This window comes from Lissotriton helveticus, chromosome 1_2, assembly GCF_964261635.1.
Source record: "Lissotriton helveticus chromosome 1_2, aLisHel1.1, whole genome shotgun sequence".
Lineage (NCBI taxonomy): Eukaryota > Metazoa > Chordata > Amphibia > Caudata > Salamandridae > Lissotriton > Lissotriton helveticus.
In genome coordinates, this window is record NC_136058.1 from 408488270 (window position 1) to 408560358 (window position 72089).

General features: G+C 46.7%; 1 protein-coding gene across 1 annotated transcript; it reads left to right on the forward strand.

The window, feature by feature from the left end:
- Positions 1–4124: 4124 nt before the first annotated feature.
- On the forward strand, positions 4125–46591 carry LOC144807980 (uncharacterized). The gene is made up of 2 exons (XM_078673561.1): positions 4125–4166; positions 43654–46591. The coding sequence occupies exon 2, from the start codon at positions 44370–44372 to the stop codon at positions 45366–45368; it is 999 nt and encodes a 332-aa protein (XP_078529687.1). The 5' UTR covers positions 4125–4166; positions 43654–44369; the 3' UTR covers positions 45369–46591.
- Positions 46592–72089: the final 25498 nt, after the last annotated feature.

Here is a 72089-nt window from a genome sequence, read left to right on the forward strand (position 1 = left end):
CTCTCACCCACATAGCCCGATCGCATGACCTCAACACCATCTCATATGCCAACAACACCCAGCTGTTCCTCTCCCTCACCAAGGGCCCCACCACTGCCAAAACCAACCTCCACGAAGGAATGAAGGCCGCCACCGAATGAATGAAGAACAGCCGCCTGAAACTGAACTCGGACAAGACGGCTGCACCCTGTCCGCCTGGGAAAACGCCTGATGGCCGGCCACACTGGGAGCTTCATCAACTCCCACTGACCACGCGAGCAATCTGGGGTCCATCCTGGACTCATCGCTGTCAATGACCCAGCAAGTCAACGCCGTAACCTCCTCCTGCTTCAACACCCTCTGCATGCTCCGCAAGATCTACAGATGGATCCCCACCGGAACCAGAAGGACAGTCACCCAGGCCCTCGTCACCAGCAGGCAGGACTACGTCAACGCCCTCTACGCAGGAACCTCAGCCAAACTCCAGAAACAACTACAATGCATACAGATTGCCTCTGCACGCCTCAGCCTCGACATCCCCCGCCACAGCCATATCACATCCCACCTGAGAGACCTGTACTGGCTCCCCGTCAACAAGAGGATCACCTTCAAGCTCCTCACCCTCGCATACAAGGCACTCCACAACACCGGACCAGCGTACCTATACAGACGACTCAGCTTCTACACCCCGAACCGCCAGCTGTACTCCGCAGACCTTGCCCTCGCCCTCACCACCATCCCTGTGTGGGTGAAATACCCCCTCCGTCCTCAGACCCCATCCACTGAGAGACCCCTGTGTGGGTTAAATACCCCCTCCATCCTCAGACCCCATCCACTGAGTGAGGGACCCCTGTGTGGGTGAAATACCACCTCCAACCTCAGACCCCATCCACTGAGTGAGAGACCCCTGTGTGGGTGATATACCCCCTCCACCCTCAGACCCCATCCACTGAGTCAGAGACCCCTGTGTGAGTGAAACACCCCTTCCATCCTCAGACCCCCTCCTCTGAGTGAGAGACCCCTGTGTGGGTGAAATTCCCCCTCCATCAGACCCCATCCACTGAGTGAGAGACCCATGTGTGGGTCACACCTGATGGAACTGTTTCATTACTTTATTGTGACTACAACCTGCTTCTTTCTTTGTTTTATGAGTGAGCCACTGAAGGGGGAGGTGAACAAGAAAGCATCAGAGAAATGCAAACCCTGATGTGGTGCAAAGCAACGGGAGAGTGTTGATTGTCGGAGGTAGTCATTGCGGCGAGGACCGGCCCGTACAATTGCTGCTCCTCGAGAGGTATCAGTTTTCTTCAAAGTGTACTTTACATTTTATTAATAGCGCTAGCGCGATGCCAGTACTGCCGTTCCTAATACTTTCAGTGCCAGTTTGTGACCTGAGTTGTTTGTACTAAATAGTAAATGGTTGTGATGCTTATTCATAGCAAAACCCTCTTCTATGCAGTCCCGGCTATGTTTTTGCTTATTGGAGTGGCATCGTTCAATAAGAATGGAAAATATCTTCAATTTGTAGAGTTCCTTAAAAAGTTAAAATATCTTTAATTGCAAATTGTCCTTGATTTATGTGTGGTACGACGTTCCCGTTGGGCGCTCTCTTTCATCATGTAACTAGCGTGTGTGTCAGAGCTTTTTTCTTTTTACAAGACATGCGAATACATTGTAGGTGTCTTATTCCATTGTTGTAAAGACAGAGGCCTCATTTGTCACAATTATCTAAGCTATTCAGCTTAGTTGCGCCAATGTAGCTTTGTTTTTAGACTGAATTAATCTATTTAGTAAACGGGTTCTCTTGGTTTCTTCTAGCAAACTTAATTCAGCACAGCTCACGTGCTCAGTATGTATGTTGTAGCTCTCCTTGACAGCAACTTCTGAAAACAAATGTGTGCAGGGCCCTTCTGTTCATCTGGGCAGTGTGCGGGCTCTGCATTCACATCATAATGTTATGCAATTATTTCATAACCTGTTGCAGAGGCCTGCTTGGGAATTGTTTAGCAGTGATACGAGTGTATTTAATACCGAACCCTCTTGTTTTGCACATACTCCGGTTCTTAGCTACATGACTGCGTTTTTGTCTAAACTATTGCATTTTATTTTCCGTGGGCTGTTTCTTTAGTACATTGTGGCATCTTGAGGTCACCTAAAAGCGATCATGGGAGTTCTGTACTTCGATTTCATGTTACACCTGACCTAGTTCTGTCCTCCGTACTGGATTGTGCACGTGCCTTGCTCTCCCCATGCGGCCTAAGCAGAATAATGCTTGTAAGACCTGAGCTCTTCTGTTTTTATAAATGACAAAACAAAAACCTTTTTTGAAAAGCAGAATGAAGACGGGAAAGGGAGAAATGGTCCCTTAAAAAACATGCTTGGACGAGTTACAGTTCACATTTAATGGTTCTAAAAAGGATTTCTTCATTACCATGACTGATCATCTGTGTACAATTTATATCCCATGAAGTTTTAAAACACATGCCTTTTGCTAGCAGGCCCCCTTCAAGTAACATTCATCTTAGAAAGGGGCAGTAGGTTAGTAAGTTTGCAATCCAGGGGCTATGCAGAAGCTTCAACGTCTTTCCAAAGCTTGTTACTGTTTTAAAGGGTGTCATTTCTGATATTTAGCTTTTTCCATGGATTTACGTGTTTGGTTTTATTTCAGGGGGAAAATGTCTCTGTGTCTGAGAGCTGCAGTCATGCTGCTGTCTCTGGTTAGTGCCCTTCTTTCCATGGTTCTTTGCTGCAGTTTTAAGACCTTGTTGGAGTTTCTTGTTTCTCAAATGGGTGTAATTTCTGATATTTATCTGATTCCCTAATCTTCATTACTTGATTTTGCCCGCCGCGAGACAGTGTCACTCATAGTCATTGGAATGTCACTCATACTTTCACTGAATTATGAAAATGTCACACATAGCAATCTGAAACCTTGGCAGCTATGGTTTGAGGATTCATGGCCCTGTAAAATATAAAGAATCACCCCCAGGAACAGGAACATTAGAAACGCTGCTCAGCCTCATTGCAGCAGCTGTGTCTACATTGCACACATTGAATGAAATACAAGTCCTCATTTCAATTCACTCCTGAATATCATGTCTGTTCCTTTGCAGAAGTTTAAAAATGAACACATTGCTGGTATTTCACTGGTGGAGGGGGCAGAGCTGTCATGAGGGGCTGAATCTGAGGCTCCTCAAGAGCACACCATGCAACGGTGAGGCCTGTCCTTGGACTGTGAGAACACCCACGTCTGTGTCTTTGTAGGCGCCAATACTTGTTTCCCATAACACCCATGTCTGGGTCTTTGCAGGCGCCAATGCTTGTTTCCCATAACACCCACGTGTGGGTCTTTGCCGACGCCAATGCTTGTTTTCCATAACACCCACGTCTGGGTCTTTGCAGGAGCCAATGCTTGTTTCCCATAACACCCACGTCTGTGTCTTTGCAGGCGCCAATGCTTGTTTCCCATAACACCCATGCCTGGGTCTTTGCATGCGCCAATGTTTGTTACCCATAACACCCATGTCTGTGTCTTTACAGGAGCCAATGCTTGTTTCCCATAACACCCATGTCTGTGTGTTTACAGGCGCCAATGTTTGTTTCCCATAACACCCATGTCTGGGTCTTTGCATGCGCCAATGCTTGTTTCCCATAACACCCACGTGTGGGTCTTTTCAGGCGCCAATGCTTGTTTCCCATAACACCCATGTCTGTGTCATTACAGGAGCCAATGCTTGTTTCCCATAACACCCACGTCTGTGTCTTTGCAGGCGCCAATGCTTGTTTCCTATAACACCCATGTCTGGGTCTTTGCAGGCGCCAATGCTTGTTTCCCATAACCCCCACATGTGGGTCTTTTCAGGCGCCAATGCTTGTTTCCCATAACACCCATGTCTGGGTCTTTGCAGGCGCCAATGCTTGTGTCCCATAATACCCATGTCTGTGTCTTTACTGGCGCCAATGCTTGTTTCCCTGCTGGACCTGGAGGCGGCGGTTCCGCCATCGGCCACCAGAGGGCCCTGCTTGCCTGCTGATGAATCCACTGAGCTGCACATTGGATGAAAGGGAGAAGGGTTTCCTCTTTCGGTTCAGCAGCGGCAGAGACAGCACCAGCAGCGGGGGTGACATCACTTCCTGTCTCTCCTTGTGTGTGCAGCCTGGAGCAGAGGAGGAAGGAGCCCTGTCCGGTGAGCAGTTACCTTCATCTACAGACCCCCTAAGACCCCAGATCTGCCCCTGCCCCCCTCAGACCCCAGATCTGCCCCTGCCCCCCTCATACCCCAGATCTGCTCCCCTCAGACCCCAGATCTGCCCCCCCATCAGACCCCAGATCTGCCCCCCTCAGATCCCAGATCTGCCCCTGCCCCCCTCAGACCACAGATCTGCCCCCTTAGACCCCAGATCTGCCCCCTCATACCACAGATCTGCTCCCCTCAGACCCCAGATCTGTCCCCCATCAGACCCCAGATCTGCCCCTTCAGACCCCAGATCTGCCCCCTCAGACCCCAGATCTGCCCCCCTCAGACCCCAGATCCGCCCCCCTCAGACCCCATATCTGCCCCCTCAGACCCCAGATCTGCCCCCTCAGACCCCAGATCTGCCCCTGCCCCCCTCAGACCCCAGATCTGCCCCCTCAGATCCCAGATCTGCACCTGCCCCCCTCAGACCCCAGATCTGCCCCCCTCAGGCCCCAGATCTGCCCCCTCAAACCCCAGATCTGCCCCCTCAGACCCCAGATCTGCCCCCCTCAGACCCCAGATCTGCCCCCCCAGACCCCAGATCTGCCCCCCTCAGATCCCAGATCTGCCCCTGCCCCCTCAGACCCCAGATCTGCCCCCCTCAGACCCCAGATCTGCCCCCCCTCAGACCCCAGATCTGCCCCCTCAGACCCAGATCTGCCCCCCTCAGACCCTTGATCTGCCCCCCCATCAGCACTCCAGGAGGAGTTGTGAGTCAAGAGACCGTGAAAATCATTCACTTTGCTGTCCTTTACCCAACTATCCAGGGCTCTGCAAAAGAAAGTGACATACTCTACCCAGGTACTATTTTCTATCTTCTTGCACTTCCTGAACTTCTGCCTATAGAGTTCAGGGGTCAAACCATACCTAGTCATGAATGCCTCTTTCATGTGGCTATAGGAGTTATTGACTTCAGAAGGCAAGTCCAACAGTGTGTCGCGCCCCTCACTAAGGAACATTCCCCACAACCCCGCTCCCCAATCTCTCTCAGGGACCCGGTGGGAAGACATGGCTACCTCATAGGCTCTGAACCACTGTCCAATATCATCATTCTTAAAAAACTCCTTGACCACATCTTTGGGGATGTACACTTTACCTTCCACAGGCACTGACGGCGTTCTACAGTCAGTCAAGCACACACAACAATTGTAAGGGTATAAGTGATCAAGGTAAGGCGTTCAAGGATAAGGTCACACACGATGTTCTTTCTGTCTTAGTTTTTAATTGTTATATGATTGGTCCTCCTGTCCAGGAGACACCAACGAGAAAGAAAACCAGCCGACACGTGTTTCGTCAGTAAGGGCGTTAACCCAATGACTCTACAGGGCTGTTGGGGTGTGAAATGTCGTTGTATCGGGGGACCGGTGATACTTCCAACCCGGTCCTGGTCGGGTTAAACGAATGGTAGCGTGTCCGCACCAAAAGGCATGAAGGGTACGAGGCTCGTATTAATCACAAAGGCGGGTAATGCCTTCTGTTCTGATCACGAGCGGCGGTGTGCCGAGTAGTGAAGAAGAAGGGTATTGCCGGATACAGGTGTTTCCTGTATCCGGCAATACCCTTCTTCTCGTTGGTGTCTCCTGGACAGGAGGACCAATCATATACCAATTAAAAACTAAGACAGAAAGAACATCGTGTGTGACCTTATCCTTGAACGCCTTACCTTGATCACTTATACCCTTACAATTGTTGTGTGCGCTTGACTGGCTGTTGTACTTTACATAAGGGTTAGTTCCTACACCCTTTGGTTTCAGAGCTTTTAGGGTTTTCTCTGTACAAGCAGCACCAACCACAACTACCTTTTGTGTGACTACTCAACCACTACATGTTGTGCGCCACTCTATTCTGAACACGAATAACCCCTCGCTGAACTATTAGCTGACGGCGTTCTGCCACCAGAGGGAGTAATCTCTAGGCTCCTGGCTTTCAGATCCAACTCCCTCAAAACTTTGTCATGATTCAACTGTAATCTCTTTTCCTCTAGTGCCATCTTCTAGCTTTCTAGTTCAACTTCCAGAGCCATTTTCTTGCTTCCTAGCTCCAGTTGCCCATTCAATTTGAGCTTGGCCATCTCCATTTCATGCATCCTGCTTTCTTTTCTTTCTGCCAACTCTTCTGGGGACAGACCTCGGGCAGAAACACTTCTACCCTCTGAGGAGAGCGCATCCCTCTTCTCAGGACCCAGTGTCCCCCCAGGCTGCTGCTCTGCATCCTCATAATCCACTAAATCACCAAGGGCATCCCTTGCTGCCATCCAGGCCCTGAGCGCATTGTGGTAATGCTCCTTCTTGGGAACTCCGGTCAGAGGAATTTTAAACATTTTGCAGAAGCTTTTGAGCTGCTTGTTGGTGTAACTTTCTAGTTTCTCTTTCTCCCAATCACAATCAACAGATGCAATGTAGGCGATCTCCTCTAGGATTTAAAAAAAAATGGAGATCTCTGGCTAAAACAAGTATCAGAAGTACGTGGTTGCGTTATGGTCTGCACTCACTAAGTAGTGTTCACCAATCAATGTACATGAGTCACAAATGCAAAATCGAAATCCCTTCCGCTGACCACCAATGTTAGAATTGGGGTTCTCTAGTTGGCACAGATAGGTACTTGTGACAAATAGGGACCCTCTCCTCTAGTCAGGATAAGGTGATTATACTCCTAAAATAACCCCTGCTCACCCCCTTGGTAGCTTGGCATGAGCAGCAAGGCTTTATCTCAGAGGCGTTCTAAGTTAAGCATTTGTGACCAGATATAGCAACCCAGTGACAACACTACAAATGGACACCACACAAGGTTTTATATAAAAAATAAGGATATTTTATATAGAGTTACCACAAGACCAATAAACGACAAAAAGAATCCACAGTACTATTAGATTTCAAGAGTTCTTGTAAAAAGGCTTAAATCAAGGTTCTGTGCGAGTCGGTAGCCTGATCCGGCTACAGCGTTGTTGAAAATAACAGATCTAGCGGACCGCGTCGGTACGGGCCCACTCAAATGTCGACAGACTCAGTCACAGTACCTTTTACTTGGGGTGGTCGGCACGGATGTGCAAGCCAGTTCCGGTGATCGTCACGGTGCAGAAAGGAAGCGTTGCAGGACGCGTTGTCCCTCGATGCGGTGCAGGCAGCGGCCCGTTGACCGAGTCAGTGGATCCGAAGCTTGAGTTGCAGGGCGAGACGGTGCTTCGGTGCGGTGCTTGCAGCTTGCGGTGCGACGAACGAGCCGGAATTCGGGGGCTGGCATTGATCAGTCCAGACAGTGGTGCGAGTCGGGCGGTGCGTCGTGAAGCGTGCGAGGTGGGCCCAACTTCGGTGCGGTCACAGGACTCAAAGTCAGCAGCAGTGACCGCGTCGGTCAGACCAGTTCGTTTTGGTGTAGCGAGGAATTGCATGTCGCGGTGCAGGCTACGGCTCGGTGACGGCGTCAGGACGGAGTCAGTGAGCGCAAAGCTTGCGTTGTTCGAGGCGGATGTTGCTTGATGTGGTGCCTACAGGACACCGGCCTGGTCGTGAGAGTCGGTCACAGCTCCCTGCCTCTGTATCCACTTGTTTCCAGCAGCAATTCACAAAGGCTGGTGAAGTCCACTGGTCCTGAAACTTCGGTCAGGGGGTAATTTCTCTTCATAACCCTTGGAGATCTTTGCACAAGTTGAAAGAAAAGTGCACAACGTTCTTTCTCCTCCCTTTGGCAGTCAGGCAACCACTGCAGGCCAATCCTCCAAGCAGCACTTCAGCTTGGGAATAGTCTCTCCTCAGTTTCTTCAGGTTCCTTCACCTCCGCAGAGGTTTCGTCTTGTAAATCCAGTAGTGATCTAATCTCATGGGATCAGGGTCCCAATATTCATACCCCAAAATCCTTTGTTCTCTGAGGGGAGAGGGGCCTGTGCCCAGTTCAAGCCAGTTCTGAAGCACTCTGTTTACCAGACCTCTCCTTTCCTTTCACAGCGCAGTGAAGGCACATCAGATGCCCCACAGGAGGTGTAGCCAGCATTGTGGAAGGCAAGTACAGTCCTGGAGCACTTTGTTAACAGTCTTCCTTCTCTTCTTTCGGTGTGCAGGGCAGAGACATCAGACGCACCACGGGGGTGGAGCCGGCATTGTAGAGGGAAGGCCCAGCCCTATTTAGGTCCCAGGTGCAACTTCTCCCTCCGATCTAGATGCAGATCTCCCTATTCACCACCGGGCTGCCCCAGCCTGTCTCTTGAAATCCCCCAGCCCTGTCGCTCACAGAAACCAGACGAAGAAATATACAACCTCCCAGAGGCGGGTGCAAATGGTTAGGCGAGCACATACCTATTTTCGAAAAGTGGTATTGCAAACACAGAATATTAAAATAAACTTCACTAAAAGATGTATTTTATTATTCTGAGTTCAGGCATACTAAACGCGAATTTCTACCATGTTCCTTGAGTCTGCTAGTATTATAAACATGTTTTAATCCAGCAGCCCAATCTGGTCTATGGAGAACAGGCAGTGTTGCAATAGTAAAAAATGAAAAATGGATGTAATTCACTAATAGGACATGCCACACATATCAGGGCTTGTCCTACCTTATACTTACAATGCACCCTGCTCTTGGGCCTACCATAGGGGCGACTAATATGAAGACAAGGGAAGCTTTAGGGACTGCCAAGTGGGTGCACTTGCCCAGTCAACATGACAGTACCAGACTGCACGCAGGCTCTGCAATGGCAGACCTTAGACACATTTTACAAGGCTGCTTCTGTGGGTGGCACAACCAGTACTGCAAGCCCACTAGCGGCATTTGGATTTACACGCCTTGGACACACTCAGTGCACTGTACTAGGGTCTGACAACTAAAACAAATATCCAATAATGGAACCACTAATCAATATATCAATTTATAGTAGGGAGCACTCGCACTGTGGCACTGGACAGCAGTGGCACAATGCCCAAAGCATCTAACACCAGTAAAAACACCTGAGGCAAAAGCAAAAAATGGCTGGGAGACCCACGCCAATGGTGCCAGGTCTAACAGACACTATGGTGGGATTGTATGTTACAGCTGTGGACAGCCTTTTTTCGAGCACCACTGCCCACACTTTATGCTAATTGTGGGCACAAAGGCTTGGCCTCTCACTGTCTGAGCAGGACGGGCACGACCCTTGGAAAGACCATACCAGTTTCCTCCAGGAGGTCAGGTTGAAATTCAGTTATTTCAAGTTCCTACACTGGACGCCGGAGTGCATCTATAAAGCACATACGGCAGACGACTCCAAGTGCTCGAGGTGCTGACGGTGTGGCGCACTCGCCTGTGACATTTTGCCTTTCCTGCGGACTGTACAGTACTTTGTGCTTCTGGGGCTCCGTTTGGGATATCCTGATGACCAATCTAGAGCTGGCACCGCAATTGATGGCCCATCTGCCCCTGCTTCACAAAATGTCAATATTCCAGGATTTAACACACCATGGTAAGAGTTATCTGGCTAAGACCTTCGTAGTGGGAGTTGTCTTTTTGGGGGCGACCATGGGGCCTGGCACCCTGCCTTTTCTCTCCTGTTTTCATGTCTCTTCCCCTTGTGTTCCCACTCGTCCTCCTTCCCTGATCATCTGCGTGATCTTCTGGGCCACATCACCTCTATCTGAAGGGGTTGTTTTATTTATTGTTTTTCCTGTTATCAATGTCTTCTCACAAGTTCTAGTTTACACAGTATCTTGGACTCTGCTGAATCGATAAACTTTCATCCCTGTAATATGCTCATTGTATATGAAAACTCAATAGAGAATTAAGGTTTTTAAAAAAGGCACAGGGAGTGGAGTCACTTAACATTTGACTTTGACAATTCCAAGGGAAGAGAATTTACAGAATTTATAGTCATGATCAGCACACATGTAAAGTGATAAGATTGACAACCAAGTCTCTCTAAAATAGACATTCAATGTAACATTCTACTGAACTGTGTGCAGTACTCATGGTGAAATATGAGAAAAGTTTTGCACCAAAATGTGGGACAGAGGCTCTGCTCTGTGCCGAATAGTCATGTGTGAAGTTCTAGTTAATCCCCATAGTTTGGAAGAATGGGCCAGGTTTGTGTGAGACCTCAGCACGACCTCCAAATGTGTTAGTGTCACTCGTGATGAGTGACGCTTGAAGGCTCTGATATATGCACGTCCAAATTAATGTTGCTGTCGAGGCACTCAAGGTTGCTTGCATGACAATGTTACAAAGAGTTGACGCACTCACTAATCAGCGGTGTATTGATGACAAGCGTACTATGATATAGGGGCCTATGTGAAGGAGTAGAATATTTTAGAGTAGTGAAATGCCCCTGCCCTGTTCTTCAGGCCAGTAACACCCAATAATTTTTAGGATACAATGTACATTTCTGGTTCACACTTGGTTTCCCTATCTTAGGAATTAATGTTTCAAAGATATATTGCTTAATTTGTTGTCAGTGAATCTTTGTTGAGAGAGGGAGGTGGTTACTGTAGACAAAAAAACAAAGCTTGGAAGAGGCCGGTATCTTAATATTTTAGGAGACAGTTGTACTCTTAAACCAGAAACTCAAAACCTAATTAGAACCTACAATTCAGTCTTGTTTGAGAATATAAAACCGAATTAAATATAAGGAATAAGCCACAGACATAGGAATATTAGAAATAAGCTGTTCCTTCAATTGTCGCTTTGACACATGACCTATGCCTCATTGTCACTGATCTGGTGTTTAAAACTCCATGGTATTTACCTCTGTTTACTTTGCTATCTAGTATGTTGGGGATTTGAAAAACTGCAAATAAATTATTTAAGAAAATAAATAAGCTGCCCAGTTTAATTGGAAAACTGACTGATATTCTGATATATTCTTTGAAATACAGATATATTCGTTGAAATACAGACTGCCAATTCCAGTTGTTACCTTTCTGTAAATACTCTTAAGTCCTTTACGTCAGTGTTTCGAAGATGCTCATCTGAAGTGAAGCTATAAATACTTTTTTTACAGCAACCAAGTGTGAGGCCCTGTACTAGAACTGTCTGACCCTTAAAAACATTCACGTCTGTGACATCTGAAATCCCAGGTCTTTACAGGCACCAGTGCTTGTTTTTGTGAGCCTGGAGGCGGTGGTTCCGTCAGCGGCCACCAGAGGGCGCTCGTCGCCGGCTGATGAAACCCACTGAGCTGCACATTATATGAAAGGGAGAAGGGTTTCCTCTTCCGGGTCAGCGGCAGCAGAGACAGCACCAGCAGCAGTGGTGACGTCACTTCCGGCCTCACCTGGTGTGTTCAGCCTGCAGCAGATAAGGAAGGAGCCCTGTCTGGTGGGCAGTTACCTTCATCTACAGACCCTCACAGACCCCAGATCTGCACCCCAGGAGGAGGAGAGAGCCTGGACAGGTTTCTGCTCAGGTAGGAGAGCTGCTAACTCACAATTTATTCATCCAGGGATCTTCCTTCTGCTGAGCCTGAGTGGGGAGCAGAGGAGGTGAGGCCGGTCCAGGGGTGCAGAGGAAGAGAGGCCTGTCCAACCAATGTTGGAAAACGAGGCAGTATCTGTGAGGCCTGCACAAATAACATGACACATTTGTCCTTCACTGGGAACCAAACACCCTAGAGCAGCGCCTGACTCTCAGAGGGTAGCGTTGCAGAGCAGTCTGGGGCTTACTCAAGGGAGGTGGTGTGGGCTAGTAATCTTATCCAACACTGCATTGAACCAACCCACTCTATGGGCGCAATCCTGGACCTTGTTATTTTTAAAGCAGGCATACTGTCTACCACTACCCCAATTCATGTAGATTGGTCTGACCACCACCTCATCCCATTCTCTCTCCAACTTTCACACTCTATAACTCTTGGCCAACCCAAGAAGGCCATCTCCTGGTTCCGTGATGCCAAAAATATTGATGTCGGTCCCCTCTGTGAATCAGCTTTGCTTTCACTCCCAAAGCTAGACCCGAACATAGCTGTTGACGATCTCACGCTCCACTCAAAAGCAAAAGGATCAGGCCCACTCCCTCAGCACCTTGGTTCAACAAATCCCTTTATGAGGAAAGGAAGCAGCTAAGATTCCTGGAGAAGCATTGGAGGCAAGTGCCCTCCACAGACAATTTAGCCATGCTTCGCACAGCAAGATCAAAGTACCACAAGCATATCTTCCTTGAGAAAGCGGCGCACTTCAAAACCCTCCTTGACTCCGCCAAAAATAGACCCAAAAAACTATTCGATCTCATCAAGATTCCGAGCTGCTCTCCCACATCCTCCGACGTGGAGGATTCTACTAAGAGAGCAGCGGATTTCGCTACTTTCTTCGATGAAAAAGTGAAATCACTTGTGGATCAGGTCGCTCATCCTACACCTCCAGAGGAGCGCAAATCCTTAGCCATTTGGCAGAACTTTGACCTCATATCTGAAGATGCCCTTCTCAAGTGCATACGCGAAACAAAGCCCTCCAACCATTCTCTTGACCCTATCCCCAATGCCTTTGCCGTTGACTTCTATACCCATTCCCTTTCCTATTGGACCACTCTGATCAACCTCTCCCTCTGGCAAGGCTCCCTTCCTGTCGCCTTCAAAACTGGGCAGGTCACCCCTCTGCTTAAAAAGCCCACTGCTGATGCGAAGGACCTCAACAACTTCCGCCCCATCACTAACCTTCCCTTTCTTGCGAAGATCACAGAAAGATGTGTAGCAAAACAACTCTCTCGTCATATCAAGGACAATAATCTTCTTGACAATTGTCAGTCCGGCTTCATCCAAAACTGCAGCACTGAAACAGCCCTCCTGCAAGTGTTGATGATGCGCTGAGGATACTCGACTCAGGGGGGTCCTGTCTGCTAATTCTCTTTGACCTTTCTGCAGCCTTTGACACTGTCAATCACAACACCCTCCTCAATATCCTTCAACAGAGAATGGGCATCGAGGGCACTGTGCTTAAATGGTTTGCTTCCTTCCTCTCTGACAGATCTCAAATGATCAAAATAGCGAATAGTCTCTCTTCTCCTGTGGCGGTGGGTCAAGGTGTTCCCCAAGGCTCTATACTTGCACCCACATTGTTCAATCTCTACTTAGAACCACTGGGAAACCTCCTAAGAAAATCCGGGATTCACTATCATCTCTATGCAGACGACACTCAACTCTACCTCAAGGTTGCCTCCACTCATGATCTCTCCATCCTAAGCTCCACTCTCGACTCCATCCAAAACTGGATGTCAACTCATCAATTGATTCTGAATCCCTCCAAAACTGAATTCCTCCTCTTCTCCTCCTCACTCTCTCCTCATCCCTTGGTGTCATTCTCGACAAAAAACTCATTCTAACTCCCCACATCAATTCTACTGCAAAATCTGCGCGTTACCAACTGCGCCTTCTTTGGGGAATACGACGCTTCTTCCCGGAGCAGGACCTTATAACCCTGGTGCAATCACTGGTCCTCTCCAGACTAGACTACTGCAATTCTCTTCTTACTGGCCTCTCCAAATCTCACCTGTCCCCACTTAAGTCTGTTTTCCATTCAGCAGCTCGTTTCATTTATGGGGCCAAAAGAAGCGATCACATCACACAGATGTTATCTACACTCCGCTGGCTTCCCTTTGAGGCTAGAGGTATCTACAAGACCGCTTGTATCACCCACAAAGCCTTGCACTCCTCCTCTCCTCGCTACCTGGCGAATAAACTGAAACTCTCTGGAGGCTCTAGACCTTCACGCAATGCGGAAAATCTACTGCTTGAACCTCCCACTTTCAAGAAGGAGAGAACAATGGCCCAATCCTTTTCAGGCAACGCAGTGAGAATCTGGAACTCTTTGCCGCCTCAGCTCCGGACCACCGCCTCCTCCCAGGCCTTCAAAAGGGACCTCAAAGTTCTCCTCCTCCAGAGACACCTCCAAAAGTAATTCACGCCCTCATGTTATTTGGAGGAAGACTTCCCACTACTGAAAATTTCTACCTCACATGACCATGGAAGTGCCTTCCCAGTGTATTCTTGTGGTTGGTGTGTCTGGCTGTTTGTCGTGTTCTCCATGTACTTGTGTTTGGTGCCCTTTTGTAACATGCACACACCACTTTGCCCTGGTAACACACGGTTTGCTACCTCTCACATGTTCTACCTTTGTTACCTGCACAAGTGCCACCTTTGCCTACGTAACGCTTTTTGTGCATGAGTGTCTAGCACCTTTTGCAGTATTATACCTCAAATGATACTTTGTTTTCTCTTGTAACCGCACACTTGTCACTTTTTCCTCCTGTGCACTTTTTACTACCTCATGTATTTTTGGTTGCTCACAATTTTTACTACCTCATGTATTTTGTTTGCTCACAATTGTCACTATTACCTTATGTAACGTAACGTTTGCTTTTGTAATCTGTTAATGTGTAATGTTTCTCATTATGTTTCATTTCTGTTCCTATTGTGAAGCGCTCTGACGCCTTCGGGTAAAGTCCGCGCTATATAAAAATGCATAAATAAATAAATAAATGTCCAGGGGAGCAGAGGGGGTGAGGCCTGTCCAGGGGCAGAGGATAAGAGGCCTGTCCAGGGGTGCAGAGGAGGAGAGGCCTGTCCAGGGGCAGAGGAGGTGAGGCCTGTCCAGGGGTGCAGAGGAGGAGAGGCCTGTCCAGGGGTGCAGAGGAGGAGAGGCCTGTCCAGAGGTGCAGAGGAGGAGAGGCCTGTCCAGGGGTGCAGAGTAAGAGTGGCCTGTCCAGGGGTGCAGAGGAGGTGAGGCCTGTCCAGGGGTGTAGAGGAGGAGAGGCATGTCCAGGGGCAGAGGAGGAGAGGCATGTCCAGGGGTGCAGATGAAGAGTGGCCTGTCCAGAGGTGCAGAGGAGGTGAGGTCTGTCCAGAGGTGCAGAGGAGGAGAGGCCTCTCCAGGGGTGCAGAGGACGTGAGGCTTGTCCAGAGGTGCAGAGGAGGAGAGGCCTGTCCAGAGGTGCAGAGGAGGTGAGGCCATTCCAGAGGTGCAGAGGAGGAGAGGCCTGTCCAGAGGTGCAGAGGAGGTGAGGCCTGTCCAGAGGTGCAGAGGAGGAGAGGTGTGTCCAGGGGTGCAGAGGAGGTGAGGCCTGTCCAGAGGTGCAGAGGATTAGAGGCCTGTCCAGGGGTGCAGAGGAGGTGAGGCTTGTCCAGGGGTGCAGAGGAGGTGAGGCCTGTCCAGAGGTGCAGAGGAGGAGAGGCCTGTCCAGGGGTGCAGAGGAGGTGAGGCTTTTCCAGGGGTGTAGAGGAGGTGAGGCCTGTCCTGAGGGGTGCAGAGGAGGAGAGGCCTGTCCCTGGGTGCAGAGGAGGTGAGGCCAGTCCAGGGTTGCAGAGGAGGTGAGGCCTGTCCAGGGGGAGCAGAGGAGGCGAGGCCTGTCCAGGGTGCAGAGGAGGTGAAGCATGTCATGTCTCCGTGGGGTTAGGAGCAGCTGAGGCCTGTCCAGTGGTGCAGGAGGTGAGGCCTGTCCAGGGGTGCAGAGGAGGTGAGGCCTGTCCCTGGGTGCAGAGGAGGTGAGTCCTGTACCAGGGTGCAGAGGAGGTGAGGCCTGTCCTTGGGGGTGCAGGGGAGATGCCTGTCCAGGGGGAGCAGAGGAGGCGAGGCCTGTCTGGGGTGCAGAGGAGGTGAGGCCTGTCCAGGGGTGTAGAAGAGGTGATGCCTCCCCAGGGGGAGGAGAGGAGGTGAGGCCTGTCCATGTGTGCAGAGGTGATGAGGCCTGCGAAGCGGGTGCAGAAGAGTTGAGGCCTGTTCCGTGGAGGTGCAGAGGAGGTGTGGACTGTCCAGGGGTGCAGAGGAGGCGATGCCTGTCCTGAGGGGTGCAGAGGAGATGCCTGTCCAGGGGGAGCAGAAGAGGTGATGCCTGTCCAGGGGTGCAGAGAAGGTGAGGCCTGTCCCGGGGTGTGCAGAGCATGTGAGGCCTGTCCAGGGGTGCAGAGGAGGTGAGGCCTGTCCAGGGGTGCAGAGGATGTGAGGCCTGTCCAGGGGTGCAGAGGAGGCGAGGTCTGTCCAGGGGTGCAGAGGAGGCGAGGCCTGTCCAGGGGGGCAGAGGAGGTGAGGCTTTTCCAGGGGAGCAGAGGAGGTGAGGCTTGTCCAGGGGAGCAGAGGAGGTGAGGCCTGTCCAGGGGTGCAGAGGAGGCGGGCCTGTCCGGGGGTGCAGAGTAGGTGAGGCCTGTCCAGGGGTGCAGAGGAGGTGAGGCCTTCCAGGGGGGTACAGAGGAGGTGAGGCATGTCCAAATGGTGCAAAGGAGGTGAGGCATGTCCTTTTCAGGGGCAGTTGCAAATAAGGTGACCCTTGTCAAGAGGTGCAGAGGAGGTGATGCCTCCCCAGGGGGAGGAGAGGAGGTGAGGCCTGTCCATGGGTGCAAAGGTGATGAGGTCTGCGAAGCTGGTGCTGAAGAGTTGAGGCCTGTTCCGTGGGGGTGCAGGGGAGGAGAAGCCTGTCCAGGGGTGCAGAGGAGGAGAGGCCTGTCCAGAGGTGCAGAGTAGGAGAGGCCTGTCCAGGGGTGCAGGGGAGGTGAAGCCTGTCCAGGGGTGCAGAGGAGGTGAGGCCTGTCCTGAGGGGTGCAGGGGAGATGCCTGTCCAGGGGGAGCAGAGGAGGTGAGGCCTGTCCGGGGTGCAGAGGAGGTGAAGCATTTCCTGTCCATGGGGTTAAGTTCAGGTGAGGCCTGTCCAGGAGTGCAGAGGAGGTGAGGCCCGTCCAGGGGTGCAGAGGAGGAGAGGCCTGTCCAGGGGTGCAGAGGGGAAGAGGTCTGTCCAGGGGTGCAGGGGAGGTGAAGCCTGTCCAGGGGTGCAGAGGAGGTGAGGCCTGTCCTGAGGGGTGCAGGGGAGATGCCTGTCCAGGGTGCACAGGAGGTGAAGCATGTCCTGATCATGGAGTTAAGCGCAGAGGAGGCCTGTCCAGGGGTGCAGAGGAGGTGGTACCTGTTCCTGGCTGGGGGTACAGAGGAGGCGAGGCCTGTCCGGGGTGCAGAGGAGGTGAAGCATGTCCTGTCCAGGGGGTTAAGTGCAGGTGAGGCCTGTCCAGGGGTGCAGAGGAGGTGGTACCTGATCCTGGCTGGGGGTGCAGAGGAGGTGAGGCGTATCCGGGAGGGGTGCAGAGTGGTTGAGGCCTGTCCAGGAGGATGCAGAGGATGCAGAGGAGTGGAGGCGTGTCGTCTGCTGGGATGAAACCTGCCCTGTAGGGGTAGGTGGTGAGGCCTGTCCTGTTCTCTTGGTATGAAGAGTGTGGACCGCCTCAGCCGCTGCTCTCACCGCCCAAAGATGCTCCTTTCCAGACATATCATTTTATTTTAAAAGCTCATAATCCAAGTTTTTGAAAAGTATCTGGAGTTACCACAGAGCCTCAGATGGCTCCTGACAAAAGCACACATCTCCTCCAAGCATGGAGTTTATTTTTTAAACCACTGTCTTTAGTAAAGTAATCAAGACTACAACCCCCAGAATGCACTTTTGTATTACATGAAATTACAGGCATGAATATTCGGGGGATCACTCTACGGAAATATTTGGTTCCTCCCGGGGCATCGTGACAGAGACGAGTAGAACAGTTCATGTGGAAGGACGTTCATTCTCAGCCTCTCTCTGCAGATTGTGAGTCCAGTGAGATCTGTGATAATATGAATCTCTCTCAAGGAGATTTTACACAGTTGTATCTGTTTCAGGGAGAAATACAATGAAAAACAGGGGGTGCAAGTCCAGCGCACCAGTCTCTGGTGTCCTTGGATCTCTGAACTGACCCTTCCCTGGTCCTGCAAGAGAGGACAAACCAGGTGTTTAGTCTGGCCTCTCTAAGGCAGCGAGAGCTGGCTCAGTATCCTGGTCCACCAAGTCCCGTCTCCCATCCTGGTCCTCACAAGGCCCCGGCTCACGTCAGGGTTCCAACAGTATCACTCTACATAAATATTTGGTACCTCCCGGGGCATCGTGGCAGAGAAGAGTAGAACAGTTAATGTGCAAGGACATTCATTCTCAGCCTCTTTCTGCAGATTGTAAGTCCAGTGAGATCTGTGATATTATGAATCTCTCTCAAGGAGATTTCACACAGTTTTATCTGTTTCATTGAGAAATACAATGAAAAACAGGGGGTGCAAGTCCAGCGCCGCAGTCTCTGGTGTCCTTGGATCTCTGGACTGGCCCTTGCCTGGTCCTGCAAGAGAGGACGAACCAGGTGTTTAGTCTGGCCTCTCTAAGGGAAGGAGAGCAGGCTCAGCATCCTTGTCCGCACCATACTCTGTCTCATGTCCTGATCCAGCAGGTCCCGTCTCCCATCGTGGTCCTCACAAGGCCCCGGCTCACGTCCTGGTCCTCAAAAAGCCCTGGCTCATGTCCTGGTCCTCACAAGTCCCCAGCTCACGTCCTGGTCCACACAAGGCCACGGCTCACCCTAGCTCACGTCCTGGTCCACACAAGGCCACGGCTCACCCTAGCTCACGTCCTGGTCCTCACAAGGCCCTGGCTCATGTCCTGGTCCTCACAATGCCCCAGCTCACATCCTGGTCCTCACAAGGCCCCAGCTCACGTCCTGGTCCTCACATGGCCCCAGCTCACGTCCTGATCCTCACAAGGCCCCAGCTCATGTCCTGGTCCTCACAAGGCCCCAGCTCATGTCCTGGTCCTCACAAGGCCCCAGCTCACGTCCTGGTCCTCACAAGGCCCAGCTCATGTCCTGGTCCTCACAAGGCCCCAGCTCACATCCTGGTCCTCACAAGGCCCCAGCTCACGTCCTGGTCCTCACATGGCCCCAGCTCACGTCCTGATCCTCACAAGGCCCCAGCTCATGTCCTGGTCCTCACAAGGCCCCAGCTCATGTCCTGGTCCTCACAAGGCCCCAGCTCACGTCCTGGTCCTCACATGGCCCCAGTTCACGTCCTGATCCTCACAAGGCCCCAGCTCATAGCCTGGTCCTCACATGGCCCCAGCTCACGTCCTGGTCCTCACAAGGCCCCAGCTCATGTCCTGGTCCTCACAAGGCACCGGCTCACGTCCTGGTCCGCCAGGCCCCGGCTCACATCCTGGTCCTCAACAGGCCCTGGCCCAAGTCCTGGTCTTCACAAGGCCCTGGCTCATGTCCTTGTCCTCACAAGGACCTGGCTCACGTCCTGGTCATCACAATGCCCCAGATCACGTCCTGGTCCTCACAAGGCCCCAGCTCAAGTCCTGGTCCTCACAAGGCTCCAGTTCACTTCCTGGTCCTCACAAGGCGCTGACTCACGTCCTGGTCCACCAGGCCCCAGCTCACGTCCTGGTCCTCAAAAGGCCCTGGCTCATGTCCTGGTCCTCACAAGGCCCCAGCTCACGTCCTGGTCCACACAAGGCCATGGCTCACCCTAGCTCACGTCCTGGTCCGCACCAGGCCCTGGCTCAAGTCCTGGTCTTCACTAGGCAATGGATCACGTCCTGTTCCTCACAAGGCCCTGGCTCACTTACTGGTCCTCACAAGGCCCTGGCTCATGTCCTGGCCCACCATACCCCGGATTACATGCTGGTCCATACCAGGCCCAGGCTCATGTCCTGGTCCTCACAAGACCCGGCTCACTTCCTTGTCCACCAGGCCCCAGCTCACGTCCTGGTCCGCCAGGCCCTGGCACACATCCTCATCCTCACAAAGCCCTGGCTTACGTCCTGGTCCTCCCAAGGCCCCGGCTCAAGTCATGGACCTCATAAGGCCCTGGCTCACGTCCTGGTCCACCGAGCCCCTGCTCGCATGCTGGTCCATACCAGGCCAAGGCTCACGTCCTGGTCCTCACAAGGTCCTGGCTCACGTCCTGTCCACCAGGCCCTGGCACAAATCCTCATACTCACAAGGCCCAGGCTCATGTCCTGGTCCTCACAAGGACCCGGTTCACATCTTGGTCTTCACCAGGCCCTGATCACATCCTCATCCTCACTAGACTCTGGCTCACATCCAGGTCCTCACCAGACTCCGGCTCACATCCTTGTACTCACAAGGCCCCGGCTCACGTCCTGGCCCTCATCTGGGCCTTGACTGTAGGGTGCGACTTGATTCCAGCGGTGCAGCGAGCACGGGAACCCACATCTGGGCACACCTGGCATATTTATGAATAAGCAAAATGATGGGTGTAATGTTTGAGTTCATCTCTGCCACTTGTAATTACTCTGGGACACATCCCAGCCCAACCTTCTTGCTCTTGTCCTCCGTTGCACCCCAGCCTGCAGCCAATCAGAGTGTTTTAGACGACATTACTTCCAGATGTCTGCTCCAGTAGTCACAGCAGTTCTAACTCTAAGGATCGGCCTGTCTCTTAGAGACATTATGTATGTGGGTGGGGAGGTGGGGGCTCTGATCTGATTAGATCTATCAGAAGCCTTTGACACCATCTCCCACTCCACTTTACTACAGAGATTGCAGATGGTGGGTCTTTGGGGAAAGTGCCTGCTTGGTTTTTATCCTTTTTGAAAGATCTAACCCAAGCGGTGGCATCAGCTAATTTCAGATCAACCCCTAAGACAATTCCCCCTCCCCCCGGCTGGTTTTGAGCCCCAATCGTTTCAATCTTTACATGGCCCACTTGGCCTGCCTGATCAAGTCATTCGATATCACCTCTACTCGATGATACACAGATCATTAGATTAGAAGAAAATACAACTGATCGAGTCATTTGATAATCGATATCACATCTACTCGATGATACACAAATCATTAGATTAGAAGAAAATACGCCTGATGGAGCCATTCAATATCACCTCTACTCAAATGTAGACAAATCATTGGTTTAGAATTAAATACAGATAAAATGCTCACTAATTTCAGGAGCTGCCGCCAGGAAGTCGCTGATTGGATGAGCTCAAACTCTTTGGCGCTAAACAGTGGAAAAACGGAAATAGTGGTATTTGGGACCGGAGCCTCATGGCACAAGGGCGGCGGCCGGTGTCTTTGGGAGCTCTGTCCACCCCATTCCATCAGGTCAGCAAACTGGAAGTTTGGGTGGACTTACATCTGTCCGTTAAAATCACCTGCTCTACAGGCTTTAGACTGCTGAAAGTTATTAGAAAAATACTTCCATTATCCCTGCTTTATCTAGGAGGGATCTGGTACAGGTTCTGATTCTATCGAGAATGGATTCCTGCATCACTTTATACGTAGGCATATCTGAATATCACCTACATAGATTGTTGCTGCTACAAAGACAGCAGTTGGGCTTGTTCCGAGGTTAATAAAATCAAGGTCGATCTCCAACAAACTGGTCAAATTGCAACCGCTTCCTGTCCTGAAAAGATGTCAATATAAAGCACTTTATGTCATAAACGCTGTACAATCAGGGGGTTCATTCTTATATGTCCTCGCCTTTTGCCTGGTATCAGCTGGCTGAGGGGTGAGATCCCATCATGCTTTGCGGCGTAAAGTCTCTAAGTTTATAAAAATCAGTATAGATGGCTGCTCTCTGCCTGTGGTGACTGCAGGTACCTGGAATGGAATGCCCTCCCACCTGCCCTGTGCACCCAAGAAAACATGAGTTCTTTCAGGAAACAAATCAAACCCTTTCTGTTCATGTTCAGGGGCTGTGGGATTTTGATACTTATGTGCTTATACTATCGCCAGGACACTTCTTTCCCGAACTAGTTATTCAGTGCTATATTAATTGGCTCTCACATCCAGTCATAAGCCATCGATCTCTGAGCAACAGATCGTTGCAGCTATAGACACCCTAGGAGGAGGAAAGGCTCCGGGATCTGAAGGTCAGGTGTAGAATTTTACAAAGCTTAGAAATAAATTCCTGCCTGAGGTGATGCGACTCAGCTATCCCTCCTACGAGAGAGAATTGTCTCCCCGTTACAGTTGGGATTTGTCCCACATAAACAACAGCGGTTCATCTACGGAGGGTATTCGCAGTGCTGCATCGGGAAAACACACACATGAAGGCTGATGATGCCGATAAGGGGTTTGACTCCCTGGAACAGTCTTCTATGATTGAGACGTTTAGGCGCCTTGGTATGTCAGGGAGTTTGAGATCACGTAGGAAGCTGCTGGACACACAGCCTATGGCCTGAGTTTACGTAAATGGGCTCAACTCAGATGCCATTCAGATCCCCTGGGGCACTGGGCGGGGACGCCCTCTGTTATCTGTTCTATATACCAGGAACAAACCCGTAGGTCCGTGAACTCCAGGGAGGCATACCATAACCATACTTAGCTGACACCTTTGAGACACTGAAATCAAGAAGAAAACACATCTTTATAAATTGACAGGTTTATAGTCACGGTGGCCAGGCCGGGAGGTGCGTTGAGAGTTGAGAAGGTCAGACGACGGAACTTCAGAGTTCAATTGTTCGAAATCCTTGAAGTTAGAGGTTTTCTGGACAGGTCCGCTATCCTCTGGAGATCTGGTCTTTATTGAAGAGTAGAAATTAAAATATCCTCTTGGAATCAAAAGTATCACCAAGTGGTTATAGCCACCATTCAATCCACTCTACTCAATCACATCTACACAAGATCCTTTTAATTATATATATATACCACCAAGAAATTCCAAATAATAGCTTTAACATAGAAAAATACAACTAATGTTATTTCCTTTGTACGTAAAAAGGAGATTATGTCTGTGACTCCCTATAAACAGTTCTAATTTTAATCCCCCAGTACAAATATAATGTGGCGCACTAAAACACTTCAGATAAATATACATGAGGTACTGGCATCAGTGTGGGTTTAATGTGCTGAGAAGTTTGATACCAAACTTCCCAGGTTTCAGTGTAGCCATTATGGTGTTGTGGAGTTCGTAGTGACATACTCCCAGCACCATATACTCTTAATGGCAGGACTGTACTTACATTGCCCAAGAATGGACTTGGGCACTATAGGGGTACAGGGCTCATTCACCTGTACCCTCACCACTGGCATAGTGAACCCAGCTGGAGGGGTGGCTGATCTAGGCCAGGGCCGTGGGTTGTAGGCATATCTCACATGGATGTGGGCCATGTTGACTCTTCACTTTGTTCTGCATCAAAACACGCAGCCTGCAAAGGCAGTGTGTGTGTGTGTGTGTAGAGGTACAGGGCCTCTAAGGGTGGCACAATAAGTGCTGCAGCCCTTAGAGGCCTTCTCTGGTCACAGTGCCCTGGTACCTGTGATACCATTTACCAGGGGCTGGCCTGTGGCCAGATAGGCCAATTGGGTTAGTTTTGGGAAAAGAACACAGGCCCTGGGAACGGATTGTTTTCATAGATAAACTTCTCCTCAAATTTGGCCATGAATAGCATGGCCAGCTCTGGGGAAGAAGGACATCCCATCGCTGTCCCTTTGATTTCCTCTCCATGGGCAGCTCGCTGGTGTGACAGTGTCTCCATGAAGACATGTTAAGATGTCTGCCCCAGTAGTCATGGCGGAAGGTTGAGTAGTCGCAGTGGAAGGATCTCCTTCTTGTGTCTGAGGTGCTTGTGTTATCGCAGAAGTGCAACAATGGTAGAGTCAGCAGTGGTTGTCTGCTTCTTCCCCTCTGCGGTCTCCAAATCATTTCTTTTGTATTTAGCAGTTGACACTGGCAAGTGAGATACCAATAGAATGTACAGAGTTCCCCAAAAGAAAGGTAATAGATAAAGGGAGTGACTCTCTCACTGAAAGTTGTTTAGTAGTGTGGCCTCCTCGGCGTGCTGGGTCCGGTTTGCAACCCCTGGGGCTCCTGGGGACTGCTGGCTGGACTGCATAAGGCGGGTTGGACTCATTGGCTACCCTTGGGGTCTTGTAATCACAAGGACTCTGTATTGCAGTTTACTGCTGGACCCTTCGGCGTTCCTTTGGGTCTTACAACCTAAAGGACTATGTAACACTGTTTTTACCCTCCACCAATACTAAAAACAACCCCCCCCCTCTCATTCAGGTAACTACCTAACAGCTCAGGCCCCACAAGGACAGTCTGTGGGGACCATCTACCAGGGATTAGGGGTAAGAAAATTTCTTTGACTAGTGTTACACCCTGGTGATCTTTCAATCCCTCTCTCCCCCATTGAATTGCTAATGGCTCGCTTTTCTAGAAATTACACTACCCCTTGGCTGTGAAACACAAATGAGTGACAAGCATGGAGTGTAACACATTATGTATATTGAATTAATGTATTCGTATCTTTGATGACACATGACACACATGGTGTACCACCCCCCCTTGTTTTTTTCTCTCTCTCACTCTCACTGTGTATAGGTGTGAGCCTTTGAGCCATACCACTCACTGGATAATTATTCCATGTGCGAAGTCCTGACCTTTAATTCCCATTGGATGGTGCCAGGAATGATTTAGTCCTTCTTTTCTTCTCCTCTCCCATATAGGGCGGGAACCCACGCAGGACTCCTTCCTGCCTTGGTACATCCACCACGCAGGTTGTATGCGAAACTTCTTTCAAATTGTTAGAATTTTCTTTCTAGTTGATGAGCATATTTAGGTCCTGAAGAATTGCCTCAGAGGCATGAAACATGTTGACCACACCATAGGCGAGGGTTGAACGAGGCCAAATCACCTTACCTTTGTGCTTCGGTACCCCTCCCTTCACCAATTTTAACTAGGCAGTGAGCCACAGGAATAAAGTAATCTGTAGTGGACTCTACTGACCTCTTTTAACCTTCCATTCACGCTCACTACTTCACCTTTTAGGCCCCTAACACGCACGCATCTATTGGCCAGGAACAAAAGAACTCCACCAAAGAGTAGCACTCTGTGCTACCCGTCAGGCATTGCACCGCCAGCCTGTCGCTGGAGCAGGCGGCCAATGATGATACAATACAATCATCAGGTAGGATGACAACAGTCGTCCAGCCTTTTAGTTGTGTGAGGCATCCTTAGTTCCGTTAAGGGATTACCTTTATTCCCTGCTACACTACTAAACAACTTTCAGTGAGAGAGTCACTCCCTTTATCTATTACCTTTCTTTTGGGGAACTCTGTACATTCTATTGGTATCTAGTTTAGTAGGACACGTACATTGGACCCCGGTAAATATTGTCCTTAACCTGTCCCTCCTTGTTGTTTGAAAGAACTGGCAAGTGAGACCCAACCTCTACACAGACTTGCTCAGTCAGGGAGACTGGGGGACCCTAGGCGCTTCACTTCTCGGCACTCTGCCACATTTCCTCTGTTCCTTCTGGCCCGTTCCTCACAACGGGCTCTGCTGCTGGTCCTCCTCAAAGGACAGGCAGACTTCTGCCGGACAAGGCTGTCTCCTCTTCCCTCTCATCAGACAGGCAGCTCACAAGGCCACTGCCCGGGGCACTAGTTTCATCCCGGAAGACTTGCAGAAACCAGGCAATGTGCCCTCGCCTATGTGGGAGTCACTATGAGTGCTACCTATCTTGAAACAGCAGCTCTTCGTGTCGGGCAGTAAAGAACTTCAGTTACAACAAAGCCCATAGGATTGCGACCCACTTTTCTGTGTTATTTTTAGACCCTGAATGCTTCTTCCCTGTCTGGGTTTACTGGTTTCCCTGGTTGTATTTCATCATCCATTTTCTTCTGCAGCACAAACAAGGACTTTGTGCAGGGTGATTGCTGCTCACAGCAGGTGGTGATGATGCTGCCTCCATGTGGGAATACTTACAACATAGCTGTTTCACCTATATCTTTGTTTGCTGCATCTTGTTTTTTACATTTGACTTGTAAAGCGCTCTGACACTCGCAAGGGTCTTGTTCGCGCTATATAAAACCCTCACAATAAATAAATAAATAAACATGAGCACAGTAACAATGAACATTCTAAAAGGCGGTCCTACTCCTGACTCAATCCCTCCACCCTTGTGTCCAAAGTTACACCCTTCTCGTCTGGATTGCGGACAATGTTGCCCATCTTGTGCCATGTTAGATTATGGGCAATCGAACATGGATGCGACTGGTAACAACATACATACACATGTGTACACAATATAGAGCCCTGCTACCTTATATTATAAATACACATCTCGAAATTCAAACAGGGATGCCAATGCAGGGTATGGTCATGACTCGTGAATGGAACTTTACTCAATGCCCTGTAAGCATCGCGGCCACCCTCTGACAAGTAAAATGGCCAGTTCAGCTGGTGACCTCTAAGAACATGGTATGCTGCCACCACTATTCACTGTAGGTGGCGAGGGACACAGACTGTAGTCTTTGCCCCACCAACAGTGTTCTTTTAGAGTCCTTCTACGTCCCCAGAGCCAGGCTCGGGGCCTTAGGGTCAATTTTGGGCCTAGTCATGCAGTGTGCACACAGAATCTTCTCTGCTGAGGCCAAAATAAAATCAGGATACCAGAGTCACTTGCAGTTCCGTCTCTCAAGGCAAGGGTGCATGGGCTTTGGCCGAGGTGGGGGAAAGGGTGACCAAGCAGGGCTCAGCCAGTCTATATTGTTGTCTTCCCCATAAACAGTTGGCCTCTGATATTTACATTTATTTATTTTAGCCTTCATTTGTAAAATCACAATATACTGCAGCAGAACTTTGAGCTGGACGAGGGTCCTACCAATCAGCGCAGAGTGGGAGGAATTGTAATATAATATACACATCTAAAATGAAGAGAAAATGCAAGTTAAACTATTCTGTGGTCAATTGCTTAGTGTTATGATTTCTGATGTCTTCGTCTCAAACTGGGGGGTCGCTAATTTGAATCCTGGTTGGTGCACTAGGGAATAGTGACTTGTATATTTACAGTGCTAGGACGACCCAGCCTGTGAAAGACAGCACTTTGAATAGGAAAGCCAATGGTTTAAAGAAAGAATTAAACAACATATATAATACGCTACACAAATTATGGGATGGGCTGTAGAGAGTATAGGAACAGTCGAGCATATTTTGCAAAAAGAGAAAACATGTAAATGCTTATCGTGATATCATATGTTACATTTTTAATAACCACAATCATACTGTAGCTAGTGTTAACCTTTTTTTTAGGTTTCCATGAAAATACTGCATTCCAGAAGTACTGGTAACAACCTCACCGTAATCTTAAAAATAATTACTCTTTGTCACCGGGAACCTCCAGGTTTGTCGCGCCCTGGGGTGGTCTGCTCCATTGCCTGCACTCATCTAGTGCAGCTCGGTGATGCCAGCACAACTGTAACTGTCTGGAGGGCACACACAGCTCAGCTATACAAGTCCTGCTTGTTTGGTCCTGGGTGGCAGGTGCTGCTGGTCAGCAAGGATCCCGAAGTGAGTGTCCACATGCCAGTTTGTGGATCATGTTCACAACCAAACCCAACCGTATCAGCATACTACGAATCTTTGGCCCCACCACACAAGCAAACTGACCCAGGAGTTACAAATTAGCCATGACGGCTCCGGGCCATTGCTTACATTGATGGCCCCACCCAGGTCTCTGGCCCTCTGGACAGCTATCTAAACAAAGGACATGCCCTTTTGAGAAGCTGGTAACCCCTGTGCTTCTTCGAACAGTTCTTTTATCGTGGCGCTCCATTTTACGCGTGAAACTCTCACGCCAGTGGCCTCCTCAACATGGTGCGATGTTTGGGTGACATTCGTTCCGCGAAGTCCTGAAGTGTGTATAAAGCACGAGCCCGAAACCCATCGATCTTTATCTTTCAGGATCAACACCTAACGAGAAGAACAAACGCAGAACTCAAATGTTTTGATAGACCAATGTCATAGTCACAGTTTGATGCGCTGTAGTCGTTCACCTGTATTAGCAGGTCTTTTATAATTAGGCGTTATGTGGTCACTATTAATAAGAGTTTATTGTCCGCCATTGCGGATACACTGTCTACCTTGATACTTCTGCTTTTCGTTAACCTTTGCGTCGTTCAAAAAGTACCACTAACCTTTATAAGACAAGTTGGTAAGCTTTATAATGTTATCTATCCGTTGTCGCTTTATCTCCTTCTTGTAAAATATGCCAACCTAGCTTGAAAAAAGTACATTTTGTTGGGAGAATAGCTATTGTTGCCGGTGATTTCTTTTATTGCAGCACAGCAATGACTCTATTCTTAATCGAAAAAGGTTTTCTGGTTTTTCATCCGTTTTCCCCTCCCATTGATCCCACCTTTTTTTCGATTCTTATTCTTTACTGTTACCTATCTAGAGCTTTTTTCCCTTCATATTCCTCGATTTTCTTGTTATGTTGTGGTTGGATTACTGGCATTTTCATTCCAGTAGGCCGGCCATTTTTCTTAGTTTTTTCTTTGCTTTTCTTTTCTTTTCCCATTTTTTTCTTTACATATGTTTCTGTTTCTTTCTCTTTTTTTATGCTGGTCTTTTTTATGTTGGTTTTATTGTGTTTACTTTTTTCGTGTTCCTTTCTACTTTATTGGTCGCACTCACTTGCATTGCCCTCGTCCTCTTTCTATTTTTACACTGGGTACGTAGATAATGGTTCAACGCCCTGCGTTCACTAGTTCCAGACGCTTTTTCAGTTTTTCAGTTTTGCGGTGACCGGTTCTTACTCTCACTTGACTGCACTTGCGGTAAGATCGCCCAACTTTGCAACACCTTTGAGCCTTCTCCATATCACGCGCTGCGGATGGTTTCTGTTTGCACGCTTTTTTGCATTTTACATGTTGCCACTCTTTGAATCTTGTCCCGTATTTAAGCACGATCTGTTCAATATAACCGCAGCGTATTTCTTTCTTATAGCGTCTGTTTATCATTCTAATCACTACACGTTTGTTTTCCGGTATTACATATCCCATTCCGACCTCACGTTTAATTTCTCTGCGATTCCACCTCTATGACGGTCTCTTTTACCCTAACACATTTGACTGCATGTTTAAGGTCTGCACATTTCAGGAATTGATGTACCAACTTTTTTCAGCACTTCACGGGCATTTATAAAACTTTGGTTCTCTTTCCATTCCTAGATGGTCCACACCAGCCTATTTCACATTGATGACCATTTGGTCTTGTTTATTGCGATGCTCAGTCCTGTACACCGTTTAGCATCTCAGATTTTACTTTGCTTTTCTCTTAGAATATTCGCCCTGACGAAGAGCAGTTCGCTCAAAATGCATTGGGGACGCATGTGCATTTGAATTACTGCATTACTTGCTATGGATATCTGTTACCATGATGGATACAAGTTTGCACTTGGATAATATATCCTACTTATTCAACATATGAAGTTAATATGAATTGAATACCTGTCTACAATTAAAATTAATCGCTTAATGAACTGACCCACTTACTATCTTGATTACTTCCGAATACGGCGAGCCTATCGCATTTGGTGAACTAGAGGTTTTACTTTACACTGCGTAAGGTGATTCTATTGGCATCTATTCTTAATCGAACATTGATTATGCAAACAGTATTGATTTAATTCCAGAGTGTCGTTTGCACCATTAAGGCGATAAATAATACGTTGACCTCATATTTGAGATGGATCGTTTATCCTAACAGAGTCCTGTCCTTTGTCGTTGTTTTCTAGTAAGCAGCCTAGGCTCTAGAGGGTCATACGGGCTCTCCCCCTCCTGTTGCTTCGACAGTGTTTGCCTTTAGAGATGCTGATAGGGAGTGTGGAGACCTGCAGTTAAGCAGCTCTGAAGGAGTGAATGGAATCCATGCTGGTGGTATGTGCTGGGAACGTGCCGTTCATGTTTATTTCTTCCATCCAGGCTTCTTCAAGGTGAATACATTGTCAGATCAGTGGACAGAGGCACAGAAAGAGTAGGATTTGCCTACTTCTAAACAGTTTAAGTCTGATGAATGCAGAACTACTTTTCCAAAGGTTATTACTTGGCCATGTTACATTCTTGTGAATAGTCCATGAGAGTAGGTTCTCTGTACCCCCACCCCCCCCAGGCAATGTCTATGTGGTAATTAAGCTCTCGTGTCATCTAAGTGGTAGGCTAAGTGTAAGATTTATTCACCACTCACCCAACTTCACCAGGAACGAAAATGGAATGGAATGGAATGGAAGAGCATTTATAGAGCGCATGGCTACACGGAGGCCTCCCAGCGCTAAGTCACCGACACAGGGGGCCAGGGCACTAGGGAAAGAGCAAGGACTTTAATTGCTTCCAGAAAGCCATGTGGTCTTGAGTTACGTGTAGATGGAGAGGTAGGGAGTTCCAGAGTCTAGAGGCATTTTATGAGGAAAGTCTGCCAACGCTCCTGGATCTCTTGATCCTCGGGGTCTCTGCCAGATACAGGTCATCTGAACTGAGGTTCCGACTAGCTTCATAAGGGTGGATCATAGTGGAGATTTTGGGAGGGCTGAGTCCTTGCAATGCTTTATGTACGAGGCACAAGGCCTTAAACCTGATCTGCTCTTGGACCAGGAGCCAGTGGATGGTGCGGAGGACAGGTCTGGCCGAAAGCATGTTGGAAGTCCCTGTCAACAGCCTTGCTGCGCTATTTTGCACAGTTTGAAGTTTCCTGACTGCGGAGATGGGAGCACCTAAGTACAGTGCATTCCATAGTCCAATCTGGAGAGTATTAGGGATTGGACCATTACTTTCTTTGCTATCGGGGAAGGAGAGGTAGAACCTTTCGCTCCATTCTCAGGAGGCCATAGCACAGGGCTGCTGTTTTCCTGGCTTGGGTCCTGAGGCTGAGATCCTGGTTCAAGGCTCTTAATTTCTGATTTTGGTGCAGGGGCTGGACCCATGCAAGAAGGCCACATCAGACTGGGGTTAAAACTGATATGGTTACCCAAGATCATAATCTCCGTTTTTCCCCCATTAAGTTTGAGCTGAGACTGATCCATCCAGTTTGAGATGTCGCTCAAGCAGGAATGGAGGGTATGGGTTTCCTGGACGGGTTGATTAAGCCCTACCACCAGCTGAGTGTCATCAGCGTAGGTGACTATGCGAATATCATGTGGGTCTACTATGTCTGCTAGCGGGGACATTTAAACATTGAAAAGGGTTGGGCTGAGCGAAGAGCCCTGAGGCACCCCACACTGAAGGAATGTAGGCTGGGAAATAGCATTTTCTTCAAAGACCTGATAGGTTCTACCCTTTAGGAAGGAGGCTAGCCATTGAAGCGCCGTGCCATCCACTCCTATGTTCCTGAGTAGCTGGATCATAATCGAGTGATTTACTGTGTCAAAAGCGGCTCTCAGTAACTGCCGGGAACACTCTGGCAACGCATCAACAACAACATTCCAGGAGCCGCTGGAAGGAACCCGCATCACCAGAGTCTGGGTCCATTTTTAAAAGCAGTTTTACTTACAACTTTAGGATGGTTGTAAATACCCCCGATCCTGGACATAAATGGGGGGAGAGGCATACATTTACTTAGTGATTCCCAAGCGCACTATTTCACAAATTGGTAGGTCAGGGTTAAACACAGAGTCTCCTGGTTGCAGAGTTTCTTAGTGCTGTAAGCCACACGTGGGGTGGCAGAGATTGTGAGGGAGCAGCTGAGGGACTACAATCCCAGGATAAGGACCTGTATAGTGGCCCTGTCGAGAAGTAACATTTGGTGTCTATTTCCAGCATCTTTAGGTAAAGTGATAAAGCTGGGATTAGATGGAATGTCTAATAGTGGTGGTGCGCACACACACCAGTGAATTGCCCACCTCGTTAAGGGTTGTGTCAAGGTTTTTTTTCGCCAACATTTGCTAGATGTATTGAGCATATTTATAAGTGCCTTCCCACCAATATTTTCATCTAAGAAGGTTGAGACCTTTTCTTTTGGTCGTGGAGCAAAAGCTGCTTGTTGTAGGGGACTACCGTCCCGACAACCAGTCCATGACACGACTAACTAGAGTAGTCAGTTTCCAGTAACGTGTCCCTGAACACCTACTAGCTCTTCCTTCTATGTTTGTGTTCTGAGCCCCTCTTCTCCCCTCAGACCCACCAAGGATGTTTGGTCTGTGTGTAAAGGCGCTTTCGTGTACTGGATTCATGTGAGGTGCAGAGCCCATTTCAGGTGTCTCCCTTGTATCTACGTTGCCTCTAAAGTTGTGTGCTGTTTCATAACGTTAGTGACAATCTGCATTCTCTCCTCTCACTGCATGCCCGTCACTGCTTTTTAGAGTCACTCCAAATTCTTTGTAAAGCAGATGACCCTTGAAGGGACGATTATAATCTCTCTGACACCACTTGGTACGTAATATCCCACACCTGGCCAAAAAAAACCTGACTCTGCATGATTTACTATATGGTAAATACTTCCTTGAAATATTGGTCATTTTGCCCATGCTTCAGTCCATATGAAACTAGTCTTTGTCCTCCCACCCTCTTGACCTCAATGTTCCCTGGATCCCGCCAGCTATTACATGCTCACCTGTCAAGAGAACTTACAAACAGAATAGAAGTTTTCCTGCTGGTGGACACTGAACACTTTCTGTTAGTACCTCCACTGGGTGCAACCCCATTGGTGCCTGTCCTGTGTTACTGAATTGTTTCCATCAGATTCTCCTCGTGCCTGGTCTGTGTTATTGCATTGTTTGCATCAGATTCACCTGCTAGCTAGCATGTGTTATTGCATTGTTTGCTCTAATCTAGTGCCTGGCCTGTGTAATTGCATTGTTTGCATCACGTTTTCCTAGTACCCGCTCTGTGTTATTGCATTGTATGCGCTGCTTTTGGTATGTCATTATTCTAATAGTTGCAGCTTTTCTAACAAACATGGCACCTTTTATCCCAATCAAGGGCACTCTTCCTGCAGTAGCAATCTACTTCCTATTTATGTAGCAACAGACAGCACAACATGTCTGCCAGAGATGCTGTAGAGTCAGAAACAGTACATAGGTAAGTAGGTATGATGGAAAACAAACTATTGAGTAAGATTTTAAAGGAAGAAACTGCTGTGATAGACGGCAAAACATCCATGTCGAAACAGCAGCAGTAGGACAGTGGTACATGGAATGATAATGGTAGATTTATTTACACGCCTGTGCGGTGCGTGTCACTTATTGTTCTTTTCTTCCACTCATGAGATGGTTTTACAAGGCAGGCATCTCTGAGCTCACTGAGTGTGAAGCCTCCACAAATCTCAGAGAAGGTTGAAAGATCTGAGTCTTGATCCTGGCAGATGGACGGGTGATCCCTGAGGGAGTGTAGTTGGTCTGTGTGCCTATCTTTATCCACAGAATTTTCAAGATGAAAATTGAAGTCACCGAGTAGAGTGAAATCAAGGGAATTGGGTTTAATGTCCTTGAGCTGATTGTCACTATTTAAGAAGGCTGTCCTAGGGTCTGGGGGTCGGTAAATAAGTACCCGTTGAAGGAGTAATGATTGGAAAACGGAATTTTAAATGCAAGGGCTTCATAATCAGATGCGGCCGGTGATGTCTTAAAGGAGGCATTGAGGTTGTCCCTGTAAATGATTGTTAACCCACCGCCCCTTTCAACAAATGAACAAGTCTGAAATTTGAAACAATAGGAACAATTAGATCTGGGTCGGATTAAGCATCTGCCCAGGTCTCAGGGATGAAAACAAAATCCAGTGCACAAGTTCCTAGAAAGTCAGCAAAATAGGATGCACTCTCTGTTAGAGAACATGCATTAATAAACATGCCTCTGATTTCCCTCTGAGGAGTGGGTAACTGAAGACATGCGGTGTAGGAGAGCTAAGTGCGACAATCCTGGAGGTACTGTGAGTGAGCTTACAATCTAGGCAACTAGTCTCGCCGATAATATCATTCAGAATCAAAGTAGGGCCTAAACAAGTCTTACCTAAAGGTTTAAAAGTGAGCAGCTCAGCCCGTGAGTAGCTGATATGAACAGCCGGATGGGGGGTGAAACCAACAGAAGAGCCGGCGCTAAGCACAGTCTTAAGCGTGTACGGGTTTGGAGGAGCTTGCCTTAGGCGCAACTTCGGTGCGCCCTAGATATGTCTATGTAGCACAACCTCCAAGGGAGGGGTGCCGGAGAGGCATGTATGAAACTAAAGTACTACTCATCACAATATTAGCAAGTTTAAAAGATAATGTGAGGGCAAAATATAAACCTAATTAGGGTCCAGCAACCCATGCGACCTTCACACGCTCCCTGGTGAAGTATCAGCTACTAGTAACAGAGACAAAGAAAAGAAATGGTGTCAAACGCTAACAACACATAAAACAAAAGTCATTACAATCCACCATTTCCGTGTGGCGGCAGGGGAGCCAGTTACATCCCAAAACTACATGCTTGTGTAATACAGGGAAATCAAAAAAACTGCACAAGGGTCTGCTGGGAGAAGCCCTGCCTGGAAGGAAGATCTACACAAGGCACAGCTGACAGAAGCCCTTGCATCAAAGGAAGATCTGCACAGAGCACAGCTGACAGAAGTCCATCCTGGAAGTAAGATATGCACAACGCGCAGCTGACAGAAGCCCTGCCTGAAAGGAAGATCTGCACAAGGCACAGCTGACAGAAGCCCTTGCATCAAAGGAAGATCTGCACGAGGCGCAGCTGACAAAAGTCCTGCCTGGAAGGAAGATATGCACAACGCGCAGCTGACAGAAGCCCTTGCATCAAAGGAAGATCTGCACGAGGCGCAGGTGACAGAAGCCCTGCCTGGAAGGAAGATATGCACAACGCGCAGCTGACAGAAGCCCTGCCTGAAAGGAAGATCTGCACAAGGTGCGGCTGACAGAAGTCCTGCCTGGGAGGAAGATCTGCACATGGCACAGCTGACAGAAGTCACAACCTGGAAGGAAGATCTGCACAAGGCGCAGCTGACAGAAGCCCTTGCATCAAAGGAAGATCTGCACGAGGCGCAGCTGACAGAAGCCCTGCCTGAAAGGAAGATATGCACAACGCGCAGCTGACAGAAGCCCTTGCATCAAAGGAAGATCTGCACAAGGCACCGCTGACAGAAGTCCTGCCTGGAAGGAAGATCTGCACACGGCACAGCTGACAGAAGTCCTGCCTGGCAGGAAGATCATGGCACAGCTGACAGAAGACCCTGCCTGGAAGGAAGATCTGCACAAGGCGCAGCTGACAGAAGCCCTTGCATCAAAGGAAGATCTGCACAAGGCACCGCTGACAGAAGTCCAGCTTAGAAAGGAAGATCTGAACAAGGCACAGCTATCAGAATTCTTGCCTGGAAGGAAGATCTGAACAAGGCGCGGCTGACAGAAGTCCTGCCTGGCGGTGACCTCAAAGCAGTGAGAGAACCACAAACCACAAGATCCTTCAAGCCCAGCTAGCCACACTGGACACAATGTACACCAAAGGCCTGATTTAGATTTCAGCAGATGGTTTATTCCATCACAAATGTGACAGGTACCCTGCCCGCCCAATAAAAAGTGTATTACATCCTGTGGCAATTATAATAAGGCAGACTGGATATCTGTCACATTTTGATTAGGCCTTGGTGTAGTTCGCAGAGTTTTAGTCCGCTGAACTCCACGAAGTGCCAGGGAAACCCCGCCGCACTCTGCGGACTTACGCTAGTGGCAGAGTTTCTAAGTTGCGCTGCTCTCACAAATTTTTTGTGCCAGGAGTTTTTCCCGCAATGTAAAATCAGCACGAACGGCACTACGCGTTGCGCCAGAGAGCGCTGATACTTTCTGCTGCTCGAATTGACATTCTAATCAAGTGCAGCTTCATCAACGAGAATGGCAGATTGGTACACTCGAGTGGTCACGACCTGCCACGACTTCCCGCAATGAGAAATCTCGCCAGGAGGAGGTCTAGCCCGTTATATTTTCTCACAAGTGCTCATCACGTCACCATTGACGAACCGCTTGAGAAAAAAAACTCCGTTCTGCATCACTTTGTGGAGTTTTTTGGAACGGAGTGGGCAAAACGTTGCAAGGTCTGCCGGAAGAGCATAATTCTTCAACCACCCCTAGTTTTGAGGCAATAATCTGTTGGACAAATTCCTAACTAGGCCCTATGTCTGCAATTAGTGTTGTAGAAGAAGTGAGATCCATGGCCTTCAATCAATCAATCAGTCAATCAATCAGTCATTTGTAAAGCGCACTGCCTACCCGCAAGGGTCTCAAGGCGCTGGGGGGGGGAGGCTGCTACTTATCAAACAGCCAGGTCTTGAGTATCCTTCTGAAGGTGAGCAGGTCTTGGGTCTGTCGTAGGCTCAGTGGGAGGGTGTTCCATGTCTTGGCGGCGAGGTGGGAGAAGGATCTCCCGCTGGTGGTTGTTCTTTAGATGCGCGGGGCAGTGGCAAGTGAGAGGTCGGCAGAGCGTAGCTGGCGGTTGGGGATGTAGAAGGAAAGTCATCTGTTGAGGTAGGCTGGGCCGGTCTTGTGGAGTGCCTTGTGTGCATGGATGAGGAGCTTGAAGGATATCGTCTTGTTGATGGGGAGCCAGTACAGGTTTCTTAGGTGGGGGATGATGCAGTCATAGTTTCGAAGATCAGTCGTGCCGAGGCGTTTTGGATGCGTGGCAGTCATTTGATGAGCTTGGTTGGGGCTCCCGCGTAGAGGGCGTTTCCGTAGTCGAGTCTGCTGCTGATGAGGGCCTGGGTGACTGTCTTTCTTGTATCTGTCGGGATCCATCTGTAGATGGTGTTGAAGCAGGAGGAGGAGACGGAGTTGAATTGCTAGGTCATTGAGAGCGTTGAGTCCAGGATGATTCCCAGGTTACGTGCGTGGTCGGTGGGTGTCAGGGCTGCCCCCAGTGCCGTCCGCCACCAGGAGTCATCCCAGTCTGAAGGGTTTGCGCCGAGGATGAGGAGCTCTGTCTTTTCTGAGTTCAGCTTCAGATGGCTGATCTTCATCCAGTCTGCGACGGCCTTCATTCCTTCGTGGAGGTTGGTTTTGGCGAGATGGGGGTCCTTGGTGAGGGAGAGGATCAGTTGAGTGTCTTCGGTGTAGGAGATTATGTTGAGGTCGTGCTGTCGGGCTAAGGGTGTGAGCGGGGCCATGTAAATGTTGAACAGCGTTGGGCTGAGGGAGGATCCCTGGGGTACGCCGCAGATGATCTCGGAGGCTACGGATCGGAATGGGGGGAGGCGGACGCTCTGGGTTCTGCCGGAGAGGAAGGAGGAGGTCCATTCCAGAGCCTTGTCTCGAATCCCTGCAGCGTGGAGGCATGCGCTTAGTGTGCAGTGGCAGACGGTGTCGAAGGCGGCAGAGAGGTCTAGGAGGATGAGTGCTGCGGTCTCACCATTATCCAGCAGGGTCCTGATGTCGTCGGTGTCGGCGATGAGGGCGGTCTCGTGCTGTGTTGCTGCGGAACCCTGACTTGGAAGGGTCCAGGATTCTGTTTTCTTCGAGGTTTCGGGTTAGCTGTCCGTTGACGATCTTCTCGATGACCTTGGCCGGGAACGGGAGCAGAGAGATGGGCCTGAAGTTCTTGAGGTCTCTTAGGTCTGCCTTAAGTTTTTTGAATAGGGCGTTGATCTCAGCGTGTTTCCAGCTCTCTGGGAAGGTCGCGGTCTTGAGGGAGAGATTGATGACGTTGCGCAGGTGGGGTGCGATGGAACTGCTTGCTTTGTTGAAGACGTGGTGCGAGATTGGGTCTGATGGAGAGCCGCAGTGGATTATGCTCATGGTCTTGATGGCGTCATCGATGCTCACGTTTGCCCACGCTAGCAGGGGATTGTGGTCGATTGTGTGCGGAGAGTCTGTTGTGATGCTGTCTGTTTGGGCTGTCTGGGTGTTGAAGCTGTAGTGGATGTTCGCTATCTTGCGGTGGAAGAAAGTGGTGAGGGAGTCGCACAGGGCTTGCGACAGTGGGATGGCTTTGGTGTTGGAGTTTGGGTTGGAGATTTCCTTCACGATGTTGAAAAGCTACTCGCTGTTGTGTGCATTGTTGTTGAAGCGGTCTTTGAAGGAGGTCCTCTTGGCAGCCCTGATGAGGTGGTGGTGGTTGCGGATGGCGTACTTTTGTGCAGGCTGGCTGTCCGGAGTCTGTTCACTGTGCCATTTCTTCTCTAGTTTCCGGCAAGCTTGCTTGGAGGCTAGGAGTTCCTGGGGTGAACCAGCTGGCCCTCTTGCTGGTGTCTCTGTGGGGAGGTTTCTTCAGCGGGGCAAGGGGGTTGGCACAGTTGTCGATCCAGCATCTGAGGCTGTGGGCAGCGTCGTCGTTGTCAGAGGGTTTGGTGGGTGGGCTGAGAGCGAGGTTTGCACATAGTTGGTCTTCGGTGATTTTGCTACAGCAGCGGTGGAGAATCTGTTGGGTGCTGTGGTGTGTGGTGGGTTTCTGGAAGGTGAAGTGGATGCAGCGGTGGTCGGTCCAGAGGAGTTCGGTGGTGTGGTTGAAGGAGACGTGCAGGCTTGAGGAGAAGACGGGGTCGAGCGTGTGTCCGGCGGAGTGGGTGGGCGTTGTGACGAGTTGACTCAGTCCGAGGTTGGCGAGGTTGTCGATCATTGTTGCGGAGATGCTGTTGTTCTCAAGGTGAAAGTTCAGGTCTGCGAGGAGGATGTAGTCTCTGGAGGTCAGGGCATGCGGGCTGATGAAGTCGGCGATGGAGTCGCTGAACTAGGGGCAGGGTCCGGGGGGTCGGTAGATGAGGGTGCCTCTGAGGGTGGAGTTGGGGTCTGTGCGGATCTCGAAATGCAAGTGTTCGTGGTGCTGAGAGTATTGTTGGTGCTAGTCGAGACCCTTATGCTGTTCTTGTGGACGATGTGATTCTTCCTACGACTCCGTTGGTGCGGTCTCTGCCGGTGATTTTGTAGCCGTTTGGGAAGGCTATGGCGATATCGGGTGCAGAGGAGTCGTTCATCCAAGTCTCTGTCAGGAAGGTGACGTCCGGGGATGATGTGTCGAGCAGGTCCCAGAGCTCGACGGCGTGTTTGCAGGTGTTCAGTAGTATGCATCGGAGGTGGTTGAGGTCTTTCTTGGCCGGTGGTTAGTCAGCGCTGAGACTGGTGAAGCTGTAGTTCCGGTAGGTGAAGGACCATGTGTGCGTTTTGGGGCGGCCTTGAAACAGGTGTGAGTCCGTCCAATGTTGTGCAGAATGCTGGCATCATAGTGGCGGCATTCCTCATGGCAGGTGCGGGAACCAGGGGTTCTGGCGCTGCGGACAAGTGCAGACGGGCTTGCCTTAGGCGCACCCGCATATATGGGGAGGTGGGATGGAGGAGCAGCTGGGAGGTGGGAGGCGGGGGCAGCGAATGGGCAGGGGGGCGGGACCGCAGGTGACACAGCCGAGGAGCGGTGCGGGCCGACAAGGGAACAGAAGGCAAAAGGGCACAAAAATAGAGGGGCAACGAATGGAACAGAAGGCAAAAATGTGCACAGTGTTACAGGGGCAACGAGGGAGCAGAAAGCAAAAAAGGGCACAGGGATACAGGGGCAGCTAAGGAACAAAAGGCAAAAACGGGCAGAGATAGGGGGCAGCGAGGGGGACAGAAGGAAAACCGGGCAGAGAGACACAGGGACAGTGAGGGGAACAGAGGGAAGAAACAAGTACAGAACAAGTACAGGCAGCTGGGGAGGACAGAGAGCAGCACAGAGAACAGCAGTTACAGGCACAACAATGACAATAAGGCAATACAGGCAATACAGTAAATACAATATATAGCGGAAGAAGAACAAACCTACAGCCTACCACTGGCCTCCAGGGATGAGGTGCAGGTGGTAGCCTGCAGGTGGAGGAGGGCCTCGAACTTCCTCAGCAGCGGCAGCTGGGGCAGGGACACACAGGCGGTGTTGTGCGGAGGGGAAGAGACCTACCTGGTATGGTCAAGGGTCACTCTCCTCACCGCGCAGCGGCCGGCATATGTGGGGAGGTGGGAGGGAGGAGCAGCTGGGAGGCGGGGGCACCGAATGGGCAGTCAAGGGGCGGGGCCGCAGGGGATGCAGCTGCGGATGACAAAGGGAACAGAAGGCAAAAGGGCACAAAAATAGAGGGGCAACGAGTGGAACAGAAGGGAAAAGGGCACAGAAATACAGGGGCAACAAATGGAACAGAAGGCAAAAACGGGCACAGTGTTACAGGGACATCGAGGGAACAGAAAGCAACAAGCATTTGCAATGCAATGGTCTTGGCATTATTAAAGGTAGAGCTATTGGCATTGCTCATGATATATTTTTTTTTAAATCATAAATAAATGGCATTGTCATTTACATTGCCAATAGGCAGGTCCAGGGGCACCTAAGTCTTCCTTTCTCCCTCGTAGTGCGACTGGGTGGTAGCTGCCCAATAAAAAGGCACGTTATATGGCGGAAGAGATTGCTTTCATGGAACCTTTACGCCACGCATCTTCCACCTCATCACCAGGGCAGTGTAAGTGTTTGACAGCCTGGCGAGCAGCAGAGTACCTGGTTCGTAAATATGGAAAGAAAACTCCGGCCAGCAAAGATCACTGCCAGGGAGTTCAAGCAGAAAATAAACAGAGACAGAGAAAGTGCAGACTTGTTTGACAACCCCAAGAGGAAAATGCAACTTCTGAGGTAGCATGGCAAGGAAGGGTGTGGACAACCTTCTGCACATACACACAGAGAGGTAGCTGTGTGTACGGGTGCAGTGCGGGGAAGGGTTAAGAGGTGGCAAACACGCAGCGGCCGGTTTTCATTTCCTGGATCCACTTTACTGCTGATGGTGCAAAGCAACTCTTTTCGGTTTGACTAAAAAATAGCCTGGCCTGCAGATTCAGGGAGCTGCCGGTGATGGGGTGGTCTTGCCCTTACCTGTTCTTGGTGTCTGCAGTTGATGGCGGCTGCGCTGCTCTCCTGCTCCTCCCGGTGCAGCTCCAGTGGCGCTTCCACGTCCAGCTACTCAACGTGGCATCCAAGGCCCAGCCCCCGCCGCACAGTCGCCGCGGACCAAAGACAGCGATGAAGGACTAACTTATCAAACATCACGGCCATAATGTAATGGTTGTTACCTGTGTGGTATGTACGTTATGGTTATTACATACATACCACATGGTAGGTCAGCGGTCTTGCCTGTACCCACAGCCACGGCCAGGTTGTACCCACTATATTACTGATAAGACCGGTATTTCGATGGTAAGGTAAACAAAAAACGATGAGAAACACAACAACGACAATAGTTTATCAATGTAAAACACAAAGTAGTTTCCTAATGGAAATAATATTCTAAGGCACAAAATATGAGAAATAATCACAACACTCTTTTCAACACTGCAATACAGCCGTAAGGCGAGAACATTTTGTATCCCAGCAACTGCAGCTTGTGATAACAGTTGTACGGCAGATATTGCGGCCATGTTGCGATGGTACTGCTTTGCCCGTCTCTCTGAACAGAAGGTGGCATTTTCTGTCTTTATTTATGTGTGTTTTTATATAGCGCAGACTTTACCCGAAGGTGTCAGAGCGCTTCACAATAGGAACAGAACTGATACATAAGAACAGTACAAGTGAACAAATTACAAAAGCAAACGTTACATTACATGAGGCAAAAGTGACACAACCACGTTTCTCCGAAGCGAGGCAGAAATGCCTCGGAGAAAGCAGGGTCATTTTTTGGATTGAGGGGCGTGTTTACGTTCTCTCCTCTTCCCATTGGCTGGAAGGTAAAATTCCAGCCATTGGAAAGAGGAGAGAAAGTAAATAGAAAGAAACAAAAAAAAACACCCCTCAATCCGAAAAAGACAGGGCTTGAACCGAGTGACGCCTCTCTCCTCCAATGGCTGGCCTCCGTGTAGGAAGCCAGCCAATGGAGAAGAGGGGCAGGTTCAAGCCCCTTTACTAAAAAACATTAAATCTTCGGGGCTCCGCCCACACTGCTTACAGCAGTGCGACGGAGTCCTCCACCTAAAAACGGGCACAGGGTTACAGGGGCAGCTAAGGAACAAAAGGCAAAAACGGGCAGAGAAACACGGGGGCAGCGAGGGGGACAGAAGGAAAACCAGGCAGGGACACACAGGGACAGCGAGGGGAACAGAGGGAAGAAACGGTCACAGAACAAGTACAGACAGCGGGGGAGGACAGAGAGCAGCACAGAGAACAGCAGTCACAGGCCTTGAGACTATCAGGCCGTTATCAGACTTCTGATGAACCCCACAGAGTGAGTGTGCAGCCAGAGGGCAGTAGAGGGTCCGAAGGACAGGAAATTAGGTAAACTTGAATATGAGAAATATGGAAAGGTAGAAATGCCGCATCACCTGTGGATAACTGAGACCTACTCCCACTCTTCCAAATGCCCATCCAGTCACAAAGTGGCATCCTGGGCCCCAAACGGACAACATCATACCTGATGCCATGTAATGGTGGAAAAGGGGGAAAAAGAGTAATATGCACGCATCTGCTGCGGGGATATGTCAGGTAAATTATTGGTTGTGATGGGTTCTCTATAAGTACTAAATGACTGATATTGTTGAATATTATATTATATGAATCAACATTTGTTTGACCTATCTGCGCTCATAATGTAAAGGATGGTCCTTACAGTTAACTCCTTGTTCTGCTTTACACAAAAGCCCCGGAAGTAGCTGCATCTTACACAACTTTAGCTTCTTTAGGAAGAACTAAAGACTTGCTTATTAAAGTTGTCTTTCAGGGCTAGAACCAGGTGCTGTAAGCTTCACCAGTTTCAGGGAGATGAACAGATGTTATGGCGATAGGAAACCCCCCTCAACCCACAATAATGTTCCAATCTTCCAGGCTAGAGGAAACCAGAAATGCTTGAACCAAGGAGCTGTTGAAAGTGTCAAAGGTGGCTTATGAACAGCGAGGTAAAGAAAGGAGTTGGCATTTGAGGTGATCTTAAGTGAATAGGAAAGGAGAAGAAGTGTGTGAATGGAGTTACTTTTGTTGTATGCTTCGTGAAAAGTTACTGGACATTTTGCAGCCCAGCCTGATCCATCTCTTTTTCTAAAACCTATTGTTGTTTAAATGAAATCTTGACCATGTGCGTCTATCTTAAGCTATACCTCTAGCACTTGGGTGCTCCGTGAGCGCTCTTACTTTGCTAAGTTACTCTGTGAACACTGCTAAATCTCCTCCTTGTCAGACATTATTAAGATGTCATCTGATCAACAACACTTTTAGTTAAATATCTGTGTATGATGAAATAGTCCTTGCTAAGTTTTAAAGGCGGTAAAGAAGAAGGGGGAGATTTACTAACATTTTGTGCTGTGTTTTGTCACAAAAGTGGCGCAAAACAGTGCAAAATCCCTTTTTCCTAATTTACTTTCAAGCAAATAACGTAAAATGTATGTGAATCAGCGCATAGCACTGTGTCGCATTACTTTGCACCATGGGGGCCTGTTAAGGATGGTGCATGGGTGTTCCCGTGCAACCACCCAAGGTTTCTCACGCTAAACCCAATTTACCAAATACAGTAGATTGGGTTTAGCGTGAGAAAACTGCATCCTGCAAGGAAGGAGAAATGCTTTAATTTCTCCTTCCTTTTCTGACTTTGCATGCGTGCTGCACTGTGCAACACGTATACAAAATGGGAAACGATTTCCCTTGTGTCTAGGCATAGTAATTTGTACAGGAAGGGTGTCTTTCCTGTACAAAACCTATGCTGGACTCACACACACACACACGCTAGCGCTCTGGTGCTAAGGTGTGTGCATGGCGCAGGGCCGCTGTAATCAGTGCCGGCGCAAGGGAAAGGGAAGGTGAGAGTCATATCTTTGAAAATATGGTGCTCTCCTGCTCTCTCCCTGTCGCGCAACGCAGCGCAGCCCCATGGAGGAGGGGGTGGGGCTGCGCTGCATTGCGTGGAGATTTGGTAAATCTCCCCCGAAATGTATTTTACAACCAGTTAAACATTGTGAATTCTCATTCCATTATGTTTCAATTTATTAATGTTAAATATCTTTACATCCAACAGAAAACAAGCCTTGACTGTATGAAATGACATCAATAATGAAGCGAATGCTGTAAATCTTCAATAATAGTAGAAATATTGAGCTAGAGTATTCAGCAAAACATCAGCGCAGTCGGCGACAGAGGAACCTGCACACAAACTGACAGATCCCAGATGAAGCATCAAGGGCAGTTCAGTGATTGTAAGAGACTGAGCTGTGCACCTCCACGCCAGAAGACGAAGAAATGACCTTAGGAAAATTAAGGCAACAACAATAAGAAACCGCCTCCTGTATAAACAAGTGTCAAATACCAACTTTGATCATGGGATCTGTTTGGTGAGATTACCGCAGTGCTCTGTTTTATAATATGATGACAAGCCATCATTCCGTGCTCTAGGTAAATTGTAAACTCTTTCTGGCCAAACCACAGTAACCAGAGAAGAGCACAACAGAGCGGAGCCAGACAACTAACGGGTAAAGGAAAGAGGAGTTCTTATATCTTCAATACAACAGACTGTCCTGATTTGTACCGGCCAGAAGGAAGATACATCTTTACCCGCAAGCGTGCATTGCCATAATCCAATCTAAAGGCACAATCGGCTACAAAGACACCTTCTACGTATTAGGAGTGTAGCAAATATTTGGTGGCTTATGCATTTTATTATTAAAACATAAATCAAACGTGTAAAATAACGCACACATATAAAGTGTGTAAAAAAACACAAGTGCGTTATCAGCCATGTTGGCCCATCAGGAAATGCAGTCATGGGATGTAGACAAATATATACCCGACCCACAGACATTAACAAAGAAAGAAGAATCATACACATGCAGTGAGAGCTTTAGTTTGTCATCACTACTCAAGCTTAATAGGCACACGAACACAGGACAAAAACCTTTCAAGTGCAGTGAATGTGTCAAGAGTTTTAGTAGGTTATCAGAACTACAAAGACACCAGCGAACACACACAGGGGAAAAGCCATTCAAGTGCAATGAATGTGTGAAATGCTTTAGTCAGTTATCAAACCTCCAAAATCATCAGCGAACACACACAGGGGAAAAACAATTCAAGTGCAGTGAATGTGTAAAGAGCTTTAGTCAGTTATCAAGCCTTCAAAGACATCAGCGAACACACACAGGGGAAAAGCCATTCAAGTGCAGTGAATGTTTGAAGAGCTTTAGTCGGTTATCACAACTTCAGAGTCATCAGCGAACACACACAGGGGAAAAGCCATTCAAGTGCAGTGAATGTGTAAAGAACTTTAGTCACTTATCAAACCTCCAAAATCATCAGCGAACACACACAGGGGAAAAACCATTCAAGTGCAGTGACTGTGTAAAGAGCTTTAGTCAGTTATCAAACCTTCAAATACATCAGCGAACACACACGGGGGAAAAGCCATTCAAGTGCAGTGAATGTGTAAAGAGCTTTAGTCGGTTATCACAACTTCAGAGTCATCAGCGAACACACACAGGGGAAAAGCCATTCAAGTGCAGTGAATGTGTAAAGAACTTTAGTCACTTATCAAACCTCCAAAATCATCAGCGAACACACACAGGGGAAAAACCATTCAAGTGCAGTGAATGTGCAAAGTACTTTAGTGAGTTATCAAGTCTTCGAAGACATCAGCGAACACACACAGGGGAAAAGCCATTCAAGTGCAATGAATGTGGGAAGAGCTTTAGTCGATTATCAGAGCTACAAAGTCATCATCGAACACACAGGGAGAAAACATAGAATTGCGCTGAAAGTGTGAAGGGCTTTTGATAGAAGACCCGACTAGCAGTAAAGAAGAAAAACAGATACCAGTATTTGCAGAGTAATAAAAGTGTTTGTTTCCAGAGATTGTTCACTTCCGTACACAAAGCAAAGCAACATGATGCACCAGGATACACAGTGGGAAGCGAGCACAATGTGGATTAAAAGAAAAGAAACATTCTTGATTTTTATTTGATGAAGAAGAGATACAAATAAAAAAGTTCAATCACACCTGATCACACTTCCTGTAAAAGCAACACTGAACAATACAGGGACTAACCACTGTATGTTCACCTATCTTGTAGGATTAGTGATAAAATCTATAAACCCAACACACCCAAAGTAGGCATGTTGTCAGGGCTCTGGAGATGGAAACTTCATTGGTAAAATGTATGTATTACTATTAACAAATGCCACTGTAGTATATGTAATGAACTCAAATGAAGCAGAGGTGTTCAAGAAATAACCTATTTTTAGATATAACAGAGCATATACCTTGTTTTTAAGTAATTTTTGCTGCATCTTTTACACACTGTTTTTGGTTGATGGATCAGCTCGTGTCTCAGGTCTTATAACTAAGTGTGACCCATGGCTCCTCTCCGACTTGGCTCTCCCTATTCATTTTCTGCTGTGCCAAACTCAACTTTTTACCAGAATTGAGCCACTGTTAGCAGCAGACTCTATTTGAAGAATGTGGTGAAATAGCGAAATTCCACATCAAAAGCATATATGTACCAGGACAATCTGTTGCACGCCGAGCAAATCGTCTTCCACACTGATTGTCCTTTGTCCTGAAATATTCCTCAGGATTTGTCATATGAATGCCAGAAGTGGCAGTGAGATTCATGAAGCTAAAGCTAACAGGAGTGTGTGGGAGATAGAGAGGGGGAGAGATACAGAGAGCGAGAGAGACAAAGAAAGGCGGTGAAAAAGAAAAAGAAATGGAAGGAGGGGGAGCAGGTGATTTGTACTCACCTAAAAATAGAAGAAGCAGCCGAAAACTTGTCAATGTGTGACATCACCATAGAAACGGGCTGAATACCTGTGAATTTATATAATTATTTTTAATATCTATAGACCCATGTCATGTAATAAACAGGGAAAATAAGGAAAATAGTGAAGGAGCCCATTATCATATGCAAATCACAATGATGTCACAAGTAGTGACATCACAAGAAGATAATTTTCACATGAAAGATCGACGGCCTGCTTTAAAAACAAAAAACAAGAAACATAAAATATTGTAAAAAGAAGTTTTTGGTATCAAGTTTTATACATCATGTGTTTTCCCACTATCAGTTTGTAACTAAACTCGAAAATGACTGAAAGTGTAAATATTTTTAAACAGATATGTGGAACTTGTAAATTACATTTTTAAACAGTTTTCAGCTAATAAATCAAAAATTCTTTTAATTTGTGTTTGTTTCCTGACGTTCTTTATCCAGCCCCTAAGCCCCAAAGTGTTTCACATTTATAGTGTATTAAGCGATAGAGGGGCTGATTTCTCTGTTCCTCTCTTGCGCCACTCACAGAAATAAATAAAGGGAACACTGCTACTGGGACAGACAGTTACAAACACTCTGAGGCCTGTGTCTGCAGATGCAAGAAACAAAGTAACAATTCCAAGTTGCAGGCTAAAGAGCTAGGTGGAACTGTGGCCCTTTTCTAGATAATAGTGGCTACTGTCAAACTGTGGCTACCCCCGACTTGTGCCGTGCTAAAAAAGCAATAGTGAATTTGAGTAACTTACGATGAATTGAAATGAGAGGAAGAGAAGAAGAGAGCGAGGTGCAGGATGTATTAAAGAAAATGAAAAAAAAGAGACACAAGACTTTACCCTGTTTGTGTACAAGCATTTTACGTAAACAAGTTGTGCTGTGCGTACTAAACAGGCTGTCACCCCCCTTTGCATGTAAATGAGCTTCTGTAATCAGATACCCCAGGCTCCCATCTCTTCTAGAGCGGATTATAATGTGAGCACTGTAAGGTGATCACAAACAAGGGCTCTACTGAGAAATAATTGGCTTCCAGGTCTCACAGCTGTGGTTATGTAGTTCATTATTAGTTAATTTACTTTAATGTGCAGCAATTCTCCAAGTTACTTTTTTTCAGTATATCGCTTTATATCGCTCTTTGTGCTCCATCAGTTAAACGTGAGGTTCGATGTAGGATTTGTTGTTAGTGTTCCTAGACCATGTCCCAATCCCTTTGTCCTCGATTTGTCGGCATGTGTTTTGTCCACACACTGGTCTAGGATGGGCCTTCTCAAGGTAGAAGGCGCTGTAAAAGGAATAATAAATCATATATATATGAAATTGTATATAAACAAATATTTTCCTTTCAGTTATCAGGCACCACCAGACTCACATCTACACATGTAATTGAGCACCAGATTAAAGTGACTCCACCCTATATAAATATGTTCCATCAGTAATCAGGCTGATGGTTCAGCTGATACAGCAAATAAAGTTTCTGGGATTGCTCGCATTGGACTAAATTTTAATTGTTGAAGTTTCACACAGTGTCGCTGATGCGTTCAGCTTATAAGGTTTGTGGATATTGCGCACTGTAAGCAGATCACTGAAGTTCACCCTTAAGTAGTAACTAGGTCAAAACATAGTACGTGCATCATACAAAATGTCAATGCCCCTCCCTTCTTTTTGACATCTCCAGGAGTTCCTCCTCTCTCGTGGAAGAAGGTTTTCACACATTATGCTCGTGTCTTTGGCACTTCCTTAAGCGCAGAAGAAAGCCTCATGGTTAATGCATTGTTTGGGCTCTGAGGGACAAGAATTCTTTGAACACCTTCCTAAACTCTCTGATAGTGACTCTGACACTCTTAATGAATACGAGATCTGCATCAAAAAGTTGGACTTGCACTACCTCCCCAAAGTGAGTACTGTCCTTGAACAATATCACTTCGGGAGAAGGATGCAAAGGCAGGATGAGTCAGTCAAACAGTACATAACCAACTTGCACAATTTGGCTTCCATGTGCAATTTTGGAGCAGCTTAAGAGGAGTGCATAAGAGATCAGTTCATGTTGGGATGCGCCCTTGGCAAAACGAGAGACACCCTGTGGCAAAAAGACACGGAATTGCTTCAAGAAGTGCTGACCATAGCTAAATGTCACGAGCATTCAAAAGCTTGTGTTGATATTATACCCAAAGACAGTACAGGTGATAAAAACGAGAACATTGATGTCAAGGTGCTGGTGGATAGATTCGTTAAACCCAAATCAAGCACCACTTCAAAGCCCTTTAACACAAATAATTTTCAGGGGAAGTGCTTCAGGTGTGGCAACCCTGGCCATATGGCCAACTTTAAAGACTGCCCAAGCTGGAAGGCAAACCGTGTGAGAGAAAAGGTCACGTCTCACAGAGCTGCAGAACGGGCAACAAGCATCAAAAAGTCAGGGAAGTTGATCTTTATGAAGAATATTTGGAATGAATCAATATTCTCCCAGTCACAGGGAATGCTAGTGATGGCCCTCAGGAGCTAGTTTTGATCAATGATGCTCCCGTGAACATGCTCTTCGATTCTGGGGCCAAGGAAAGACTAGTCCCCAAAACATTTAATGAGCATTATCTGCTGGGCAAAGTCACCCTTTTCAAGCCAGACATTAGACCAAAAGGTTAAGGTGTGGTGACTATTGAGTTGCAGGGTTATTTCTGGGGCACAATTGACTTCAAAGAAAGAGTCATCCCAGGTAATGTAATGTAGTGTATTTTGTAAAGCGCACAGCTGCCCCAACGGGGCGTCCCGGCGCTGTATAACGCTGTGGAACCCTTCCTGGCTCTCCCTGTGAGATGCCTCTCCTGGGCACCCCCAAGGTGAAGCCAGGCATCCCAGTGTTGTAGGGGCCATTGTGGAGATTAAGCAAGCTATTGCCCAGAGTTGCAGCGTGGAACCCTTGATTAGAGTAGGCGCTGATGCGAGAATTATCGAGTCCGCGGACATTGAGACCAAGACCCTGCCGCGTCGGGACTTGAACCCTGGTCCCGGGCCTGATCTCTGCTTCAGAGTCTGCCGCTCTAACCAGTGAGCCACACTTCTCGCTCATAAGTTGGTCCCATCAACGTGATATACAGATCTGCCTTGATCCTAATGAGATTCCCTCTGTCTGCCTAAAAGAATTACCACCAGTTAGGGTTGTTAGTAATGCTAATCGAGACTGGATCAAGGAATTCTCTGAGGTCTTTGCTGGTAAACTGGGTTTATCTCAAACATTATGTACATCGGATAAAGGTCAAATCCAACATCTAACGCTGTTCCAAAAACAGCTAAGGTCAGGAATGCACCTCTGTTAGTAAGGGAGAGCATGACATTTCAATTAGACAATCTTTTAGCCAAGTGGATCATTCAAGAAGTTGAAGCAACGGAGTGGGTCTCTCCTGTTGTTATGGCCCGCAAAGCCAATGGGGAGGCTGCCTCTGTGTAGGCTTGAGGGTGCTCAACAAAGCAGTTATTGTTGTTCACTACCCTTTACCCAACAAAACTAAAATGCAGTGTTCTCTTGTGGGGGCAAGTTATTTCTTTTCCTTGGACTTGACCTCCGCCTATCACCAGGCCAGGCTTCACTCCTCTTCAGAACATTCAGAACGTTCATTCCTCTTCCCAGGACATTACCTCCTTTGTAACACCCTTTGGTACCGTTAGATTTCTAAGAATGCCTTTCGGACTGATTTCTGCATCATTTTTTCAAAGGGCGATGGAGGGCATTCTTGGAAGCCTTCAGGGTTTCAAGGTGTACCCAGATGATGTGCTCATCTTTGGTGTGGATTTTGAGGAGCATAATGGGAGGCTGAGGTCAGTATTGAAGAAGTTATGTGATGCTGACCTCACCCTTAGGGCTGACAAGTGCAAATTTGCGGTCAAAGAAATAGAGCACCTAGGGCATTTTGTGTCCGCTGCAGGAATCAAATAAAAAAAGTCATTGGTAAGCACCCTTTGTAATTTGCACACCCCTTTAAACAAAGAAGAGTTTGTAAAGTTTCTGGGCATTGCTGAATTTTATCTCAAGTTTGTTCTGAACTTTGCATGGAAAACCTCTTGTTTGAGGTCTCTCCTCCAGATGGGAAGCACATTTGTTTGGTCCAAGGGCAGGGAGGAACAGATGATGTTGAGTGGTTTAGAGGTGAAGAACTGGAGGAAGGAATTAATGTGTGTGCGATTAGTTAAGGGTTGATATTCGAGAGTGAGTGGAGGGAACATCACTTGAACGATTTAGACTTGCAGAAAGTCCTAACCATGGTCACGGGTAGTTTGTGTGAGAAGAAGTACTGTGAAAAGGTCCTCGAAGTCTTTGGCAAGTTAGGGAAGATCTGGCAGTGGGGTGGTCTCCTCATGCATGGAAGTAAGTTGGTTGCATCCCTTTCACTAAGGGATAAGCTAGTAAAGAGTGCTGACCCCTCGCACATGGGCATTGCCAAGACAAAGAAAAGGATCGTGGAAGCATATTGGTGGCCCACCATGGATGTACATGTAGAGAGGTTGGTGCGTGAATGTGCTGAATGTGAGCGCTGTGACACGATATTGAAGTGCAGGACGCAACCCATGGTTATTGGGGAACAGCCTACTGGTCCGTGGATGGACATTTCTGTAGATATTTTGGGACCTGTGTAGGAAGGTGGAATCTGAACACATGGTTGTCCCCACTTTTTTGCCGGGTGTTTTGATGGTTTTTGATTTAGTTTGGCTGGGATCCTGCTATTAAGGTCCCCAGGCTATCTGCTTTCTCTCTAAATTGATTCCATGTACTATAGGTAAACTCCAGTTTGGTTACTGGGGTACCCTTGTGAGTCCCTAGTATATGGTATACTAGGTACTAAGGGCATAGGTACCCCAGCGGCCTACCAGGGGCTGCAGCATGTATTATGCCACCCCTGGGAAGCCTTCCAAAATGACACCACAGGACTGCTACTGGAGCCTGGGTAAGGTGGCGCAGGCACCCCTTACTAAGATATAGGTTACCTATATCTACCTTAAATCACTACACATAGAGACCTATCAGTCACCCCTAAGGCAGGCCTTATCAATCCTGAAGGAAGGGTGCTTGGTTGCAAGGGTGCCCATGCAAGAGCAGGGCCCCTCTGCAGCCTTTGGAACCTATTCTCTGGGGCTGTTCTTTAATGCAGCCTAACCATCTACTCTTAAGTGCATTATATCCTCGCTGAAAAATGCTAACTTTGGGATGGTTGCACGGAAACATGGAAACATGTTGTGTTTGGTGTCAAACACTATGGAATCCTACCCCCGCCAATTCTGGCAGAATTCAGTCTTGCGTTTAAGGTTATCAAGGTTTTCAAAAATGCAATAAAGACGAGTGACCATAAAATTTGGTATCTAAGTCGAGTGGCGAAGTGCCAGGCGAGTGCTAGTTTTGATACTAACACTGCAACTAGGGGGCCTGATTCGGGCTCTGAGGTGGAAGAGCCTGTTGCACGAGAAAGGGACTCTGGGCCACTTCGCTTGAAATGTATTCCCTGATGTTTGCACGATTGTGTCTCTTAAAGTGTGCTCTTTCCCATTTGCCTTGCACCCCAGTTTTCTCCTTGCCTATAAAATCACTTTGTTGAGTTTTTGAAAGATCGTAACTGCATTCTTTATTATGTTCTTTGTATCCTTTTCATTCATAGTTGTTTCCTTTTAAGAAGGTGTGACGTCCTTTGTCATGATATTCTGGAATGTGGGGATTGTTGCTAGGCGGTGGACTGGCATTGGTCTTAGCTTGATGATGTATGGGCTCTCTGTAGCTGTGATGCTTGAATAAATATTTCTTGATCCCCCCTATGATCTACTGAGCTTTCTGGAGGGACACACTTCCACAGACGTCCATGTTAAATCTAGCGGCGCAAAACCCACTGAGCATTCCTGCAGGTGTTGTACTTGATGGCAAAGGTTTATTGTCAGCAGTTTATGCCATAACAATAAAAACATTGATATTTACAGCACAAAATAAAACAATAACAATTCTTGTTAATTTAAAACAACTTAAGCACAGTTCATATAAATACTACACGTTGCTCATAATCCATGATCTGACGTAAAGTGCAAGTGCAAACAGATGACGTACATCACTATTAAAACCCAATCAATTAGATAGAGCGTCATTAGATCTTACAAAGCGTACCAGCTAACAAGCGTGTACCAAGGTGCAGATACCGGCATCTCCGTCTGCTTGTTGCCTACTCAGAGAAGGTAAACCTGCTATGAAGCCTGAACGCTGTCTTATAAAAAACAGAAATAAAAGAAGAGCACAAGCCTTCTGCGAAGAAGTTATGAATTATGTTAAAAAACGAGGATTGACCAAAGAATTACAGTTTTGCTGACAGCCCGATGGAAATTGACCCTCAGATATGGGCCAATAGACGGCCAACAGCTAAACAATCATTTTATAGAGTGCAGGTGCAAGTAGAAATGTTTAACAACACCTCTGGATGCTCTGTCCAGTCAATAAGGGGCTCCAGGTCGTCCATTGTGCTCTAGTGCCTTTAATGCCGGAGTCGAGTCACACTCCATTTCATAAGGGCAGATATATCAAAGGACGAGCACAACCTCCAGAGACAAACAGAAAATGGCAAAACCATCATTACAATTGGTTTATGGTTCTGCCTGGCAAATCTCCACACGATCAGTTCTATAACATAAGAAAAGTGCTGCACTGCAGCATCTCAGAATACGTTTTAGAAAAAGTGGACGTAGGTAGTACCTTCGGATTTTAAGCGACATATCACACAGCAGCATAACACACATAAATGATTTGGGCCCCCTTATGTACGGGGACATGTGTCAGCTCCGCCTCCAGGGGCGTCACCCATGATTTAGTAAAGGCCACATCTGAAGAGTTCCTAATCTGAACATGAGATATAAAGCAATTTTCTTACCAGGAAACAGCAAGTCCAAGTACGGCCCCTAGCGCCGTTCACATTTTTCTTTCAGGTAATTAGTCGGAAGGATGCCTTTCCTGGATGCCCAATATTTATTTTTAACCAGTTCTAGGGTTGCCTTAATCATTAGTTCCAGATTATTCTATTGCTCTACTCAACTAGTGTATGTTAGAATGTTCTTTACGTGCTCGAACCAGGGTAAACTATTGTAATTCTGCATCATCTCAGATCCTGCGGGACAATTCTATATGAGGAAAGAGCTAGAGTTCCACCACACTCGCACCCAGTGTCTTACGGGATGAGATCCTCCTGTGAACCCCAGCTCCGCTGTTAATACTGTCATTGGGGTGCCAGGACCCAGGTTTAGTACATGTCACAAGTAGATGTTTCCCAGTTTAAGAAGAGCCTGAACTTTGGTAAAATCCCACAGTTAGCACCATAAGAGCAGGCCACCCGTGCATTTGTCTTGAATGGATGTATGACGTTACGACACATACTTTTACAACGCCTACCTTTACAACGCAATTTTTACAACGCATGATCCATTACAACGAACTACCTTTACAACGCATGTTTTTACATCGCAGATGCCTTTACAACGCATGCCATTACAACGTAAGTATTGGTAAGTATATAATATTTTTTAAAATGTAATAAATTAAAATTAATATAATTTAATTTAATTTACATTTTATTTTACTTTAATTTTCTTTTTTTTAATAAATATATATTTTTTTTATTTAATAATTAAAATGTTTTAAATAAATGGGTGTAATAGTAGGGTAAGTGCTGGATAGTGTAGGGGTAAAAATTACTATTCTAACTCCAGGGGGGTGAAATAGTAGGGTAAGTGTTGGATACTGTAGGGGTAAAAATTACTATTCTAACTCCAGGGGGCTGAAATAGTAGGGTAAGTGTTGGATAGTGTAGGGGTACAATTTACTATTCTAACTCCAGGGGGGTGAAATAGTAGGGTAAGTGTTGGATAATGTAGGGGTAAAAATTACTATTCTAACTCCAGGGGGGGTGAAATAGTAGGGTAAATGTTGGATACTGTAGGGGTAAAAATTAGTATTCTAACTCCAGGGGGGTGAAATAGTAGGGTAAGTGTTGAATACTGTAGGGGTAAAAATTACTATTTTAACTCCAGGGTGGTGAAATAGTAGGGTAAGTGTTGGATAATGTAGGGGTAAAATTACTATTCTAACTCCAGGGGGGTGAAATAGTAGGGTAAGTGTTGGATACTGTAGGGGTAAAAATTACTATTCTAACTCCGGGGGGGTGAAATAGTAGGGTAATTGTTGATAGTGTAGGGGTAAACTATTAATTCATAATAGAATTATTTAAATTATTTTTTTATGTAAATAATATTTTATTTCTAAATATATTAATTAATTAATATGTATTTATTTTTATAAAAATAATTAAATAACATTTTTAATATAATTACATACTTACCAATACTTACGTTGTTATGGCATGCGTTGTAAAGGTATCTGCGATGTAAAAACATGTGTTGTAATGGAGTTCGTTGTAATGGATCCTGCGTTGTAATAGTTGCGTTGTAAAAGTAGTACGTTGTAATAGTTGCGTTGTAACGGTTGTTTCCCGTCTTGAATGCATCAGTGCTAGTTTTATTGGTCTCTTGCTGCTTGAGTTAGCAAAATGTAGAATAGTGGCGTCAAGTTTGTTTCCACCTTCGCCATGTGAGCTTTCCAATATAAATGGTCATCCATTCGTATCCCGAGGTAGTCATGTTTTAAATCGCTTAATTGGTTTACCATAAATCCTGAATGTCAACAAAACCTTTGATATAGGATTAATTATCATATATTTTCCTCTCTATTGATTATTTACTTCCGTTCCTTACAGAATAGCTCGAAGCCCTCCAAAAGTCGATGCATTGATTTTTCAGTACGCGCTAATATTACTGTATCTGGCTCGAAATATTCTCCTTCTTCAATATCAGAACATCAAGACGAAGATTCCTGAGAGAATCAGTTCCATTGATGTGAATGTTGAATAAAGCTGGGGCAAGTACGCAACCCTGCCCAACGTCAATGTTTATTTCAAACTTCTCTGTGCATTCTCCTTTTACACTAAACTTACACTGGAATGATTGTTCCGGTGCAGATCCTTAAGGATACTCAAATAGTTGCTTTGGAACCTCCTTCCTCCAGAAGACTCCGAAGGACGGAGCGGCAACAGAATAGAATGCTGTTTTTAGGTCTCAGAAGACCAAGTAGAGCGGGGAGTTTCCAGGGACACGGACTTCATACAGATCATGTACAACCTCAGAGCCAGGTCTATTCTACTTTGGCCTTTTCAGGATCCGGCCTGAAGGTTAGAGAGAATATTGTTCTCCTCTATCCAGGTCTCATGTTGTCACTGTAAGAGTTTCCCAAAGATTTTCCATATGTTGTCTAGTAGGGAAAATAGCCGATAGTTGGAGGGGTCATCTCGCCCCACTTTCTTGTGAATCACCACAGTTATGGAAGACTTCCATGATTCTGGAACCACACCAAGAGTTGTTACGGTGTTAAATAACGCTGTTAAAGACCCTGAAGCACTGAACGTCTGAACTGGCCATCCCTCCTCTCCTCTGAATCCATGCAATAACGCTTAGTGAAGGTGTGGAGGAGGGAAGCCCATGTCACCGCGCAGTAAATCTCAGTCACAGGAACACCCCTGACAAGTGCTGATGCAAAGGACTCTGCTCTTGGGGACTGAGCATAGATTACCTCAGTCAGTTCCTTTGTGATGCACAAGATGATGCAATGAGATAAGGTCCTCTTCTGGGCAGAGGTGCCCTTCTTGAAGCTTCTACAGTCCGCACCTAGGGTCAATAAAAAAATAGACTTCCTTTTGGGGCTCTTACTGATATGATCACGCCCTTACTTGCCCGCATTGCTGCTCTGCTGTTTGTGCTGTCTGGCACTGTCTCTAGGCCCCTATCTCATTCAAGGTGAACCTCATTAAGATTACATAATCCAGCAGGTATCTCCCAAAACTTAACCCAATCCTGCTCATCACCTTATAACTCGGGGCCACTACTAGTGGTCTCGGATGTGTTGGCCCTTGTACATGATGAGCTGCCAGCACTACAAATGGATATCTCTAACGGGCCAAGCATAGCCTCTAGAACCCGGACTTCCAATTCTTCTATTGGGGGCACAAAGGCTAAGCCGAAGGCAAAGGCATCCGTGAACCGTAAGAAGGGTAAGGGTCCATCAAAACAAAAACTTCAAAAGGAATCCGAGTGTGACTCCCAGACCAATACAGCGGTAAAGAGTTGCTCTGTAGGTACTCAGACCATGGATGTTTCATTGTCTACGCAATTCTGCCCCAAGGAGGACGGCACAGCCATTAATGCCATTAATATGACAGTATTGGACACTGCCCTTGGTCGGATCAGGGAATCTATAGACAAAAATGTTGCTTCATTGGACAGCCGTTTAAAGCTTCTGGAAGGTACATTGATTGATTTGTCAGGGCGCCTGGAGTCTTGTTCCATTTCCGTGATCTCTTTGGTGCCCAGTGAGGGGCAGAGATCTGGCAATGCCCCATACCATCAACTTTCACTATCGGCCTCGGACACATCAGAGAAACTGCTGGCAATGACCCTGGTGATTGAGGAACTGTTGAGCAAAATGCAGGGTGTAGGCACAAATAACATACCGCCCAGTTGCTTAGGGTGTCTAGGGAGCACATCAAATGGTGGAAATATAGGCAACCCCCATATGGCGGACATCTCACAACCAGCCGTACAATCTGGGAGGGTTGTTGGACATACGAGTCATCTTAATTTAGATTATAATAAGCGCCATCTGATGTAGCACCCATTATTAATCAAAGACTGCCCAACCCTGAGATCACATATAGGGTAAGGGACAGGGTAAATGAAGAAGGCCTGACCTTGAATCTACCTCCAGAAGCCACACCATATACAATAATATTGGCAAATGTACCACAATCCACGTCCAAATCAATTGAATCCTGGGAGACTTTACATAATAAGTCTCTTTGCAGGCTCGGGTTTAAAATTGGCTCAACTGATGCCCTATTTAGCGAATTTAAAATGGCACGGAGAGTGGGATGGGTGGGGAAATGTGATAAGAGGCTCCCGGGTGATTGCATAGTCCTCACTTTTAGAACACTAAGTTTAACACAAGAAATGTTGAGCCTACAGGGTTCCCTCTATGTGACCAATCATGGAATAAATGTACTCCTGTTGGGTTACTCGTATCCCCCCACTAACTACCTCCGACACGCAGGAGATGCAACCCCCAGCCCATTTCATGAATAACATGCACCACACTCAATTTAGCATACCTTTGACTAATAGATTTGAGGCCCTTTCTTCCCTGGAAGATAACGATTGACTCAGTAACATTAATAGCAATAGGGTACAATGTCAATCAATAGGAACAGTCTCGCAATGTACAGCTTTACTTGTAAATACTGAACAACCCGACATTAGGGCAAGAAATGCTGCTAATCATTGTAACAACTGTAATACTCAGAGTGAAATAACTCAGTCGAAGGCCAGCATTTCTTATAGTGAAACACCAAAAAGCTCTGGTGGCCCCAACGTAGTCCCTGCCCCCACTGATTATATATCACAGTCTGGGCCTAGACGGAAAGAAATAGAGATCCTGTTCTGGAATGTGGCAGGTCTTAAAGCTAAACTGTCTAATGCTGCCTGGCTGGAATTCATCCATAATTTTGACATTATAAGTATTGAAGAAACTTGGTCTGATAACATCTTACATATTAATGGTTTGAAGACATTTTCCAGTTCAGCAGTGCCACCCAGTAAGGGAAGGGATAAGGGCGGCCTTTGCATCTATGTGTCTTACAGGTTAAATGCTCACAAGATAGACCTCATTAAGTCTAAAACCAATTATCAGGTGTTAAAAATCAACTTAGATAATAAGTATTATTTAGTCTTGTCAAATTGTTATAATAATATGCCCATTGCGGATACATGACAAATCTTGATGCATTTGCAGAGAGATTTGGACAAGACCCAAAGAAGTTCTGGTAAAGACTACTGTATAATCTGGGGCGGGAATTTTAATTGTGGACCGTGCCCATATATCGAGGGAGATGTTTGTGGTGTAGATCTAGATGATGCAAATGATGCGTCCCATTTCTTGCACACTGCTTCTGGAGATTCATTTAATTTGTTAAAATATTCTATGGATTTGGGATTTGCAAATAGTGTGTGTTCGTCCCTAATTCCTTTTAATAGTACCTTTAACAGAGGTGGCTTGTTTTCAGCCATAGACCATATACTGGTATCAAATAGATATGCGGACCGAATACACAATTTTAAAGTACATCCTGTTGCTTTTAGCGATCATTAACCGATTAGCGTCCTTTTCAAACTCCCTGCCAAAGCCTTAACAAGTAAAACATTGGCAACACACCTGGCAGGAGATGTTGCTATTGATAGACAAAATGGTTAGACAGTCAAATGGGCGGCTGTCAATCAATCTGAACTTTGTAAGCACCTCTTAACCATCTGCAAAGATGATTTTACAGCTTATCTCGACGAAAACACTAACAAAACAGATATTCCTAGTTCTTTTGGGAAAATAATTCAGACTATACAAAATAGACTACGGGCAAAAAGTAAGAAATGGGCTGACAAGAGAAGCGGTTGGTTTGTTGCCAAATGTTCCCAAACCCATGCAGCCTTGATAACCTCCTTACATAAACCCATAAAAGATCGAGCAGATATAAAAAGGGCAAGACTAGCCTATAAGACGTCTCTTAAGGAACGCAAGGCAAACATAAAGTCCGAATTATGGCAAGATCTAAAAAGAGCATCAGCCTTGAAAGATACAGAAGGTTTCTGGAAGGCAGTGAATGCCCCTTTCCTTGCCTCAGGTAACCTGCCTAGTATCGAAATAGAGGAGGATAAATGGGTGTCCCATTTTTCTGGCCTTTATAATAATCAGGTGGATCCCCAAAACGAGGCGGCCATACGTTTAATCCCTCCAAACCATCTTCCTATTGAAATCAACGAAAGTATGGAGGGCAAAGCCCCAGGCCCCAATAGCATACCAGTGGGCTTATTTAAATCAGATCCACTGCAATGGGGACCCCTGTTAACCCTGGTCTTAAAAGCTTGCTTGTCCCTGGGATTTACAGCCACTTGGACGGAATCGATACTGGTCCCTATTTACAAGAAGGGCAATCGTGACGATCCGTCCTGCAATAGACCAATCTCATTACTAAATATTTTGCAAAGGTGGCTGGGCGTGTTGTTTTAAACTGCCTCCAGTTATGGGCAGAGGAAAACTGTATAATTTCTGAATTACAGTATGCCTTCCGCCAAGGTGTGGGAACCATCGAACAATGCTTAAACCTGAACTTACTGGTTGGAAAGTATTTAAAGGCTAAAAGGGGGAATTTATTTTTATGCTTTGTTGATTTGAGTTCAGCCTTTGACTGTGTTAACCATCAGAAGCTATGGAGCATTTTAGACGCCATGGGAGTTGATCAACCCATTCTTAACTTTTTAAAACAGTCTTATTTAGATGCTAGGGCCCGGGTGCACTATGGAAGGGGTGGTGAACTCAGTAAGACCCTATCGGTAAAGAAGTGGGTGAGGCAGGGGTGCGTGGTGGCACCCCTCCTGTTCACTGTTTATATTAATAACCTGGGAGCAAAATTAGGTAATGATTGTCAGGACTTGCCATGCATAAACGGACGGCCAATAAGAGCTTTATTAAATGCAGATGATGCCGTCCTATTGGCTCGTACCCCCATTGGCCTACAAAATGTAATTACCAGCTTTTCTGCCTATATGCTAGATCTTGACCTTCGTGTCAATATAAATAAAACATTTACAATGAAATGCTGTAAGGCCAGTACCAAGTGCCTGTGAATTCTTTATTGAAGACAGGAAACTCGAATTCACGGCTCATTTTTCCTACTTGGGCAATGTATTTGAAAAAAGGGGTCTGTGGTCTAAAGCTATTGAATCCAGGAAGTTATGATTTTGTAAAGCCACTGGTGCCATCATTAATTTTGCCAGGAACTTGGGGAGGTGCCCAGTTGCAGATTTAATAACAATCTATAAAGCCAAATGCATTCCTGTTGCCATGTATGGAGCAGGCATCTGGGGTCATGCCAATGCCGAGTGCCTGCAAATAGTTGAAAATAGGTTCCTGAGATATCTTTTAGCTGTACCCAGTAGTACAGCTGCATTCGTATGCCACGCTGAGCTGTGGTTGCCTTATCTCCTAGACTTGATTAAACTGCAGCGCATCTTGTTGTGGCATAAAGTTTGGACTGCCACTTCTACGGGCTTGAACAGGGACCTGATCAATGATTGTCTGTCCCTTGATGGGGCTGATCGAATTTCCTGGTCGACCTATGTCAAACATTTTTTAGAGAGTCTAGGCAATCCTGAATATTTCTCTAACCCTGACAGCTTGAACAATGTTACTAGAAATAGTTTAAAATCACTATGTCTGGACTATTTGGAGTCCATTAATCTATCTAGCAACATTGTAAAACCGTCAGTGAGCACACACCAACTACTCTTGACTCAACCAGGAATACAACCATACTTATTAAACACTGCAGGAGCCTATGATAGATTGTTATTGACCTGCCTTCGCCTTGGCAGCTTTCACACTAGGGTTACCTTCCCAAAAACGAATGACTGGTCCCGCACCCTATGTTTATGCCCGGGTGATAACATCTCTGCTCAGTCGACAATTCATGTTATGTTTTTTTCCAAGTTTTATTCTATGCCCTGGAACAAATGGATTTTAACAATTTTAATGAGTTATGGCTTGAGACAATGCCACCCGCCGTTCTAAAGCTGCAATATTTGAATGACAGATCTGTGACTGATCACATTGTTACATACTTGAAAGGGGTGGTTAGACAACGGCTGACAATGGATTGTCCCACTCCTTCTTAAAATATCGTTTGAATTTTTATTTTGTATATATAAATGAAATGCATGTTTTTTATTATGTATTGTGCTTTTATGGTTTAACATCTTAAATCGAATAAAGCGTATTCTGATCTGATCTGATCTCGCCTCCTTTGGAGGTAGAAGGTGGGAAGGGTGACAGATTGCCTCAGATGGAAAGAGGTCACCACCTTGGGAAGGAGAGGCGATGTAGTTCTGAGGAATAATTCCTCCAGGAAGAAGCATGTGAAGGGCGGCCGCACGCTCAGTGCCTGTAACTCACTGATGTGCCGCAACGAAGTGATGCTAAAAAGAGAACAAAGGTTTGCCCAAACTGCTAGAGCAGGAACCTGGGGAACAGCAGATAACAAGTAGCAATGCTTCGCTGTAGACTGATTTCTGAAAAATACCAACTCGATGACTGTGTGGATGCCGCCGCTCTCCACTAGCGGTCCATTAACCAGAAATGTACAGTTTTAACATTTGCTGACATGAATTCGACAAATTGGATAATACATTTGAAAAACAACGATAGAACAAACATACTTGATTCAATCTATTCATGGAATTTAGCAAATAAAGTCAGCTATAATAGTGAAATAAAGTGCTCAAGATGTGAACAGCTGCTCATGTGAATGAAGAAGATAGGGGTACATCGAGACAAAGTGAAGACGTATGACTTGACTCCTCGAGTGACTTCCAGGCACTATAGACACTCCATTTCATTCTAAGATTTGTAAACTGTCTTAGTTCATAATAAGTCTACAGTGAAGCATTGTTGCTGGTTGTATATGATCAAAATAATAGCAATAAAATACGGTTTACAGGATCAGTAACCATAGCTGGTATTTGTGGAAGGGCTCAGAAATGTGAAAACAAGTCCATCGACGGATAAGAAAGGGAATAGGTGCAAAGATATGTGTCAGTCCCATCAAAAATCTGACTATGATTGGAGATTGCATGAGGCATGCTGAACAGGGCAGCAATGTATCCTTCGTATTCTGCACAACTCTGCAGGACCAGCGACAGAGCACAATGGAAACCTGAAAGGAGAGCCTTGGAAGGGTCCACGTTATGATTAACACGTCAGACGATGTATGTTTTTTATCTTCCAGAATAGACTGACCTAGTGGCGGGGCAACAAGCTGATAGAATTACATCGACCACCTCCATTGGCAACTGGAAGGAGCTCTGATGCCCCTTTCAATCTGCAGACATGAAGGTGGAGGCTCTGGAGAGTGAGGTGAGTATCCTGCCCCTCTAGATCTCCAGACTTTCCAATCTGCCTCTGTGAGAAAGTGGCTCTATATATAGTGGACAATAATGAAGTACAGTGAGTATAGAGTCCACAAACCCCAGAGGTATAACAGAGGTTAAAGTCAGGACTGACCTTACTCTCAGAAGTGGTAGCTTGGTTGAGCAGTAAGGCAGTACCAGAGTACAGTGCAAAGCATTTGTTGTACACACTCAGTCAGCAAAGGATTTCACACACTCAAAGACTGAACTCCAGGCCAATTGTTTTTATATCCAAAGATATAGATGTTTTATTTTTAGAACCAACAGGCATAAAAATATACTTTGCTTGGATATGAATACTCTCATGTAGCTACTTTGCAAGGGAGCAATAAGTTTGTGAACACAATAGATACAGAAGTTGCAGAAGGCAACACAATCCTAAACACACTATAGCATTGAGCTCAATGGGTTTTCAACATAAAAATACAGGTAATTACTGTATGAATTACTTTTGTAGTTCCAGGACTGGACCCTAAGTTCAGTCCTGAGGTCTAAGCTGAAACCAAGTTAGCGAAAACGTTTTAGTTTCTGTAGTGAATTTTCCTGAATACAAAGCTGTTTTAAAAGTTCACACTTAGAAACTTTTCAAAGGAAATCTGGCAGTGTTACCCAATGGGAGAAAATTCAGGTTGCAGGTAAAGTAAGATCTCGTTACTTTTGTAATCCAGTACTGGTCTCCTAGGGCCAGCACTAGGGTCTCAACTCAAAACAGGTAAGTAATTGTGTTTCAGTATTTCGTATGATTTTTAAAGAATATTTCAAGTTTTCAAAAGTAGACACTTAGAAGAAATTTCATAGAAAAGCATACAATGGATTCCTATGGAGAAAATACAGGTTACTGGTAATACCGGTAAGGATTACTTTAGCGATTCAATACTGGGATGCAAGGTATAGTACTAGCTTCTCCCCTGATCACAGGTGAGTACTTCGGAATTCGGAATTTGGATGATTTTATATGAATATTTTTAGTTTCCAAAACTTCACACCTAGAAAATGTTCGAGTCAAAATTGGTCAATGTTATCCAATGGCAGGTAAGTGAGTTACCGGTTTCCAGGTGAGTACTTGGCTGGTGAAGTTAAGGTTCTGGGCATAGACCCAGGGGTCCCCCAGGGTCAGGTAAGTACAGTTAGTTCAGCCCCAGTGAAGAACCGGGCCTTATGGGCCTGGCGGCGCAGGGCACGCCTTAAATCTCCAAGTTCACCTGCCTTGTTGGACAGAGACACACGACACTCTTGTTAGGCATAGAAAACCAGGTTTATTAGTTGCAGCTAAGCACAGTTGTCCCAGAAGTACAGAGTAGGTTCTTAGGAGACTTCCACTTTACTACGTGGTGCACAATCTTTTATAGAACACATATTTACAACGTATACTCCCAATACATACAAGGCTAGCCAATAGGAAAAGTTGAAAAACAAGCTATCAAGTGTCCCAAATACACCCTTCTTTCAGACCCTGTGTGTTACCCCTCCCCACAAGTTAATCAGTGCTAGTGCCACAATCTAATTTGCAGGTGGCAGGACGTATTTGTGTGCCTCAAAGGATAGTTGTGTAACAAGAGAATACAAGGAGAGAATAGCGAAGGCCAGTCGGATAAGATAAAGTAAGGAAAGAATAGGGAGAGCCGAACAGTCAGTTGAGACAGGGATCAATCAGCCCAGACATGGATTAGTAGACTCGGCCAGACCCTGACATCGGTTTCGTAAACAAGGGCATGGGGTTACTTTTTAACAGAAGAGACACGTAGCAGCTGGAAAAGGCAAAAACACTCCGTTCGCCGTGCCGCCTGAGTGAAGGCAACACAAAATGGCGACGGGACACAAAATGGCGGCCAAATACGGAACGAAGTCGAAAACCGATGAACCTCAGACCCTCCTTTTGCCATTACTCAGGCTGAGTACAAAGGACTCAAGTTAATCTGAGTCAATGTCAATGGCCATTAGGTCGTTGAGCTGTTGCTGCAACATCATTTTAATGTGCTCTGTTTTCTGTGACACAGGCCTTGGGACACACATGGTGGCACAAAGGCCGCAGATGGCAGGGCCACACTGTAAACAAAGACAACAAGAGAAAATGATGGCCAAAACCATTCCAAGGAAGGTTAATACCTTCCATCTCCATGTGGACAGTAGTCCCCAAAACCGTCCCATCACAGACCAATCTCCTGTATCCTGGTGAATCGACTCGGAAATTACGTGCAATTTAGAGATGGCTTGGTGTACTGTAGGGGCATTATCAGGAATATAAATGCAGCAACGATACCCGATCAATTTACAGACTCCTCCGCGATCTGCAAGAACAATATCTAGAACCATCTGGTACTGCAAAGTCATAAGGCGGTCCATCTGAAGTTCGGCTGTTAGATTACTCAAGGCTCCAGGAAGTCACATGTATGGTAGCCTCAACAACACAAACTAACTGTCTAATGTTTCTGCTATTGGCCATTGGGCCCCAGAAAGGAAGGAACCCTTTGAATAAGTCCCCTTCCTCTTGTCCTGCTGTGTCTTTGGAATCGATAACCCCTCTGCCATATGTATTTCTGTGATGACCTGAAGGAGCAGTGTATGTCGGAGGGAGAAGAAAAGCCACATAACACGTTCCTGAAAAGTTGGTGGGGAGCCACGTGTAGGCTCTGTCGTGGCAGAAAAAGTATGTGCCCTGAGATGGTCCTAATGGTGAAGAAATCTGGGATGAATAAATGTATGTACGGGAACAAACACTCTTTTCCTGTTGGTTTTTAGTATTTTGACCATTTATCTGTAAGCACAAATTGCCTCGATGAGGTATGGTCCAAATTGGTGGGGATCCCCTTCGTCTAGTCTTATCTGCGAGGCTAGTAACGTAACGAGTCATATTCCAACCATCATACGCTAGTTTCTCATCAACGGGAATCTTACCACTTTCGGCAACTCTGGCCATAGCCACTATTCCCTTTATCAAAGTACTATGACTAAAATCTGCTCCACCACCATATGGACCAACGAGAGGATGTCGAAGTGGATTCTGGTATGCATTGGAAAACATGGCCAAATATGCCCAAGCGGAACCTTCATAAGAAAACGGAAGGACTAAATATGGCATCCCTTTCTCTGTGTTATGGGGCATGAGTCCACAAACCCAACAGTCAGTAGTATTGACTGCCAGTTGATGCTGATGCAACAGATGGATGAATGAATTGTTAAAGTATTCTGTTCTCCTAATTTGTTCGTGCTCTGGGAGTGTATGGAACTGATGCGGAGAGGCAGTAGTGGAAAAAGGCAAAGAAACAGAAGTAGGAACAAGTGCTTGCTGCAACCAACCCACACATGCCAATAAAATACATAAACATATTAAAATGCACAAGGTTACGCCACATGGTCTAAACAACAGTTTCTTATATTTACTTTTCATTTCTTCCTTTTTTTCATTCTTTTCCAATTCAATATCCATCCTCTAAAGCGTTGCTCACGGTAATCTTCCTAGATCACTTAGTTGTGGTTATTAGCCGTCCTATGACACTGCAAGTCCTGCAGACCTACTGTCACTACTCAGGTCACAACCTAAGACTCCTACCGTGACCCTGAAACTTAACGGATGGTAAAAAAAATGTCTCTTAAAAGTGTAACCAGAAAAAAGAAAAGAAAAACGTTTTAATTGTTCTTAATCAGTCTAGGTCTCAGGTTGTACCGAGTCTTGTCAGGTACCGTTTGCTCTCGCAACAAAGTCTCTGGGTTTGTTGTGTTCAATCGCAGATTTGATGGTACAGCTTCTTGCAACACATCGTCGTCTTCTTTTTCAGACTTTGTCCAATCCAGACGTGCACTACTGAAAGGTACCAACCGAGGGACCCTTTCACCCTCACTATCACCCATACCCTTGCGGACCCACTGATCTAAAGGCAAAGTCAAAGGTACCCTTTTGCAGTGCACGCCATGGATCCAATTCTTCTTTCCGGCGACCTTTACTGCTGTACGTGTCACCAGAAGAACTTGCCGAGGCGGCCCCCAACGAGGTTCCAGATTCTTCTTTCGCTGAAAATTCTTCAAACAGACCCAGTCTCCGGGTTGGATTGAGTGTCCTGGGTCTGCGGAGGCCTCCGGAAAAGCGTTTTGAACCTGCTGATGAAGAACACGCAATTTAGTGGTGAGGTCATGTAAGTAGTCAATCAACATAGGATACGGAATATCGGAGTACTTTTTAGGTCTAGGGACTCCCCAAACATTCGCTGGGCGCCCAAAAACAACCTCGTATGTGCTGAGTCCCAAACGAGAGTGTACAGCTGCTCTAGTCGATAGGTGTGCCAAAGGTAAAGCATCGGGCCAAGCAAGACCCGTGCTGGCCTGAATCTTTGCCAGTTTGAGCTTAAGAGTGCCATTATAGCACTCTACCAAACCTGCTGACTGAGGGTGGTTTGCCGCATGGAATTTCTGCCTAGTACCAAGACCCGCACACACCTTCTGCATAATTTGGCTTACAAATTCACTTCCATTGTCACTCCAGACAATTCGCGGCAAACCAAACCTCGGGAAGAATTCCTTCAAGAGAGCTTTGGCAGTGGACAAAGCAGTATTATCCTTTAGGGGGTAGGCCTCTATCCATCTGGAAAAGGCACACACCACCACCAGAACATACTTAAGGTTGTTGCAATGTTCCATATGAATGTAATCTATTTGTAATACCTCAAAAGGATGCGTAGGGGGAGCAAAATGACCTGCCGGAGTTGGGGTTCCCTTTCCTGGATTATGCATCAAACAAACGATACAATGTTTCACCACATTTTCCGCACATTTAGGGATTCCTTCATTCTGCCATACTGGAGCCAGAAGTTTGCATATCTCTTTCGCACTGATGTGACCTGGACCATGTGCCATAGTAACTACAGGCAATACATAGGCGTCTGGTAACAGCCAACACTGGTGTTCTGACAATTCCGTCCAACACCCTGTCGCGTCCAACATTCCTGTACTTTCTCTCCACTTACTCAATTCCTTCTCTGTAGCCTCTTCTTGAATCATCCTCACACTTTCTATTGTGTCCTCACACATTCCTCCTTCTCTGACCCATCTTGCAGGGCCTGCAACATACATAAGACTTGTAGCATCTCTCGTTTCTTTCGCTATCTCGTCTGCAAAACCATTCCCGCAACCCACATCATCAGTGATCCTTTTATGTGCACTACAATTCACAATTGCTATCTGGGTAGGCAAAGCAAGTGATTCGAGAAGGTCAGTTACCAACTGACCATGCTGTATCTTAGCCCCATGGGAAGTAAAGAATCCTCTTTCCTTCCACAAACGGCCGAAACTATGAGCCACGCCAAAGTCGTACTAGCTATCAGTGTAAACATTCACTCTCTTTCCCTTAGCCAACACACACGCTCTCGTCAGGGCAATCAGCTCAGCTGCTTGGGCTGAATTCTGTCTAATGCGTGCTGTCTTCACTACTGTATACAAGGTGGTAACAGCATAAGCTGAAGTCGTCTCACCATTAGGAAGTTTGAAACAAGACCCATCCACCCATAGGATCCTATCCGGGTCCACGAGTGGTGTATCTTTTAAGTCTATTCTGCCTTTCTTTTCCTCCTCTGTACGGAGAAAACAATCATGTTTTTCTTTGGTGTCTTTCTCTTCTGGAATAGGTAACAATATTGCTGGATTCAAAGTCTTACATCGCTTGATGTGTACATGACTAGCCAAGAGCGTCAGCTCGTACCCAGACAAGCGGGCACTCGTAAGATGCTGTGTTTTCGTTCTGTTCAAAAGAGTATCCACTGCATGTGGTACCATAACAACAAGAGTGTTATCCAATACCAATCCAGCAGATTGACGAATGGAGATCGCCGCTGCTGCTGTAGCTTTGAGACAACTAGGCAATGCCTTGGCTACTGGATCCAATGTAGCTGAAAAATAGGCACATGGCCGCTGTTTGTCTCCAAATTGTTGCATTAAAACTGACAATGCACAACCTTCTCTTTCATGAACATAGAGTGTGAAAGGCTTACTGTAATCCGGAGTACCTAACACAGGGGCAGAACACAAGGCAGTACGTAAATTAGAAAAACTCTTCTGACATTCATCAGTCCAAGGAAGAGGTTGGGGTGTGTCTTTCAGGGTAAGTGCCAACAGGGGTTTAGCTAACAAAGAAAAATTTGGAATCCACTGTCTACAATAAGAGGTAATGCCCAGAAAGGCACGTACCTCCCTTTGTGTGGATGGTACAGCCATTTGTGCGATTGCTTGAATACGTTCTGGGGTCAATCGCCTTCCCTTATTCGACAAGAGATGACCTAAGTAGGTAACCTCTTGGCGACAATATTGTAACTTAGAGGGTGACACTTTGTGATGCAGGTCAGACAAATAACGCAACAGCGCAACAGTCACATTCTTACAAACATCCTCTGAATCAGTAGCAATCAACAAATCATCCACATACTGAATAAGAGTGGCACCTGGAGGCAAAGTGAAAGCATCAAGCTGAGATTTCAAAGCCTGACTATAAATAGAGGGACTCTCACAATAACCTTGAGGTGCACGTTTCAATCGAAAACTTCGGCCTCCAAGAGAGAAACCAAAGAGATCCCTACTCTCCTCAGCAATAGGAATGCTAAAGAAAGCATTTTTGAGATCAATGACTGAGAACCAAACAGCCGAAGTAGGTATCATTGTAAGCAAAGCAGTAATATCCGGAACAACAGGAAACTGAGGGACAACAATTTTGTTGACCTCTCGAAGATCAATCACAAAACCGTATACAGGAGGCTTAGAAGGATCAGTACGTTTAAGAACAGGCAAAACAGGACTATTGCAAACATTTCCTCTCGTTTCTTCAACCACCCCTTTCTGGACTAAATCATGAACAATAGCCAATAAAGCTCTTTCGCCATCATTAGAAATCTTATACTGAGGAATGCGAGGTAATTTAACATCAGGCTTGACAATGATCACGTAAGGTGGAATTTTAAGCAAACCAACATCATTCGGACCCGTGGCCCAAAGTGCAGCAGGAAGTGAACGCAATTCAAGCGGCAGTTGATCCTTAGACAAATACATAGGAGAGACCAATTTATCACCCAAAGTAAGTTGTACACCAGAGGGGGAACAATACAATGTGGCATATAGACGTTTTAATAAATCCAAACCCAACAAATTCTCACCACAACCAGTCATTAAAATGAGCGGGGCTTCTAAATCATAGGGACCAATGGAAATAGTCAAAGGGCAAGAAACCAGGTTGCGAACTGGGGCGCCAGAGAATCCTACAGAAACATTCGTTAAGCCAGACAAAGGTGCCCCAGGAAGTTTGGAGTGAATAATAGAACTCCTCATTGCACCAGTATCCAAAAGAAATGGGTCTGAAACACCCAATGCAACAACGTTAATATAAGGCCCATTCTGATCAACTGGAACTGATACCACTCCCTTGCTTTGTCCATGGCTGTCCTAGCTAGTATGGAAATCAAGATTTTTGTTTTCCGTACAATAATCGTCATTGTAATATTGTGCGGACTGAGAATTTTGCTGATCAAAATAATTCATAGTATTTTGAGGGGGAAAGGAACGCTGTTCCTGAGACAACGCACCTCGCCCTCTACCCCTTGGTGCTGACTGGAAACTACCACGGCCTCGTGGTCCTGGCAATCCACCATTAGGATGCAATAAAATCAGACAACTACTCTTAAAGTGACCTCCCTCTTTACAATAGGCACATTGATTAGGACCCAACGAAGGTCGCGGAACAAAAGGTGCAGGTTTCTGTAACAATCTTTGAAACTGTGGAGGCTGTTGCGATTGACGCTGAGCAGAACGAGGGGGATAAGCTTGTTGTAAAAGAACCTTTGTTTTCAGCTCTTTAGTCTTTTTCTCCGCTCTATCCTTTTCTTCCTTATCCCTATTCTCGTAGTACTGAGCAGTAGCTAATATCTGAGCAGACGAAGAAACGGCCCACGCACTCTCAAAATCTTTCAATTTATGCGATAATTCTGGAAGTAAATTAAACACAAATTTATCCACAAATAATCGTTATCCACCTTCAGTACTCATATCTTGACCACTATGGTCAATAAACGTCTCCTCAAAACGGGTAAAGAAATCGAAGACACTCTCATCTTTCTTCTGTTTACACGCAGCTAACTTATCCCAATTAACGCGTAAGGCAGGCATCATCGTTTTCATTAAAGTGATGATTCTACCAGGCAATTCTGTAATCAAAGCATCAGGTTTAGCACCACTTACTTGTGCTGCATTCGCGGCAGTAATAGCAGCCCAATTACCACCTAAAGCTTGATCGTGATCTTCCCTACGAATCCGAGCCCATAATGCTTGAGGGACTACATTTCCCATCAGCAAATCAATATCTGCTAAATTCATAATGCACGCATCAACTGTCTGGGACAGCTCTTTATCATACCCAGCAGGATTCTTACGCGGGTCCGGTAAAGACTGTTAAAGCACCAAAACTTCTAATCTTTTCCAGGGGACATGTACCCATATACGCTGGAAAAGAGCTGGGACAGCCGGAACAGCGCCTACCTGTGGAACCGCATCTCTCCATACTGTAGGAACTTCTCGCATAGGATAGTGTTTCATTGTACGCCGAACCGCAGGATCAGGTTCAAGAGAGACTTGAGAGAAAAAGGAAGACCTAAAATTAACAAGTGTCTGGACAGCATCCTCAACATCGGGACCCACAATAAGTCCTTCATCAAATGTATCCTGTATGTCAAACAAACCCTGAGGAGGTAAATCCAAATCCATATCACCCCATCCTTTAAGAAGCGTATTACACATAATATTAAAAACATATCTCTGCGTAGGCGCATTCCACTGACGAAAAGTATCCAAAATATCGCGCACACTATACTGTGGACCACTCACGATCCAATTGTTAGCAAGAGAGTCTAACCTAACTCGCTCGTCAGAGTCTGGAATTTGACTACGAGATTGCCTTCGGGACAAGACAGGAGTAAAATTAAGAGACCCACAGAAAGGTGATAAAAGACCAGAAACAGTATCGACTAGCCGTTTACGAGCTGTAGGAGAATCTGACAATAAAACAGGAGACAATGTATTAAGCACGGCAGGAGAAGGGCTAGTAGTTAGAAGAGAAACTGACGGTAAAGGAGATTGAGGTACCAGAGTCGGCGGCAAAGGAGGTGGAGGTGGAATGACTGGAAGAGGAAATTGTGGAAGAATCGGAGCAACCGGTTGAGCAACAGGTGGCTGAACAATCGGTTGTAATAGGGGTGCGTTAGCACCTAATACATATGGTGGAGGTAATCTCAACAGATGAGACATTAAGGGATCTTCGCCAGATCTTTAACATGTGGGGAAGTAGGCAACATGGGATAACATCTATCTATTGCCATACGATGCTGTCTTTTCGAGACCTCAATCATCTGATCAGTCTCATTAGTCTTAAACTGTTGGGCAGCCTGTAAAATCGTCATATCTTGCTTTTTCTTATATCTTTTTGCCTGTTTAATTTCTTTCTGTTTGGCTTCCTTACGCCATAGGCGGAAAGAGTCAAACATTGCCAGCCGGGCTTTTCTCTTAAACAAAATTGTTTCTTAGTTATCTAATATATCAGGCTCAAAGCTACCAT

Excerpts from the sequence above, each read along its gene's own strand:
- LOC144807980 (XM_078673561.1), top strand. The coding sequence starts at position 44,370 with ATGTTGGCCCATCAGGAAATGCAGTCATGGGATGTAGACAAATATATA.